The sequence below is a fragment of the Pristiophorus japonicus genome, chromosome 16, assembly GCF_044704955.1.
Source record: "Pristiophorus japonicus isolate sPriJap1 chromosome 16, sPriJap1.hap1, whole genome shotgun sequence".
NCBI lineage: Eukaryota > Metazoa > Chordata > Chondrichthyes > Pristiophoridae > Pristiophorus > Pristiophorus japonicus.
The window spans coordinates 25,675,085-25,736,032 of record NC_091992.1 but is presented as its reverse complement, the minus strand read 5'-3'; the positions used below and the strand labels follow the sequence as shown (position 1 = coordinate 25,736,032).

Here is a 60,948-nt window from a genome sequence, read left to right as displayed (position 1 = left end):
ATTGCAGCGCATTGAATAGGAAAGCTGGAGACCCTGAGAGGATCACTGCATTATAAAGGTATCTCTTTCATTGAAGATGGTTTTTTAAGAAACATTGTGCAAGCAGACACACATCACACCAAATAATGTGTTGTGGTATAGGAAGCATGATTTCTTTTGGTGATGTTCCCATTTTCCCGGCTTAATAACAAAGAAAATTATATTTTGAGACGAATCGAAGTGTGACTATCACCATGAGTCTCAGTCCACGGAAAACGTCACATCTGCCTGCCCAGTAAGATCTGTTGCGGGAGGCACCTTATTTCTCCACTCAGCATCTCAGGAGTCCATCGAATGGATAGCCAAATTACATCCCATTATAAGCTTTCCCCATCATACGAAACAACAACTTTGAGACAGCTATCACCAAAATGTATTCCCGCAACATGGCCCTCCTGCGGACCCCATGGAGCCAAAGACTGAGCTATATTTTGGGTAGCCCAACATGAATTGCAGCCCACCAATGAAAATCCATTTAAAACAGACAAGTGTAATTACAATACATGTACAAAGGCCATCTACATATTAACTCTTCCACAGAACAAAGCAAACGAGCACTCCCGGAAGTTGATCTTGTGTCCACTATAGTCTGGAGTGTATCTTTATCTGCCCAATTTCTAGGTGAATAATAGTAAGATGGATCAACAAGAGATCACTTTCCACTGTACACCAGCTTATTGGAATGTATCACCTGCCACGAGGTGATTGATACTCTATTAAACAGAGACTCAGGCTATAAACCAACACACAACTTATTTTCCATAGAATGAGTAAATGAACAATAGTCAACGCGAATTTACAAACTTTCTTGTTCCTCACACTACACATATCAAAAACAACAAAGACGCTTCCCCGAGCTATTATAACTGGATGGGCCTGAAGAATAAAGGTGTTTATTTCTTACATGGTGGAAGACTGCTATAATGTGAAACTAGAACAGACTTTCTAGTGGTTGGAGACTGACTTGTGAAGCAAATCATTCCTAATCCTTTGAAGGTGTACTGAACAAAGCCCAATCACAAAGAATTACATTTACTGTAATTAAATTAAATGGTTAAGCATTCTTTGACAGTTCTATTTATGCATCATTTTTAATGGTGTGGATGTGCTTGGGAGGGGTGATATTTACTGTAATATTTTGGGGTCTATATGTGATTGTGTGGGGTCTAATTTTTGCATCACACTTTTTAGTAATCAACTCAAAGCAGCATTTGTATATGTGGGAACAGATCACCTTCTTCCCCCTGAAGATGGTAAGAGCAGAAAATAAAGATGTTTTATATCCCTCATTACCCATAGCATTCCCTCAGTCCTGGCTCACGCCTCACCCCTTATCCAAAACATGCTCTTTGGAGCAACAGAGAAAGTGGGGAGCCACAGTTAGTGAAGGGTGGGGAGTAACAGCATTATGGAGAGCGGCAATTGGCAGCATTGGTGAAAGAGGCACTGGTGGCAATGACATGACGCATGCATTTAAAGCTGTAGATTCAAACTTCCCACATTCCAAGAGCTGCGGTAACTGATGAGTCAATTCCCAAGGAGTGGAAAATTTGAATCCTCTTATTTTAATGCATGTCACCATCAGTAACTACAGTCCCCCTCTCCCCATTGCCACCATATCTCCCACTCCTCATTCTCTTCACTGCTGCTGGTTCCTTCTCTCCAAAGTAAGTGTTGAGCTGTAGCGCTGGACTCTGAATGGAGTCAAGGTAAATCCTACGACAGGTAAGCATAGCATCATGAGAAAATTATATGTACATTTTTGTTTGGGGCAACTGGAACCTATGGAGAAAAAAACTGAACACGGCAATAAAAGGTATTTTTGCCCAAGACTGATAGATATATACAAAGTTAGAAAGGGATGAAAATACATACAGTTACCTTTGTGGGCAAAGACTCCCTCTGGTAAAAATTGACATGAAGTGGATATAGACATGAGATTTTAATATATTATCTTACAGTCAATCCCCTGTGGTGTTGCACATGGGGAATCAAGGCCAAGTGTAATCTTCAGGTGAATGGTGGTGAGAGGCTGAGGAATAACTGGACTAGGGCTGAGGAATAACTGGACTAGAATGTAATATATCAATACATTCAATATATTAAATATATTAAATATATTGAATGACCTAGCCAGCCTCCACAGCTCTCTGGGGCAGATGTAATTCATTCCTATTTTAAAATCAAATGTTCTGTCATTTTTGTATTACCATTATAAATTTGTATGTTCACATTTAGCCTCTGACTATATACTGTAATTATGCCCTCTTGCCAAATGGTGCCACTAGATTGCCTCCACTGGCGGGAGGCTGCAATTACAGGATGGCAGGTTTACACAAGGAATTTCCATTATAATTGAAACAATTTGTGTGAAGAGTTAAGACTTTTTTTTGGACACTGAAGGAATCAAGGGTTATGGGGAGTGGGCAGGGAAGTGGAGCTGAGGCCAAGACCAGATCAGCCATGATCTTATTGAATGGAGAAACAGGCTCGAAGGGCCGAATGGCCTACTGCTATTTCTTATGTTCTAATATATCAATAGAGATATGCATATATATATATAGGATATATGAACATAAGTACATAAGAAATAGGAGCAGGAGTAGGCCATTTGGTCCCTCGAGCCTGCTCTGCCATTCAATAAGATCATGGCTGATCTGGCCTTGGCCTCAGCTCCACTTCCCTGCCCGCTCCCCATAACCCTTGACTCCCTTATCATTCAAAAATCTGTCTATCTAAATATATTGAATGACGCATCCAGCCTCTACAGCTCTCTGGGGGTAGAGAATTCCAAAGATTCACGACCCTCTGAGAGAAGAAAGTCCTCCTCATCTCTGTTTTAAATGAGCGACCCCTTATTCTGAAACTATGCCCCCTAGCATATATATATATACTAGGGAGTGGCTAGATAAGTATATGATGGAGAAGGGAATAGAGCATTATGATGGTAGATTTAGATGAAGAAAGATGAGAGAGGCTCGAGTGGAGCATAAACGCCGGCATGGATTGATTGGACCGAATGGCCTGTTTCTGTGCCGTATATCCTATGTAATCCTATGAACGGCAGAGCAGTCTTGAGGGGCCTACAGCTGCTCCTAATTCTGTTCTGATGAAGAGTCATCGACCTGAAACATTAACTCTGTTTCTCTCTGCACAGATGCTGCCTGACCTGCTGAGTATTTCTAGCATTTTCTGTTTTTATTTCTGATTTCCAGCATGCTCAGTACATCGATTTTGTCCTAATTCTTACGTTCTTAAGAACCTTCTCACCATCTTTGATAGGGGGTTCTGCTGATAAGAGTTAGATGAGGAAGGATGGGAGCAGGTTGGAGTGGACCAAGGGGGCTGGTTGGGTTGAATGGCTTGTGTTTCTCTCTCTCTCTGTGTCCTGTGTGAAGGTGTTGACAATGGCTTGGAGTTCAGCCTCTGAGTGTGCACAGATACAAGCATAGTCCGCATACTGTAGTTCGATGACAGAGGATGGGACAACCTTGGATCTAGCCTGGAGGCAGCGAAGGTTGAGCAGGTTCCCATTGGTTCTATGGTTTAGTTCCACTCCAGCAGGGAGCTTGTTGAGAGTGAGATGAAACATTGCAGCGAGGAAGATCAAAAAAAACGTTGGTGCGATGATGCAGCCCTGCTTGACCCCAGTCTGGACCTGGGAATCCTTGGCCCAAGACCACCCAAAGTGGAGGAAGAGCATCCGGGAGGGCGCTGAACACCTCGAGTCTCGTTGCTGAGAACATGCAGAAACCAAGCGCAGACAGCGGAAGGAACGTGCAGCAAACCAGATTCCCCACCCACCCTTTCCTTCAACCACTGTCTGCCCCACCTGTGACAAAGACTGTAACTCCCGTATTGGATTGTACAGCCACCTGAGAACTCACTTTTAGAGTGGAAGCAAGTCATCCTCGATTTCAAGGGACTGCCAAGTAAAATATTAGTGAATTGTAAACTCCTTTTTCCCCAACTTTTCTCTCCTGAAGACGCTAACTTCTTCATTACAGTAGGCTTCCAAGGGCAGGGCTTTCAATCCCACCCTTGCCCAAGCGGGGTCATTATTCACATGCGAGTCTTTACAGTGACTTCCGGCAAACTATTCAACTGTGGAGGACATCACGTTCTCATGTGAAGTCCACATAGGCTTACTTCCTGTAAGGCACTGGGTTATGTGATCAGCAGGGGGGAACTTTTCCTATTGGAGGCTGCAGCCACTGAGAACAGTTAATTCAGCACCGAGATAGGACATAGGACCAGAAGTTGATGTGCCCTGTGTCAACTCAGCCCCAGGACTACAACTCCCACAAGGCGGTGCGCGAGACTCTCGCGAGATATGCCGGAGCTCCTGCACTTGAGCCCGGGTGGCCCCGCGCCCGCTCTCTTTTCCCAAAATGGCTCCGAAGGTGAAGAAGGAAGGTGAGTGGTGTGCGGGCCGAGCCGCGGCTCCCCCGGCCCTAGACTGCAGCAACAAAGAGACCATGCTTTATTTCAGTTCTTTATTATTGCGCGGGGGGAACGTTTGGGCTGAATCTGATCGAGGTGCTGCCATTTTGGGGCTCCGCCGCTGGGCAGCGCGGCAACGTGGTGCTGAGAGGCCGGGCGCCCGGGGACTGGAGGGCCCAGGCAGGCAGGGAGTTGTAGCAAGGCGGCCCAGTGTGTCTGGCGGCCCTGGGGACCGCGGCACACTAACCACCGTCCCGGGCACGGTGTCTTGATCTTTTAACTCAACGCGGTGGCTCTCATTGACACGTTTATTTATGTAGCGCCTTCCACGTCCTCAGGATGTCCCAAAGCGCTTTACCGCGGCTCGTGCCCCATCCCTGAAGGTAAATTCTGGGCCCTCGTGGATCCCTGATTAGCGCCCACTCCCCGCCCGGTAACTCGAGGTTTGCAATGCTCCGATAGTAATCCAATGTGATAGTGTGTGGATTATCAGGTGGCAGTGTTTCTGTGTTGCGTAGTTTCGGAATCTTGCTGAGTTACAAACCGATCATAAGAACATTAGAAATAGGAGTAGGCCATTTGGCCCTTCGAGCCTGCTCCGCCAGTCAATAAGATCATGATCGGCTCCACTTCTCTGCCCGACCCCCATAACCCTTTGCTCCCTTATCGCTCAAAAATCAGTCTATCTCCGCCTTAAATATATTCAATATCGACAAGGGGTTTCCTAGAAATACCAGCAACTGTAAAAATTGCCTTGTCCAGAACCTGCTGCCACACTGCAATCCTATCACCTGGCAGTTTTAATATTCAAAGTGTGCTAATTTTAAAGTTAAAAATGTATGTCATTAATAGATTGATCCTGAGGTATTTCCTGGTACTTTTGATTGATTGCTAAGATGTTGGAGTCGACTTTCATGTAACGAGCTTCGTGTTGGAAATAGGTGCTCGTGTTCTTAAGTATTTTTTGTAAGGTATGCGAGGTATAATTGAAGACTGCTTTCTTTAGCTGTCCCTGCCAAGACTGAGGCTAAATCAAAGGCGTTGAAAGCCAAGAAGGCTGTTTTGAAGGGAGTTCATAGTCACAAACAGAAGAAAATTAGGACAACACCAACCTTCAGGAGACCAAAAACACTCAGACTGAGAAGGCAACCCAAGTACCCCAGAAAGAGTGCTCCCAGGAGGAACAAGTATGTCTTCAAACTAATCTTTAATTTTATTGTATTTTGGACTTGTATTGACCATTCTGCATTTTCTGTAACAGATTAAAAGTCACAATTTAATTTCTGAATACTTAGAATATTTGATAGTTCAGTAGAAAAGCAAAATGCTGCATATCTGAAATATCGGAAAATGCTAGAAATACTCAGGTCAGGCAGCATCTGTGGCGAGAGAAACAGTGTTACTGTTTCAGGTCTATGACCTTTCATCCAAACTGGAAAAAGTTAGAGATGGAATAGAAACATTGGTTCGTAGAGAGGCTGATATACCTCATGTCAAAATATAGGATCCTCGACCATGTGTTGAGTGGAATTCTTTCTTTCAAACTCTTAAACAGCACGCATGATGGATTGTGGTTCTGTGACATTTCCATTTGTGGGTTGCTAGATAGATAGCAGTGGAGGTTCTCATTCCTCTTCAACCTGAAGACCCTGAAACCAATTATAGTGCTGTTCCAGTTCAGAATCCCCCACATGGCATGGACCCGGGATCAAATTTGGCCACTTCATGGTCTTCCATTGTGATAGTGCTTTCTCTGAACTACATTTATCCACTGAGCCATTCGAGAGTTCACTGGTCTTCAGTTTTAAGGCTTGTAATAGTAAGATGTTGGTAACTTTTAAGCTGTTCTATTTTGCATTTAGGCTGTTGTATATTGTTTTACACTTTCATGTCTACACACACCGTAAGATGTAAATGCTTTAGACTGAAAGAAAATATTTATACTGAGCACGAGGGAAAATGGGTGTCTTATTAACTCATCCCCACATGTTAAGAATCTGCAGGAATATATCTGGTGCAAATGATGTTTTTTAGCGATCAAAGCATGAGACTTTATGATTATCACAATTTTATACTGATGCACTTCAACTTGCAGATATATATTTTAGTATTGATACTGAGTAATATCTCCTGAAATGTTGAGTTCCCCATTCCCAATAGAGAATTTTATCCTTTTTAATGAATCAGATTTTAAAGTTCAACCTTTCCTGCATGTCTTACTCAGGTTGGACCATTATGCTATCATTAAGTTCCCTCTAACCACTGAGTCTGCAATGAAGAAAATTGAGGACAACAATACTTTGGTTTTCATTGTTGACATCAAGGCCAATAAACATCAGATCAAACAGGCGGTCAAGAAATTGTATGATATCGATGTAGCTAAAGTCAACACTCTTATCAGGTGAGCAGTGGAATGCTGAAATTAAGTACCAGTCAAGCTATTTTAAAAAAAAAAAAGGAAAATATATTCCAAATGCATCTCAAACTTGAAAACGTATAAACTAAGTCCTTGAGTATTTGGAAGATGGTTTTAAATTGGGGGAAAACAATGGATGCCTGTATAGCTTGGGTCAGTTGCATTTATGCCCTAAAAGTAGCATATTTTATGCTTTATCGTTTTGATCTTCTGGTCACAATTTATTTAACAGGGATGTTTGATAGCGTCACTGGAATTTTCATAGAGGGCTGGTGAAATTTTTATGCTTTGCTCATTTGAGCTTTAAAATGGTGTATTTGGAAATAGAGAACATTTTAGGCTGTAAGAGTAAGCTAGTTGCCAGTTTGGTGACAACGCTGCAGCTAGTGTTCCTCAAAAGCTTCAATCCAGTAAATGAGTATCCCATTAAAATACAGTAGAACATTTGATTGTGGGTTTCCCCCTCCTTGGGAGAGACATGTCACTGGACAGCTGTTGGGATTGACATTGGAAGCTCACTGGCGATTTGAAGTCGCCTTTGACTTGGTAATGCGAGACTCAGTTATACCATGTTAGGGGATTGTAATATATAATGGGTAAAGTTGGAGAGTACAACTAATGTGTGTGTAAATTTCAAAAAGTATTGCTTTGTGTTACAATGTGCAGAAATTAGTAGATTTAATCTGGACCTTGATATTTTATAAATGTGAATCCCAAATATCTTCATTGTACTTGTCTCTGGTGCTAAATTTGATGGAGTTCATTGTATGTACTAGAACTTTCATTTATATAGTGCCTTTCACAACCTCAGGATGTCCCAAAGTGAGTTACAGCCAATTAAGTACTTTTGAAGTATAGCTGCTGCTGAAATGTAGGAAACGCAGCAGCCAATTTGCACACAGCAAGCTGCCACGGATAGCAATAAGATAATGTTGGTTGAAGAATAAATATTGGGTAGGACATGGGAGAACTCCCATGCTCTTCAAAACAGTGCCATTGTATCTTTTACATCCACCTGAGGGAGCGGATCACTTATCATTTGGCTTCTTGGGGTGTTTGTGTTTAAATTCACTTGCACGCTACTTTACACTGAAGGAAGAGACTTAAGAGATTTGTCCATGGACTTTATAAGAAATTACTATATATGTGGGAGTGAATGGTCCTTCAGTGCTATATATAAATGTAGTTATCCATTTCTCCAGCGCTTACTGCCAGAGTCGTGGAGACGTTTTAGATTTTGTACTAAATGTTTTTTTTTAAAAAGACATTTCCCGGTCAGTATTGAAGTTTGCATGCAGACCCTGTCTGCTGAAGTAGAAGATGCAGATCCTGTTCCATCATTTTTCAAGCAATACTGATAAACTGTAGAGCAGGGTTGTAGTGGTGAAATGGGATTTTTTTTGAACATTAACATGTTGCCCAGTATTATATAATGTTAGATGTTGCCATTTTCTGAATTAGTTACATTACATTAGAGCCATATGGTTCGTACTAAATAAAGAATATTTCACTTTAAAATGGCAGTCTTTAGTTCATTTGAGGCCTTTCAAAAATACAAAAGGGCACGTGATGTGAACCTTTTGATCTTGTTCTAAGTAAAAACAGGGATGTGTGCAGTCTAAAGTGAGGTGGAGCTTTCCAGGAAAGAAACTGAGTGGTGTTAATTGACTTGTTCATATCTAAACACTAAAGTGGCAATAAATAAATGTGTTGGTAATATTGCTAAATGATCTGAGTTAAACTCTTGAAGTTGCACTGATGGTGTGCATTGCCCTAATAAAGCTATACCAGGAATACTACGTTGAGATCTGGTCGGCATGACACAGGCACAAGAGGAGGCGATGAAGCTGATCCTTGGTCAGAGAGGGTGTGCTTTGCATAGCACCAAACCAGGGCTTGGCCTTGAAGGGGTGCTTTTTATAGAAGTTTGCAAAACGGGATAAAGGCTAGGAGTGGTATTCTGGAAGAGTGAGATAAATAGACTGAAAGGCGACGAGCTTTTGTCCAAACCTACCTTGTGCTCCTGTTAGAATTGTGAAATGTGTGTGGATGCTGTTGGGTTATTTGTGCAAAATGATGAGACTGTTTCACCTGATCAATGTGAAGAAATTGATTCAAAGGAACCGCTGATGCACAATGACAACCGTGGTTATGCATTCAACTCTTGTTTGTTTGTCTCTGGTTGGTTTGTAATGATTGGTCTCTCTTCAGGCCTGATGGTGAGAAGAAAGCCTACGTCCGTCTTGCTCCCGACTATGATGCATTGGATGTTGCCAATAAGGTAATGGCTTGAATATTTTTACAATTTTCTCCCTCCCACAGCTGCTAACTAGCTGGGAATATGGTTCATTGGGCACCAGCAACCCTGTGCGCCTTGCCTACTGGCTATTCATATATAAGCCTTGTTAAGTGCTGGCAGGTTGCTTGACTTGAAGACTTGCTAAATGGACAAGTGTCCTTTCCTGAGGTCACCGGGCGACACTAATCCGACTTCCTTTTTAAGGAGCTACTTTCTGCTGTTCACTAATTTATATGCAAACCTTTCTGCAATCTTTATTTTTCCCCCAGCTGCCATGTAAAAGGGTAGAGTTCCTAGGTGCCATCCCGCAGTTGGGGATCTAACACTGCAAAGGAACAAGTTGCTTGTTTCCTGTAACTAATGATTGCCCCAATATGCAAAATGAGACCGCATGGCTGATGGCAGCTGGAGAAAGAGAGAGACCTTGTTGAAAGAGATGAGGTCCTTTTGTGGGCCAGATAGGAGAATCTCTGGCTCAGCTGGGAACAGAGAATGAGTTTGTCCTGACCATCACCACATGCCCTGAAGCTGCCTTCAGGAACATGCACGTGTTCTCGCGTTTGCAACATTGGTGTCATAATTGACCCTGAAATGAGCTTCCGACCACATCCGCGGCATAACTAAGACCGCCTATTTACACCTCTTGTAACATCGCCCCTCTCCGTCCTTGCCTTAGCTCATCGGCTGCTGAAACCCTCATCCATGCCTTTGTTACCTCTAGCACTCCTGGCTGGTATCGCACGTTCTACCCTACGTAAACTTGAGGTCATCCAAAATTCAGCTGCCCGCACCAAGTCCCGTTCGCCCATCACCCCCATGCTCGCTGACCTATATTGACTCCCGGTTAAGCAACGCCTCGATTTCAAAATTCTCATCCTTGTTTTCAAATCTCTTCATATGGCCTTGCCCCTCCCGATTCTAATCTCCTCCAGTCCCACAGCCCCCTGAGATGTCTGTGCTCTTGAACATCCCTTATTATAATTTGTGCCTTCTGTTGCCTAGACCCTAAGCTCTGGAATTCCCTCCCTAAACCTCTCTGTCTCTTTCCTCCTTTTAAGACATCCCTCAAGACCTACCTCTTTGCCCTCATTTCTCCTTGTATGGCTTGGTGCCAAATTTTTTTGTCTGATAAGGTGTTGTATAAATACAAGTTGTTGATGTTTCCATCTTGCTTCTCTTGTGTGATAGTGCATGGCTTTGGATCAATGCCTCCCACTGAGACCTGCCTGAGTGATAACTTAGTATGCAGAGGATTGTGGGTGCACATTTTTACAGTTTAAGTACTGAGAATCAGTCAGTCTTGTTGCTCACTGGGATGATACCGGTCATTGTGAAATGGTGTATTTTATATACTTCAACTTGGATAGACTTTTTCTGCTCACTCGTGTCTTTTATTTTGTTTTGCAGATTGGCATAATCTAAACTGGTTTCAAGGAGGACTATAAATATTCAATAAAATTTTAAAATACAAAATTAGTTGTCCTTTCTTTTGGTAGCATACATTAAGTTTGTGTTTCCTTTGGTTGATTGGAGCAATCTTACTCAACTCAATGCTTCATGTAGGTGGATTCATGGAGGTGACTGTTTCTTTTAGCATTACAATTCCAGAAATGTATTGTACTGCAGCATTTGTATTTGACCCCAAGTTAAGCTTCCATATCCTGTGCATCACTTACTAACTTGGCCTATCTGCCCTTATCCATGCCGTTGTCACTTCCAAACTGATCTACTCCTACACTCTGGCTGGCCTCCTATTCTCCACCCTTTAAACTTCAGCTTATCCAAAACTGGCTTATCCAATCCTGCACTAAGTCCTGCTTAGTTATTAACACTGTCATTGTCAGCTTACATTGGCTTTCATTTAAGATTAACATTCTTGTGTTTAAATCCCATCATTGCCTCATCGCTCCCTATTTCTGCAAGCTCCTCCAGTCCTACAACACCCCCCCCCCCCCCCCCCCAGCTCTGGCCTTTGGTGCAACCTCCTTTGTCCCACCACGTGGCCTTGTTTTCTGCCACCATTTGCTGCCTAAGCCCCTCTGCTTCTCCATTTAAGACCATGAACACTCACCTTATTTGACCCTCTGAATATCTCTTTCTTAGGCCAGTGTTCATTTATTTCTGATTATAGTTCTGAAGTGCCTTGGGATACTTTTTTTCTAAAACAACTTGCATTTATAACGCTCTTTAATGTGGTTAAATGTCCCAAAGCACTTCACAGGAGCATTATCAAACAAAATTTGATGCTGATCCACATATTAGGACATGGTCATAGAGGTAGGTTTTAAGGAGTGTCTTAATAGAGGAAAGAGGTTTAGGGAGGGAATTCCAGAGCTTAAGCCTCAGCAGCTTTAAAGGTGCTGTAGAAATGCAGGCTGTTATTGTGGAAGGTATTGATTGGAAGATTCATGGGGAAACTCCCAATTGATGGATATTAGTACATGGAGATCGTGACAGCGAAGTACTGACGCTGGTTAAATTTGTAGTCCTGTAAATCAAAAAGTTTCCCATTCATGGCTCGGAACTTAAAGGTGTGCAATGTAGGAGCTTCCTCTAGCCCAAATACAGGACCCAGGCCTGAGGTGAATTTGTGGCAAAAAGTGGAAGTGGTTACAGGGAGCGGGAACACTAGCCTGGAGGCAGTCAGCTTCACAATGGGTGTACTGACAAAGCCCTGCACATAAGGACTTGAATTGAGTGATTCAAATATAAGCCCGATACAGAGAGCTGATCTTGGTCACCTAGAATGCCATGATGGTTCGCATGATGTCAGTTACTATCAAAAGTCCTGCCACATTGAGGCTTATAGCTAAGAAAACTGAGACTTGCAATCACCGCTGCTGAAAGGTATTACCTAAAGGGCAGGTACGAGAAGGTGCACTCATGTATAGAACACCTACTGTGTTGGGAATTAGGGCAGCAAGCTCTGCATTGCTTTGCTGTAGTCAGGCAGACGGGCAGTAGACATGCATGTTGTGTATCTGTAAAGCATGCACTCCCATGTTCCGCCACCAGGGAGCACATCCCTTTAAGTCCCAAGGGATCCCAGCATCCCTTGGGAGCACTGTATATAAGCTGGCTCCAAAGGCCTGTTCCTCACTCTGGAGTGTCTTAATAAAGACTGAGGTCACTGTTACTTTAACCTCCCTGTGTGCAGTATCATCAGTGTTGGGAACAAATACATGTTACGGTGAGTTGTGAAACTCACATTAACATGACCTGATACTCATAGGCAGTCCCTCGAAGCGAGGATGACTTGCTCCACATTGAAAAGGGATGAGTTCACGTGTTTCAGTAAAGGGCCTAATATTCCAGATCCCGAACTACATCTTGAAGGGTGGAAGATGCCTGTGCGTGGATTTTCCAGCCACCACGTGGGCTTGACAGATCTCGGTCTTGGTCCAAGGACAACGATTAGCCAAGATGACTGGAGACCAGCTCTGCTGCACAGACCTAGTGCGTACACTTATCAGTGTGGGCTGGGCCCCGATCACATCTCTCTACAAACTTTCCGCTCCTTCGCCCGAACCTCACTGCACCTGCCCGTACTGCAATCAGCGACCTAGATTTGGGCGACGTCAAATCCAGTCCTCTTCATAGCCGTCACTCTCCTGCAGCAGCACACGCTGCTCCACACTACTCCCTCTAATGGCCCCGGCCTGCTGATGGTCTTGCAGGCTGGGACCATGACAATTGCAGCGTGCTAGGACATGGCTCACCCACTGTGCCCAAAAAGAGATACTACCTACTGTCTACCTAGCAGGGTTATGCAGAGCTCCTTCATGGTAAACGAACAAAAGGAGGACAGCGGAAACATTATAAGGACACTTTCAAAGCCTCTCTGGTAAAGTGCGACATCACCACTGACACCTGGGAGACCCTGGCTGCAGACCGCCAATGGTGGAGAAAGTCCATCCGGGATGGCGTTGAGCTCTTTGAAGCTCGACACAAGGAGCATGAAGAGGCCGGGCGCAGGCAGCGGAAGGAGAGCACGGCAAAGTAGCCCTATTGATCCTTTTCCCCCGACGAATGTCTGTCCCATCCGTAACAAGGTCTGTGGCTCTCGTATCGGACTGTTCAGCCATCAAAGAACTCACTTTGGGAGTGGAAGCAAGTCCTCGATTCTGAGGGACTGCCTATGATGATGACCTAGCAGGGGTTCAGCCAGGCCTGGTGATGTAACTTGGGAATCAGGTTAACCAGCTTTGGGAGACTTGGTGAGTGATACCTAATCCAGGCAGATCTATAGCACTCCAGGGTAATGGTGGTGATAAATAAAGCAACCAGACTTGGCTCACTAATGGACCTAGAAAGGTAGGCGACTCATTCAGGCCTGAGCTACTTCCCACTTGATCCCAGAGAACTGCAGGCCAATGCACAATGGATAGGATCCTAGCTGGGAAAACATCAGCGAGTTTAGCTGTGATTTGATCTGCTGCACTGGTTTTAGTTCAGTAAACTTCAGCAGTACCTCTACAAACTTGCGAACCCGACAAATCTTTGCCTTGACACCTACTTTGTGGATTTGGGTAAATGGGACGTGTCACTACAAGGACAGATTGTACAAAATGCTGCGGACGATGGAAATCTGAAAGAAAAACGGAAAATGTATGAAATTCTCAGCAGACCAGGCAGCATCTTTGGAGAGAGAAACGGAGTTGACGGTTCAGGTCGTTAAATATGGAGACAAAAAAAGTGGGTTTGCAAAATAATAAATCCATTGTGATGTGGGTAACTCCGTGTTGAACCTAAAATTGACATCGGCACAGTGTATACAACACAATGACGTTTAAAGGAATTGACTGAAAGCAGCTCGACTGCTGACCGCTAGATCCGACCCGCTTCATGGCGGAAGGAGATTGGTGTTGCACGGCATGGGAAGGGAGGGAGACTTCCGCTTCCGGCTGGGGGCGGGCCCGCCGTTGCTGGGTAACCGGGGCCGGGCTGGGCTTGGGACAGATTGACACCACGCGGCCGGCGTAGGCTGAAGGCCTCTCCTCGGGCTGTGCCATTGTCAAGCTTCGGGGCTGCGGCGGATTGTGTGAGCAAAGAGTGGGTCCCGCCGTCACTGCCAGGCCCTGAGGGGGCTGGCTGAGGAAAGTCCTCTGTTGGTTGGCGACCGGCCACCAAAATCAACTCACAACATTCTCATAGTAAGTTAAGGCCTTGATTTGCATTTAACTGCAGCTTGTCAACTGCTCACATCACCAGATGTACCTTGCTGGATTTATCATCTATAAGCACCAACTTGCCCTGTCAGAATATTCCACTTTTCATGGTGGCTAATCTAACACCCTCTTCTCCCCTGTCATTTTTTGGGAGTTCCACAGGCGCCATTTCACCCAAGCAGCCATTCTACATGTCATGTGTGAGCCAAGACGATGAGTGCTAACGTCCTGCACTACCTTCCTACTATTGCTCTGCCTGATGGTCACCCATTCCCTATCTGCTTTTGTACCCATGGTGCCAATATACATTAATGATTTAGACAAAGGAATTGAATGTAATATCTCCCAAGTTTGCAGATGACACTAAGCTGGGTGCTAAGAGACTGCAGGGTGACTTGGACAGGTTAGGTAAGTGGGCAAATACATGGCAGATGCAGTATAATGTGGGTAAATGTGAGGTTATCCACTTTGGTGGTAAAAACAGGAAAGCAGAATATTATCTGAATGGTGACAGATTGGTAAAGGGGGAGGTGCAACGAGACCTGGGTGTCATGGTACATCAATCATTGAAAGTTGGCATACAGGTGCAGCAGGCGGTGCAGAAGGCAAATGGCATGTTGCCTTCATAGCGAGAGGATTCGAGTATAGGAGCAGGGAGGTCTTACTACAGTTGTACAGGACCTTGGTAAGCAACACCTTGAGTATTGTGTACAGTTTTGGTCTCCCTAATCTGAGGAAGGACATTCTTGCTATTGAGGGAGTGCAGCGAAGGTTCACCAGACTGATTTCTGGGATGGCAGGACTGACCTAAGAAGAAAGACTGGATCGACTAGGCTTGTATTCAATGGAATTTAGAAGAATGAGAGGGGATCTCATAGAAACATATAAAATTCTGACGGGATTGGACAGGTTAGATGTAGAAAGAATGTTCCCGATGTTGGGGAAGTCCAGAACCAGGGGTCACAGTCTAAGGATAAGGGGTAAGCCATTTCGGACCGAGATGAGGAGAAACTTCTTCACTCAGAGTCGTGTGCATGTGGAATTCTCTACCACAGAAAGTTTCTAGGGCCAGTTTGTTAGATATATTCAAAAGGGAGTTAGATGTGGCCCTCACGACTAAAGGGATCTAGAGATATGGAGAGAAAACGGGAATGGGGTACTGAAATGCATGATCAACCATGATCATATTTAATGGTGGTGCAGGCTCGAAGGGCCGAATGGCCTACTCCTGCACCTATTTTCTATGTTTCTATATCCCCCATCTCCAACCTCCCTTTCCTCTCCAGACTCTTTGAATGTGCTATCATAGCCTTGCAAAGAAGCAGTAGCAGTTCATTTGGATAAGCAAAATTCGGTCAGACAGAGTCAGCATGGATTTATGAAGGGGAAGTCATGTTTGACAAATTTGCTGGAATTCTTTGAGGATGTAATGAACAGGGTGGATAAAGGGGAACCAGTGGATGTGGTGTATTTGGACTTTCAGAAGGCATTTGACAGGGTGCCACATAAAAGGTTACTGCACAAGATAAAAGTTCACGGGGTTGGGGGTAATATATTAGCATGGATTGAGGATTGGCTAACTAACAGAAAACGGAGAGTCAGGATAAATGGTTCATTCTCTGGTTGGCAACCAGTAACTAGTGGGGTAGCGCAGGGATCAGTACTGGGACCCCAACTATTTACAATCTATATTAATGACTTGGAAGAAGGAACTGAGTGTAACGTAGCCAAGTTTGCTGACGATACAAAGATGGGAGGAAAAGCAATGTGTGATGAGGACACAAAACATCTGCAAAAGGACATAGACAGGCTAAGTGAGTGGGCAAAAAATTTGGCAGATGGATTATAATGTTGGAAAGTGTGAGGTCATGCACATTGGCAGAAAAAAAAAATCAAAGAGCACGTTATTATTTAAATGGAGAAAGATTGCAAAGTGCCGCAGTACAGCGGGACCTGGCGGTACTTGTGCATGAAACACAAAAGGTTAGTATGCAGGTACAGTAAGTGATCAAGAAGGTCAATCGTATCTTAGCCTTTATTGCAAAGGGGATGGAGTATAAAAGGGGGGAAGTCTTGCTACAGCTATACAAGGTTTTGGTGAGGCCACACCTGGAATACTGCATGCAGTTTTGGTTTCCATATTTACGAAAGGATATACTTGCTTTGGAGGCAGTTGAGAGAAGGTTCCCTAGGTTGATTCCAGAGATGAGGAGGTTGACTTATGAGGAAAGGTTGAGTAGATTGGGCCTCTGCTCATTGAAGTTCAGAAGAATGAAAGGTGATCTTATCGAAACGTATAAGATTATGATGGGGCTTGACAAAGTGGATGCAGAGAGGATGTTTCCACTGATGGGGGAGACTAGGGCATGATTTTAGAATAAGGGGCTGCCCATTTAAAACAGATGAGGAGAAATTTCTTCTCTGAGGGTTGTAAATCTGTGGAATTCGCTGCCTCAGAAAGCTGTGGAAGCTGGGACATTGAATAAATTTAAGACAGAAATAGACAGTTTCTTAAACAATAAGGGGTTATGGGGAGCGGGCGGGGAAGTGGAGCTGAGTCCATGATCAGATCAGCCATGATCTTATTAAATGGCGGAGCAGGCTCGAGGGGCCGTATGACCTACTCCTGCTCCTATTTTTTATGTTCACACTGAGGCTTATAGCTAAGAAAACTGAGACTTGCGATCACTGCTGCTGGAAGTCATTACCTGAAGGGCAGGTATGAGAAGGTGCACTCGTGTATAGAACACCTACCGTGTCGGGTTTTAGGGTGGCAGGCTGCTGCTGAAGCTCTGCATTGCTTTGCTGTAGTCAGGCAGACATAGGCAGTAGACATGCATGTTATGGTGAGTTGTGAAACTCACATTAACATGACCTGATACTTATCATCATAGCCAGTCCCTCGAAACGAGAATGACTTGCTACCACGACGAAAAGGGATGAATTCATGCGTTCAATGAAGGGCCTAATATTCCAGATCCCGAACTACATCTTGAAGGGTGGAAGATGCCTGTGCGTGGATTTTATTAACGTGTGGTGACCACACGGGCTTGACAGAGCTAGGTCTTGATCCAATGGCAAGGATTAACCAAGACGACTAGAGACCAGCTCTTCTGCACGGACCTAGTGCACGTACATGTCACAGTGTGGGCTGGCCCGTGCTGCCCCTGGGCCCTTGCCTTTTCTGCGCCCCGATCACATCCCTCTACGAACTCTTGCCGCTCCTTCGCCCTGACCTCGCTGCTCCTGCTGTACCTGCCCGTACTGCAATCAGCAACCTGGATTTGGGCGACGTCAAATCCAGTCCTCTTTGTAGCCGTCACTCTCCTGCAGCAGCACACGCTGCTCCCTGCAGTGGTATGCCACTGCACACTGCTCCCTCTAATGGCCCCAGCCTACTGATGGTCTTTCAGGCTGGGACCACACCAGTTGCTGTGTGCTCGGACATGGAGAACAGGTGGGGAAGTGGAGCTGAGTCCATGATCAGATCAGCCATGATCTTATTAAATGGCGGAGCTGGCTCGAGGGGCCATACGGCCTACTCCTGTTCCTATTTCTTATGTTCTTAAACCTGCGCCCATCTTTCCCGCAGCTCCGCGTTTGAACTGCTCCATTTGTTTTTGCCCCCGCCACAGCACTGAAATGGCTCGAATCAGAATTTAATGAGGGTTTAAAGAAAATGACTGAAGGCAGCTCAACCGCTCACATGGTAGAGCTGACCCACATTGTGTCAGAAGGCAATTGATGTTGCTTGAGATGGGAGGGCAACCTCCACTTCCTGTTGGGGCCTTTGAAATAGTTGACCGTGCCATCCTCCTCTAATGCCTCTCCTCTGTTGTGCAGATGAATGGGACTGCCCTTGCTTGGTTCCACTTTTGCTTATCCAATTATAGCCAGATGGCTTCTCTTCCCACTTCCACACTGTTACCTCTGGAGTCCCCTAAGAATCTATCCTTAGCCCCCTCCTATTCCTCATCGACATGCTGTCCCTCGGTGACATCATCTGAAGATGTGACATCAGGTTCCACACGTATGTTGACAGCACCGAGCTCTACCTTACTTCCACCTCTCTTGACCTCTGTTGTCAGACTTTGTCCGACATCCAATCTTTGATGAGCCACAATTCCCCCAATTGAACATTGGGAAGATCAAAGCCATTGTCTTCAGCTCTTTTCTTCCCTCACCACCAATTCCATCCTCCCCAGGCACTGTCTCGTCTGCTGTAACCCTATTCCTAGGCTGACATCAATGCTGCTTTAGGTTTGATGCCTTTCCATTGCAGAAGGGCTGAGATTTAAATCTTGGTGTATCTTTCCAAATTTCTTCTCATGAAAATAGCTTTTGCCTGCGTCCATGCTTTAATCAGAAGCCTGTGCATCAAATGTTAATGTTGGTTGAAGTTGCAATTGTGATTTGGATGTTGTGCAATGGAGATCATTGTTTACCACTAAAGTTAACTATTTAGATAACTCAAGTTAGTGTGGTAATTTTAGTGATGGAAATTGGAATGCAAGATTTGCTGTTGTCCACAGTAAAATTCAATTTCACCAATACATCTCTTTGTATATTCCCCACCGGTTCTCATCAAGCCACTTTGTGGTTGAAAGAGCAGATAGATACCTTTCTAGATCACCGCTACTTCTGTTCTTGACCCACCTGTCAGGATATGTATGATCACATTTCACTGAGATTTTCCCGCTTCCCCAACCCTCCACTCGTGCCTCCCTGCAGTGGATTGAAATAGTGATAACTGGATTATATTGACATTAATATTTGGTACCCGCCCTCTTCTCCCCCCCCCAGCTCTCTCCCTTGCTCCATCATTATATCCCGAGTGCTGCTGGAGCACAGTTCGATGAGTGCCAGCTGACCCTGGTGCCTTGTTGTGTGGTTGCTGCTTTATGTGGCAGCCTAGTCGATACTTGGAGGATATTCAACTGTAGTGGTCATCACAGCCTAGCCAGATCCTGTCCTCACCTAACATTTGCGCCCTGTGTTCATTAGGATCACTAAATCGTGATTCGGTATGGTAAGTAGCCAGTTTATGTTACCCAGCTCAGGGGCACTGAGTCAATTTGTCACATCCTAACTACTGGCTGAGATCAGTTGTCGCTGCACAGACAAGAAATCAAAGGAAGGGCCTTCTGTTTGGTATGCTTTCGTGCTACATTTAGTGGTGCATTTACTTATTGGACTGTCACTTATTTTCAGCAATGAGCAATTGTATACAGTAGTTTGACAGAAACAATTTGCTTTTGACAGGTGGAGTTTTTAAAACAGGCAAAAAATGTCATCGGTTATGTTGAACGAAGCTGCCAGGTGTCTGAGGACGGGTCTGTGGCAGTTTTCACGGTTACGGTTTGTGCACCATTGTAGCTGCAAAAAGGAAATGTCCACCGACGGAGCATCAGTCAAACAGAACCCCACAGCTAAATCTGAGACGGCATCAAAGTCGAGTAAGAGCCACAAACACGACTTCAGTAAGTCAGAACTGGATGCTAAAGGTAATGCAGAGAGATTAACTGAGTTCCCAGAGAGCTTCCAAGAGACTGCTGCATACAGAACGGCAAAAAAACCAGAAATAAATCTTTCCACTGGGACTTTAAGGAAACGAGATGATGCTGGTTTTATTCAGCGGTTGCAAAACATTTCCAAAGTCACACTCACACGATCAAACGCGAAATCTGGTCATGTCCGTAACTCGGAGTTTCATAACCTTCGAGATGATGATTTTATAAAACGGAAAGTGCCAAAGATTTCTCGATCTGTTGAAAGGGAGACAGACTCAGAAATGTTATTTGGCATCGCACCCTGCAGCCTGGCCTTTTCCCAATTACGCAGAAAGATTTTCAAGCTGTTTGTTAAGGAAAATCGAAGCCAGAGAGCTGAAATGCAGGGAATCTATCAGCGAGCCAGGGAAATCGGAGTGCCAGTTCATCAGGTGATGAGAAAGGTGCTTGACAGGTTATGTGAGGGCCGAGTTCACCAAGGCATTTGTCTGGAGGTGACACCACTGGGCTATGTGAACTATGATCAGTGTCGTTCAACAGATATTGATGGTTCTGAACACAGCGACAAACCGGTCTTGTGGCTGGCACTGGAAGGAATCCAGGATCCAATGAATATGGGAGCTGTTCTTCGTTCAGCATACTTTCTTGGAGCAGATCTTGTTCTAGTAAGTCAGCAAAACAGGTAACTATTACGGCTGTTGTATTTTAAAGTAACCATGGATTCACTTTAAGGCTTTCTAGGTTTATTTTTATAAATGGTTGTTTAATCTGTAAATTTTAATATTTCATTTAGATTGTGTTATGATATATGAAAGCCCATATAAGTAAGGAAATTGTAGTGCATGCATGTGAACATTAATAAATAAAACCTTTTTTAAATTGGGCTGTTGAAGATAGAAACATGAAGCATTGGTGCCCTCTGGGCATTAAAAATGCTGGTCCTGCAAATGGAGCCTTGCTTTTTGTCACCCCTGCAGTTCACTTCACTGAGGTGGAAGAATGTGAATAAAAGTTAAATAATGGGTAATTCAAAAATTAAATGGTAATTAATCTTAGGATTGGGAATTTTAAACTAAAATTACCATTCTTGAGGGTTTTTTTTTTCTGTTCCTGGGATGTGGGTGTCACCGGCAAGGCCGGCATTTATTGCCCATCCCTAATTGCCCTTGAGAAGGTGGTGGTGAGCCGCCTTCTTGAACCGCTGCAGTCCGTGTGGTGAAGGTGCTCCCACAGTGCTGTTAGGGAGAGAGTTCCAGGATTTTGACCCAGCGACGATGAATGTGTGTGACTTGGAGGAGAACGTGGAGGTGATGATGTTCCCCTGGGCCTGCTGCCCTGACCTAGGTGGTAGAGGTCGCGGGTTTGGGAGACGCTGTCGAAGAAGCCTTGGTGAGTTGCTACCGTGCATCTTGTAGATGGTACACACTGCAGCCACGGTATGCCGGTTATCCTGGAAATCATTCTTTGAAAGTCAACATATGCTGAGAGTTATATCACATAAATGATAGCAATAAGCATCTCATTACCTTCTGATACACGTTGCTATAAATGCTGTGGATGTTTCCCCCAAATTGTCCAGCAGGTGGCACTCACACCATGTTTATTAAATAAGAAAGGCCTCTTTCTCCCCCCATTTCAGAATAAGCCCGTTAAGTTTTTTAAGGAATACTGGCAAGACTCCTCATCAAACTGGCACTGTCCCACCATAGGGATGCCCAAGGATGTTTTGCAGCAGTGGAGTTGGAGGAAAGTTCTTTGTCATTGAGAATCTACAAATAAATTGAGATCAAAATTGATTTTTGAATTTGAGTTCTTTTAATATTGCTGGTATCTATCTGCATGTAAAACCTCACCATTTTCTCAATGGGGGTGGGGGTTTTACTGAAAAAAACATTCAGATTGTTGAAGACATTTTGAAATGATAGACCTGTTATTAATCATGGTGATGTTAGGACATCTACTATTTCATTCAAATCCTCATCTGACTTTACTGAATTTTAGCAGGTCTGTCATTAAAAAATATTTTTAGCAGATTATTTTACCCACAGAATGACGGGCATTTATTTTGACATATTGCACGTTACAATTTGCATTGTCATAGGACAAAAGCTATATGATTCTTATATGACCAATATTGTTCATATTTATGAACATAGACTGTATAAAATCTGTTCCTCCAACTATTGGGCCGGTGATTTAAACCTTGTTGAATTGATCCATTTAATGTTAACTAAGTGGTGGCTTGGCTCAGTGGTAATACTCACACCTCTGAGTCCAAACGGTGTAGATTCAAGGCCTGTTCCAGGACCTGAGCACATAATCTAGACTGGCACGTCAATGCATTATGGAGGGAGTACTGCATTATCAGAGGTGTTATACCTTGGATGAGATGTTAAACTGACATGAAAAATTCCATGCTACTTTTCCAAAGATGAGATCGCCCAGTGTCCTGACCAACTTTATATCCCTCAGTCAACACCACCAAAGCAGATCAACTGGCCATTCACCTCAGTAATGTTTGTGGGACTTTCCTGTGCACAGATACCAACTTCAAAACATAATTCATTGGCTCTGAAGCACTTTTGGCCGTCCCGAGGTTGCGAAAGGCACGACTTCTTAATATCAAAAGCAACCGAGTTACATCAAGTCTTGTTACAAAAGAGAGTGGTCGTATCCTGAAGGCAGTGACTCACGCCAGGATGTGATTCCACGCAACACCCTCAATACGGTATCCAAGAAGCTGCTGTTCCTTACATGAGCATCGCCACTGAGTATAGGCAAACCATTGTGCAGACTATAGAAGGGACGATTAGTTCTTGGAAAATAACAGTAGCAGGATACCTTCAATGTGTGCATGTTTAGAAATGAATGATGTACCATAGAATATCTGGTAAATGGAGAAATGGGAATTGTGTACAATGTGGACATTTGGTGGGCAGAGTGTTTATTAATATTCACCTTGTATTGTCTTCCAGTTGTTCTCTAACACCAACTGTGAGCAAAGCTAGTGCTGGAGTTGTCGAAGTTATGACTGTATATTGTACGCCTGGTTTGTCGCAAGTGCTAAAGGTAACAGAAATTCAGATGTACAAAGTTTAAAGAGTGTGACGGTATTTTTGCGAGTGTAATGTTGCTTAACTGATGTTTTCTTCAACTTCAATACAGGCAAAAGCAGCCCAAGGCTGGCAAATAGTCGGAACTGTTGGAATATCTACAGAGGCTACCTGGGCGCCAATCATCCCTTGTGCAGAGTTCCAGTGCAATAAACAGACCATCCTGGTTCTAGGTAGTGTAAAATGGCTGCTTAGTTTGCAAGTGTTGGACAAGTGTAGTTAGATTTTCTTCTAAGATGGGGTTGACAAAAAAAATCGATGTTCATGCTCGACATTTAAACCTGGTGCAATAACCCCCCATTTGTAGAGGTTTACTCGAGGAAAGGTTTAATTTAAAAGTAAAATTCCTGTAAAATAGTTCATGTTATAATGGATCATTTATGCCTTTTCAGCAGTGATTCTGCTGCAAAAATGCAGAATCGCTTTCTGATTACACCAATTATATTGTCCCGCTTTATAAAACTGGTTTGTCACAAGCTGGACATGCTTTTGAAATAACACCATTATTTCCTGCTCAAGCGACTTGAGCACAAAATCTAGGCTGACATTTCAGTGCAGTGCCGAGAGATCGCGACACGGTTAGAGCTGCTGTCTTTTGGATGATACCGAGGCCCCAACTGTCTGTGGAGGTGAGGTGGACTTAAAAAATCCCATGGCACTATTGAGAGAAAAGCAGGGGAGTTCTCCCAATACCTTGGCCAACATTTATCCCTCAACCAAGACCAGCAAAACAGATGATCTGGTCATTTATCTCATTGTTTGTGGGACCTTGTTGTGCGTAACTTGGCTGCTGCATTTGTCTACATTACAACAGTGATTATGCTTTGAAAGTAATTCATTGGTTGTGATGTGCTTTGAGATGTTCTGAGGATGTGAAAGGCACCATATAACTTTTTTTTGTGTCTCTACACCTTGTAGTGATATAAAAGATTACAGGAAGGGAGAAAAACTGATCACAGCCATATTCTTCTGGTGCATGATACACCATCCATAACATGAAGAAAAAGGCACATGGGGAAAAGTAAAGGGTACTTTACTCTGTAGCTGGCTGTGGGTATTCCTGACCTGAGGTGCTTAATAGGGACAAAATCTTCTGCTCCTTAGTATTGACACTATAAACACAAAACTCCCCTCCAGAATTTTTGAATCAACATAAAGCAGTTCCAATTGCACATCAACCAAAAAGTGGCATTATAACTCGGGCATTCGGTTCCAATTTGATGTCCAAATGCTTGGATGTCACGCTGGCTTAAGTATAACTCAAGTCATAGTGACAGGCATTCTCACCCACACTACATAGGATTACATAGGATATACGGCACAGAAACAGATCATTCGGCCCAACCAATCCATGCCGGCGTTTATAATCCACTCGAGCCGCCTCCCGTCTTTCTTCATCTAACCCTGTCAGTATAACCCTCTATTCTTTTCTCCCTCATATGCTTATCTAACCGTCCTTTAAATGCATCTATACTATTCGCTTCAACCACTCCCTGTGGTAAATGAGTTGCACATTCTCACCACTCTCTGGGTAAAGATGTTTCTTCTGAATTCCCTATTGATTTCTTGGTGACTATCTTATATTGATGACCTCTAGTTTTGCTCTTCCCCACTCTATCAAAAACTTTCATGATTAGGTCATTCCTCAGCCTTCTCTTTTCAAGAGAAAAGAGACCCAGCTTGTTCCTTTCCTCATAAGTGTACCCTCGCATTTCTGGTATTAGCCTTGTAAATCTTCTCTGCACCCTCTCCAGTGCCTCTATATCTTTTATAATATGGCGACCACAATTGTACAGGGTACGCTAAGTGTGGTCTAACCAAGACTCAATACAAGTTTAGCATAACTTCTCTACTTTTCAATTCTATCCCTCTAGAAATAAACCCTTGGTTTGCTTTGTTTATGGCCTTGCTAACCTGTGTCGCAACCTTTAGTGATTTGTATATTTGTGCTCCGAAATCACTTTGCTCTTCTACCCCATTTAGATTCTTATTTTCCAAGCAATAAGTGACCTCCCTATTTTTCTTACCAAAATGTAATAGCTCACATTTATTTGTGTTGAATTTCATTTGAAAATTATATGCCCATTCTGCAAGTTTATGAATTACGTCTTGCAATTTATTGCAGTCCTCCTCAGTATTGACGATATCCCCAATTTAGTGTCGTCTGCAAATTTAGAAATTGTGTTTTTGATTCCAAAGTCTAAATCGTTAATATAAATTGTGAACAGTGGTCCCAGTACTGATCCTTGTGGAACACCACTACCCACCTTCTGCCACTTTGAAAACCCTTTATCCCTACTCTCGGCTTTCTGTCTTGAAGCCAGCTAGCTATCCATTCTGCTACTTGTCCCCTGACTCTACATTCCCTGACCTTATTCATTAGCATATTATGTGGTATCTTATCGAAGGCCTTTTGAAATCTAGATAAATTAAATCTGCTACATCACCCTTGTCTACATTCTCTCTTGCCTCTTCAAAAAATGTAATTAGATTGGTCAAGCAAGACTTTCCCTTTTGAAACCATGCTGACTATTATTCTTTTTTGATTCGAGATCGTCTTCTGTTTTCTCCTTTAGTAGGGATTCTATTATTTTTCCTACCACCAATGTTAAGCTGACTGGCCTATAGTTCCTTGGACATGTTCCATCTCCCTTAAATTTAGGTATTATGTTAGCTATCTGCCAGTCCTCTGGCACCACACCTTTTTCTAACGAATTACTAAATATGTGTAGTAGTGCCAGTGCTATTTCTTCCCTAGATTCTTTTATAATACGCGAATGTAATCCGTCCAGACCTGGGATTTTATCCTCTTTGAGTTTCTTTAGTTTATTTAGTATGTCTCCTCATTTTATTTTAAATGCAGTTAACTCATTACTAATCTCATCTCTACCTGTTTTATCTCCCTGGTAAATACTGAAGCAAAGTAATTATTTAATATCTCTGCCATCTTTCTATTGCTGCCTGTGGTATTATCCTCTCCATCCCTATTCCGATCTTTTTAAAATTTATCTGCCTGTAAAATATTTTACTATTTTGTTTTATATTCCTTGATAATTTAATTTTATAGTTTCTTTTTGCCTTCCTAATTGTTTTTTGACACCTCTGCTAATCCCTTCATATTCTCCCTTATGCTCTTCTCCCCTGGTGCCTATGTACTTAATGTATGGCTCTTTCCTTCCCCTTAATTTTTCCCTTATGGCTTTATTCATCCATGGTGTCCCAATAGTGTTTAGCTTGTTCTTGTTTATTAGCGGAATATATTTTTCCTGGACTCTGTTGAACACCGTTTTAAATGTTTCCCATTGCTATCCTACATCATTGTTTGCCAATAATGTCCATTTTATTTTCTCAAGTGCTAGTCTCAGCCCCTCAAAATCAGCTTTTCTCCAATCTATTACCCTGATTTTTTTCATACTTATGTCCTTATCAATTATTATCTTAAAGCGTATTATATTATGGTCACTATTGCCTAGATGTTCCCCTACTTTTACTTCTCTTATGTGCTGTGGTTCATTCCCCATTACTAGATCCAATATAACACTCTCCTAACATTAAACAATTAGCTGCCGGGAGAACAGAGAATGTGTCGAAGCACAGAGTCCTTTGTCACTGGACCTCGGTGTTGGTCAGACTTAAGTTCAATCTGCAGTATGACAAGGATCTGCCAACTGCATTGCAATCTGCAGAAACATAGGTGCAGGAGTAGGCCATTCGGCCCTTCGAGCCTGCACCGCCATTCAATAAGATCATGGCTGATCATTCCCTCGGTACCCCTTTCCTGCTTTCTCTCCATATCCCTTGACCCCTTAGCCGTAAGGGCCATATCTAACTCCCTCTTGAATATATCCAATGAACTGGCATCAACAACTCTCTGCGGCAGGGAATTCCACACGTTAACAACTCTCTGAGTGAAGAAATTTCTCCTCATCTCAGTCCTAAATGGCCTACCCCTTATCCTAAGCCTATGTCCCCTGATTCTGGACCGCCCCAACATCGGGAACATCCAGTCCCGTCAGAATCTTATACGTTTCTATGAGATCCCCTCTCATCCTTCTAAACTCCAGTGAATAAAGGCCCAGTTGATCCAGTCTCTACTCATATGACACTCCAGCTATCCCTGGAATTAGTCTGGTGAACCGTCGCTGCACTCCTTCAATAGCAAGAACGTCCTTCCTCAGATTAGGAGACCAAAACTGAACACAATATTCCAGGTGAGGCCTCACTATGGCCCTGTACAACTGCAGTAATACCTCCCTGCTCCTATACTCAAATCCCCTAGCTATGAAGGCCAACATACCATTTGCCTTCTTCACCGCCTGTTGTACCTGCATGCCAACCTTCAATGACTGATGAACCATGACACCCAGGTCTCGTTGCACCTCCCCTTTTCCTAATCTGCCGCCATTCAGATAATATTCTGCCTTCATGTATTTGCCCCCAAAATGGATAACCTCACATTTATCCACATTATACTGCATCTGCCATGCATTTGCCCACTCACCTAACCTGTCCAAGTCACCCTGCAGCCTCTTAGCGTCCCCCTCACAGCTCACACCACCACCCAGTTTAGTGTTATCTGCAAACTTGGAGATATTACACTCAATTCCTTCATCCAAATCGTTAATGTATATTGTAAAGAGCTGGGGTCCCAGCACTGAGCCCTGCGGCACTCCACTAGTCACTGCCTGCCATTCTGAAAAGGACCCGTTTATCCCGACTCTCTGCTTCCTGTCTGCCAACCAGTTCTCTATCCATATCAGTACATTACCCCCAATACCATGCACTTTGACTTTGCATACCAATCTCTTGTGCGGGACCTGGTTAAAAGCCTTTTGAAAGTCCAAATACACCACATCCACTGGTTCTCCCTTGTCCACTCTGCGAGTTATATCCTCAAAAAATTCCAGAAGATTCGTCAAGCATGATTTCCCTTTCATAAATCCATGCTGACTTGGACCGATCCTGTCACTGCTTTCCAAATGCACTGCTGCTTCATCCTTAATGATTGATTCCAACATTTTCCCCACTACTGATGTCAGGCTAACCGGTCTATAATTACCCATTTTCTCTCTCCCTCCTTTTTTAAAAAGTGGTGTTACATTAGCTACCCTCCAGTCCATAGGAACTGATCCAGAGTTGATAGACTGTTGGAAAATGAACACCAATACATCCACTATTTCAAGGGCCACTTCCTTAAGTACTCTGGGATGCAGATTATCAGGCCCCAGGGATTTATCAGCCTTCAATCCCATCAATTTCCCTAACACAATTTCCCGCCTAATAAGGGTATCCCTCAGTTCCTCCTTCTCACTAGACTCACTGTCCCCTAGTACATTCAGAAGGTTATTTGTGTCTTCTTTCGTGAAGACAGAACCGAAGTATTTGTTCAATTGGTCTGCCGTTTCTTTGTTCCCCATTATAAATTCACCTGAATCCGACTGCAAGGGACCTACATTTGTCTTCACTAATCTTTTTCTCTTCACATATTTATAGAAGCTTTTGCAGTCAGTTTTTATGTTCCCTGCAAGCTTCCTCTCGTACTCTATTTTCCCCCTCTTAATTAAACCCTTAGTCCTCCTCTGTTGAATTCTAAATTTCTCCCAGTCCTCAGGTTTGTTACTTTTTCTAGCCAATTTCTATGCCTCTTCCTTGGTTTTAATACTATCCTTAATTTCTCTTGTTAGCCACGGTTGAGCCACCTTCCCTGTTTTATTTTTACTCCAGACAGGGATGTACAATTGCTGAAGTTCATCCATGTGATCTTTAAATGTTTGCCATTGCTTATCAACCGTCAACCCTTTAAGTATCCTTTGCCAGTCTATTCTAGCCAATTCACGCCTCATACCGTCGAAGTTACATTTCCTTAAGTTCAGGACCCTAGTTTCCGAATTAACTATGTCACTCTCCATCTTAATAAAGAATTCTACCATATTATGGTCACTCTTCCCCAAGGGACCTCGCACAACAAGATTGCTAATTAGTCCCTTCTCATTACACATCACCCAGTCTAGGATGGCCAGCTCTCTAGTTGGTTCCTCGACATATTGGTTGAGAAAACCATCCCTAATACACTCCAGGAAATCCTCCTCCACCGTATTACTACCAGTTTGGTTAGCCCAATCAATATGTAAATTAAAGTCAGCCATGATAACTGCTGTACCTTTATTGCATCCCTTATTTCTTGTTTGATGCTGTCCCCAACCTCACTACTACTGTTTGGCGGTCTGTACACAACTCTCTCTAGCGTTTTCTGCCCTTTGGTATTCCGCAGCTCCACCCATACCGATTCCACATCATCCAGGCTGATGTCCCCCCTCACTATTGCATTAATTTCCTCTTTAACCAGCAACGCCACCCCTACTCCTTTTCCTCTCTGCCTATCCTTCCTAAATGTTGAATACCCCTGGATGTTGAGTTCCCAGCCTTGGTCACCCTGGAGCCATGTCTCCGTGATGCCAATTACATCATATCCGTTAACTGCTGTCTGTGCAGTTAATTCGTCCACCTTATTCCGAATACTCCTCGCATTGAGGCACAGAGCCTTAGGCTTGTCTTTTTAACACACTTTGCCTCTTTAGAATTTTGCTGTAATGTGGCCCTTTTTGTTTTTTGTCTTGTGTTTCTCTGCCCTCCACTTTTACTTTTTCTCCTTTCTATCGTTTGCTTCTGCCTCCATTTTATTTCCCTCTGTCTCCCTGCATAGGTTCCCATTCCCCTGCCATGTTAGTTCAACTCCTCTCCAACAGCACGAGCAAACACTCCCCCTAGGACATTGGTTCCGGTCCTGCCCAGGTGCAGATCGTCCGGTTTGTACTGGTCCCACCTCCCCCAGAACCGTTTCCAATGTCCCAGGAATTTGAATCCTTCCTTTTGCACCACTCCTCAAGCCACGTATTCATCTGAGCTATCCTGCGATTCCTACTCTGACTAGCACGTGGCACTGGTAGCAATCATGAGATGACTCGTGGATTAAAATACTTGCATTTAACATTTTTCATACAGCTATTTAGCTAAATAGACACACGGACACATAAGGAATGTTAAGAATATATAAAAGATTGCTCAGTTTTTCATGAACTCACTTGGATAGGTTAGGTGAGTGGGCAAATGCATGGCAGATGAAGTATAATATGGATAAATGTGAGGTTATCCACTTTGGGGGTAAAAACACGAAGGCAGAATATTATCTGAATGGCAGCAGATTTGGAAAGGGGGAGGTGCAACGAGATCTGGGTGTCATGGTTCATCAGTCATTGAAAGTTGGCATGCAGGTACAGCAGGCGGTGAAGAAGGCAAATGGTATGTTGGCCTTCATAGCTAGGGGATTTAAGTATAGGAGCAGGGAGATCTTACTGCAGTTGTACAGGGCCTTGTGTTCAGTTTTGGTCTCCTAATCTGAGGAAGGACGTTCTTGCTATTGAGGGAGTGCATCAAAGGTTCACCAGACTGATTCCCGGGTTGGCGGGACTGACATATGAGGAGAGACTGGATCAACTGGGCCTTTATACACTGGAGTTTAGAAGGTTGAGAGGGGATCTCATAGAAATTTACAAGATTCTGATGGGACTGGACAGGTTAGATGCGGGAAGAATGTTCCCGATGATGGGGAAGTCCAGAACCAGGGGACACAGTCTTAGGATAAGGGGTAGGCCATTTAGGACTGAGATGAGGAGAAACTTCTTCACTCAGAGTTGTTAACTTGTGGAATTCCCTGCCGCGGAGAGTTGTTGATGCCAGTTCATTGGATATATTCAAGAGGGAGTTAGATAAGGCCCTTATGGCTAAGGGGATCAATGGGTATGGAGAGAAAGCAGGAAAGGGGTACTGAGGGAATGATCAGCCATGATATTAAATGGTGGTGCAGGTTCGAAGGACCGAATGGCCTACTCCTGCACCTATTTTCTATGTTAACTTTTCTATGACTACTTTTGAGGTCCTACTTTTTAATTTAGCTCCTAGCTCCCCAAATTCGTCTCGTAGGACCTCATCCCGTTTTTTACCTATATCGTTGGTACCTATGTGCACCATGACAACTGGCTGTTCACCCTCCCTTTTCAGAATGTCCTGCACCCACTCCGAGACACCCTTGACCCTTGCACCAGGGAGGCAACATACCATCCTGGAGTCTCGGTTGCGGCCGCAGAAATGCCTATCTATTCCCCTTACAATCGAATCCCCTATCACTATAGCTCTCCCACTCTTTTTCCTGCCCTCCTGTGCAGCAGAGCCATCCACGGTGCCATGAACTTGGCTGCTGCTCCCCTCCCCTGATGAGTCATCCCCCTCAACAGTATCCAAAGCGGTGTATCTGTTTTGCAGGGAGATGACCGCAGGGGAGCCTTGCACTACCTTCCTTCCACTGCTCTTCCTGCAGAAAATGGTTTCAGATTGGCAGGCGCAATATAATTGCAGGCAGCAAGTACCACTTTGTCATAGTTATTTATATGTCACCAAATCACTATCCTTTGCTTCACACCTCAATATTTCAGCAGTTCATCTCACACATGCAAACTTTCTTTTCCACTCCCCCACCCTTGCAGGAAATGAAGGATTTGGCCTTTCCGATGACATAAGCAGCCTTTGTCACGTAATGCTGACGATACCAGCAGGCAGAGGCTTGCAACCTGGGATTGAATCCTTGAATGTGTCCGTTGCTGCAGGTAATTGTTAGTGAAATAATTCCACACCAATTTAGGCAGTTGCATTTAGTGTCATTTTTTTCTCCCTAGTCAGAAACAACAATTGTACACATTGAAGATCAAACATTATGAAGAATTAATAGTCAGCCTTTGGGCATATACTTCACATTGAATAATTTTCAGAAAGATTCTGAGCGTTGCCAAATGTACATTGTGAAAGATGTAAGTTGTACTTTAATTCAGAATTAATATATGAAGCACTCTTTGCTGATGTGCACTTTATATCAGAGGCACCACATTAACTTCTCTAATTATTTGACTGACGCGAATGTTTGCCTGGTAGCTTATGTCTTAATATGCTAGTTTAGACATTGCAATTTCTTTGCAGTATTTTGGAATTAAATATTTTATGTATGTAATTTGTTGTTTGTTGTGAATAATGGAAAGGAATTGACAACTTCTGGAACAAAAACTGCAATAGATGATTTGTATTTATGAAAAATTTGGAGCAGGTTAGTGTAATCGGACATATATAGATTGATTGGCCAACCTGATACTCAGGATAAGTTCTCCATGTGCTAATGGTTGTCTCAATAACTCTTGGCTGCCATCTTGAAAATCTTAGTGAACATGAAAAGTAAAGGTGTCTGGGGCTCTCAATAGGGGTGCAGTATCAGTTTTGAGTTACTATGCTAAGATGTAAGGGGTAATATTAACCTAACCAGTCAGGCGGGAAACTGAGATCAGATCGGGTGCCTGTTTTATGCCTCACCTTATTTTACTTTCCATTGATTTCAATATTAGCTCAATAACAAGGATGGTACCAGAAATGCAAGTGTCTACATATCAGGAGAGGATGAATAGACTGGGTCTCTTTTCTCTTGAAAAAAGGCTGAGCGGTGACCTGATAGAGATCTTTAAAATTATGAAAGGTTTTGATAGAGTGGATACAGGGAGAATGTTTCCACTTGTGGCAAAGAGTATAACTAGAGGCCATCAATATAAGATAGTGACCCAGAAATCCAATAGGGAATTCAGAAGAAACTTCTTTACCCAAAGAATGGTGATAATGTGGAACTCGCTACTACGGAGTGGTTGAAGCGAATAGTATAGATGCATTTAAGGGGAGGATAGACAAGCATACGAGAATAAAAGGAATAGAGGGTTGTGCTGATAGATTTAGATGAGGAACGACAGGAGGAGGCTCGAGTGGAGCATAAACACCGGCATGGACTGGTTGGGCTGAATGGCCTGTTTCTGTGCCGTAGATCCTACGTCAGCTCCCAGCAACTGGCTCTGAGCAACATTGGCAGAGAGCTAGCAGCTGACTGGACTCTTGACCTTATGTTCTTTCTCTCTCCGTTCGGGTCCTACATTCCTACATACTTTCTTTGTTGCATTCTATCTATTACTCTGTCTAACTCTTTTGCACACTTTGGGCCCAAGTTTCGGCCTCAGTTGCTCCTGATTTTTTGGAGCAACTGGTATAGAACGGAGTATCTTAGAAATTCAAATTCTCGGCATTTAGTTTGCTCCAGTTCTAGTCAGTTAGAACAGTTTCACTTTGGAACAGAATTTTTTTTTCAAAAGGGGGCGTGTCCGGCCACTGTTTTCAAAGTTTCGGCAGTGAAAACTTACTCCAAACTAACTTAGAATGGAGTAAGTGAAGATTTTTGTACGCTGGAAAAAACCTTGTCTACACTTTAGAAAATCAGGCGTAGGGAATGGCTGGGGGGGAGGGGCGGGGTTTAAAGGGAAGTTTACAAACATTAAACACTTCAGTTTTACAAATAAAGAGCCATCATCAATAATAAATGATAAAAACATCAATAAATCAACCAATAAACCAATCAAAAAAAATTAATAAGAAATAATTTTTTTTTTAAATCAATAAATAAAACATTTTCTACTTACCGACTGCAGCACCGGGAGCCCTCCAACAGCGTGCTGGGATGCCACCCCCAGTGTGTCTCTGTCAGTGTCTCTATCTCTCTGTCTGTGTGTGTGTGTCTCTCACTCTCTGTCTGTCAGTGTCTGTGTTTCTGACAGCGAGGGGGGGCGGGCAGGGGGAGGGGAGCAGGGGGAGGAGAGGGAGGCAGGGGGGGAGGAGGAGAAGGGGAAGGGGGGAGAAGGGGAAGGGGGGGAAGAGGAGAAGGGGAAAGAGAAGGGGGGAGAGGAGAAGGAGAAGGGGGGGAGAGGGGAAGGGGGAGAGGAGAAGGGGGAGAAGGGGAAGGGGGGGAAGAGGAGAAGGGGAAAGAGAAGGGGGGGAGAGGGGAAGGGGGAGAGGAGAAGGGGGAGAGGGGAAGGGGGGGCGGGAGAGGAGAAGGGGGAGGAGGGAAAGGAGAAGGGGGGAGGGGAGAAGTGGGGGAGGGAAAGGAGAAGAGGGGGGAGGGGGGAGAAGGGGGGAGGGAAAAGAGGAGGGGGGAAGGCCCCGGGCCCGGCCGGGCCCAAGACTTCGGGCAGGGCCCGTCCCCAGCACCAGATTTACAGGTAGGTGGCGTTGGGTTGGGTCGGGAGCGCCGGTCCGGTCCAGGGGGGTGGGGCGGTCGGGAACATGGGTCGGGTCGGGGGGGGGGGGCGAGGAGGGAGGTCGGATAGGGAGGGAGCGCGGGTCGGGTCGGGGGTGGGGCAGAGGGGGGGTCGGGTCAGTTCGTGTCGGGGGCGGGGGGGAGGGAGGTCAGGTTGGGTCGGGGGGGGGGAGGGGGAGTTGTGGGAGCGTAGGTTGGGTCGGGGGGGTGGAGGGAGGGAGGGAGGGAGGTCAGGTCGGGTGGGGAGCGCGGATCGGGTCGGGTCCAGGGGCGGGAGTTGGGTCGGCGGTCTGGGGGCGGGAGGGGGGGGGAAGCGGGAGTCAAGTCGGGTCGGGAGGAAGCAGGAGCTGGGCGTGGGAGGCAGCCTTATGCACGCAGCCCCAGTGAGGCCATTCGGCCAGGGCTAGGGGCTGCGTGCTTCGGGCCCCTCCCACACAGTTTTGGGCGCCTGGAGCTACTGCACATGCGGCCCACTGTAGCGCACATGTGCAGAGGTCCCGGCACTGTTTTCAGCGCAGGGACCTGGCTCCGCCCCCTACAGCTCATGCTGCGCCGCGCCCGACTCCAGAGGACCAGCAGGGAGCCGGAGAATCTGTAAGTTTTTTTTAGGCGCACTTTGTGGCGCGAAAAACGGACGTCCAGGTCGGGGCTGCGCCGTTCAAGGCGTGGCCCGAAACTTAGGCCCTTTATGTCTCTCTTTCCTGCAGAGCCCTCTTTCTGCTGCATGTGGCCTACATTGTGTCTCTCACCGATGTTTCTTTACTGATTTACTTGGAGGGTTGGGGAAAGCCTGTCTGAGTCAGGAGAGAGTTATGGTCAGGGTAAGTGAGAAAGTTGGCCTGGCAAACACCTAACCAGTTAGGTTGAGATGGGCCGGCAGGTGGGAAGAAATAAAGTAGAAGAATGGCTGCCATTGCTGTTTTAGGAGAAGAAATCCAGCAAATCTTCCACCCATGCCCCCATCGGTAGGTCACCTGGCTCCCACAAATTGTATTAAAGTGGTATGGCTTCTTGGGAACATTGCAAGCAGCTAATTGGAGGAATGGGCCAGATACCTATAGACCAAACCAGACCAGAAGATTGAGACAAGACTTCACCCATGTTCCAATTCAGAGACTTCAAAACTCAACGTTTTTGACAATAAAGATGACTCGGTTCTTGTGGTATTCAATCTGTAGCCAGTTTTGTTCTGTTATTGTGACTTGATTCTCCTTTTTTCCTTCTACAGGCATTCTCTTGCATTGTATAACCAGCAAAAGAATGAAGGGGTGACCAAGACGTATCTCCCCATTCTGATCTCTCCACACAATTTTGAGGTGGAAGTGATTTATTTAGGATCTGGAAATAATTTGGCAGCTGACTGTATTAACATCTCCAGGTGGGACCAGTTTAAGTGCTGTATACTTTTGTCCTGTACCAATGTGTCATTTGCAATATAATCCAAACCAAATAGATACAGAGTAAATAATGCTGCTACATACACTGACTTTTGTACTAATGATGTGGAATGTAAAAGTTTATTTGTATAAATGTGACCATCTGCACAGGTTATAATTTGATCTCCATCTGTACTACTCTGTGGGGGGGAAAAAAGTATTTTACCTTGAGATTCCTATTGATGAGGTTGGATAACTTTCATGTGAGCTTGTATATTAGTCAACTGGTGAGTTGGATGAAAATATTTACTGTGGAATAATGATAATGATTTGAAAATTACAATGAAAATATAACATTGTTCTTAAATGAGTATGTGTGCTTTAATTATGCAAAATTTACAGCACAGAAACAGGCCATTCAGCCCAATTGGTTTATGCTCCACATGAGCCTCCTCCCACCCTACTTCATCTCACACTATTGACATATCTTTCTATTCCTTTCTTCTTCTTGTACTTATCTACCTTCCCATTAATTGTGGCATAACTGTCAGTAGAATACTTGTATTTATTTTATAGCTTCAGAATCCTTTTTTTTAAGTTACATTTTGAATAACAGTCTAGTTTACTGCAGGTTCATCATGCCAGCTCCATTCTGGGTAGTGTCATAGCTGGAAACATGTTGCAGGTGAGGCTGGGTCTCGCTGCGAGGAACCTTCAGGGGCTGATGGTCATTTTGCTTCATGTGAACAGATAAAATATATTTTCTATAATTTGGGGAAAGCATAAAATAGATTAAGGAAATTGGCTATTTTTGTAACAAATTATGTATTCGTAATTTTTATCCCCTCCCTTGCCATTTTTTGCCTGTCCGCATCTGAAGATGTTTCCTTGCTGGGGTACAGTTCCAAGAGCACAAGTGCAAATGTACATATATATGAAAAGACAGACAGAAAATGGATTGTTGGTTCATGAATTCTACCCATTCAGCGATGTTGCAACTAAGCGACATGGCTATCAGTGTTCCCCACCCACCAGCAGATCCTGGGAAAGAGGGGGGTGGGGGGACATTTTAAAAGTACCTGGGCCAATTCAGGGAATAAAAAGAATACTGGGAAATTCTCTGACCCCTGAAGGTGATCAAAAACGAATTCCAAGAGGTAACAAAGGCCGTATGGTACATCACCCAACACCCCACCTACCTTTTGTATGCAGCAATATCAGCCTCCTCCCGGAACCTGTCCAGCTCCTGTTTTGAATGCAGCAAATCTGTATCCACTGTACGAGCTAGCAACCTAAACCAAAGATCAACAATCCTCCTGACATCTTAGCTAGTTCTATGCTTACGTAGCTTGTATGCATGTTCCCTCATTCCCCCTAACTTATATAATTCAAATAATTTTGTGAGTGTGTGCACAGTCTAGTTCCTTTACCATTTTAAATACTTCTGTCAAGCCTCCCTGAAGTCTACGATTTTCTAGAGTAAAGAGATCTAGCTCCCTGAGCCTATCATGATAATTAAGGGTGTTTAGACTAGGTATTAATTTAGGCCCGCCTCTAAACCTTTTCTAGCGCCTCTATATCTCCCATCACGTGAGTGGACCAGAAGTCGACACAGTATCCTAGATGAGGCCTAACTAAGGTCTTGTACTGGGACACTATGGTGCCATTTGTTTTGTATTGTATCGTCTTAGCTATGCATTCTAATTCCCTATTTGCTTTAGCCATATCCTCTCAGCACTGATCGTGAATCTTTAGAGATTCATGCACTACAACATCCAGGTCTCTTTCCTTTTCAACAGACTTTAATTCAGATCGATCCCTGCATGCTATATACATGCTTTGCATTAGTCTTACCAACATGCATTACACTGCACAAGTACCTTGCTCATTCTGTGTGTGAGTCTAGACAAAGAGTGCCAGTGAGTTATTTGATCATGGGGGGCCTCACAGCTAAAATTGATCCTGTCCTCATTTGACATCCATACAGATACTTTCTGCCAGGAGTTGCTGGACACCAATCAGGAAACCTGACTGACTTTTTTTTTTGTCTTTGCAATTGCTGGACTGGCTGAGAGTAACTTACTCAGCTCAAGACTGGAAATTGAGCCTGGGATCTTACTGCATTGTAATTCACCGGGCTGCATCATCACCCACTGGGCTATCGGGAAGCTGACAACTTGTTAATTTTTAAAAATAGAAGATAAAATTTTTGAAGTGCATATCCGTTGAGTATTTTCAGGACAGAGATCGATAGAATTTTGGATACAATGGGAAGCAAGGGATATGAGGATAGTGTAGGAAGATGGAGTTGAGGTAGAAGATCAGCCATGATCTTGTTGAGTGGCGGAGCAGGCTTGAAGGGCCAAATGGCCTATTCCTGCTCCTATTTTGAGGTCATCCAAAACTCAGCAGCCCGTGTCCTAACTTGCATCAAGTCCCGCTCGCCCATCACCCCTGTGCTCGCTGACCCTTGGCTCCTGGTTAAGCAACACCTCAATTTCAAAAGTCTCATCGTTGTTTACATATCTCTCCATGGCCTCGACCCTCCCGATCTCTGTAATCTCCTTCTGCCTCACAACCCCCCCAAGATATCTGTGCTTCTCAAATTCTGCCCTCTTGAGCATCCCTGATTGTAACTGCTCAACTATCGGTGGCCGTGCCTCCAGCTGCCTGGACCCTAAGCTCTGGAACTCCCTCCCTAAACCCCTCTGCCTCTCTTTCCTCCTTTAAGACACTCCTTAAAACCTGCCACTGCTGTAATTTCTTATGTGGCTCGATGTCAAATGTATTTGTTTTGTCTTACAACACTCCTGTGCAGCGCCTTGGGATGTTTTACTACCTTTAAGGGTCTATATAAATACAAGTTGTTGTTGGTTCCGATTAATTAAAAGGAAAACTTTATGACCGAGTTTAATACTCAAGCCAGAATGAGAGCTGTGGCCCAGGAATCAAGCTAAATGGTTATTGTGCTTCAAAACTCGAGTCAGATGCTTTAAATATCGCAGGAAGAAAGATTGTGAGAATCTGGGACTCAGTAAGAATACAAGTGTGCTTCATTTGGAATTCTAGACTTCAACCAGCTCTTGCATTCGCTCTGCAGTTTATTCAGGGAGTAGCTGAGCCGCGAAGGACCCAGGTCCTCACGGTCTATGCTGAGTTAGCTGACCTCAGCCAGGGCAGTGGTAAGGATGCAACAACTGTCCTAAGCAGAGGAGAGATCAAATAGTAACATTTTTTTTTAAATCTTAGCAATAAAGGCTGCTAAATGCAGTGTTTTTTTGTCAAATGCTTTTTACATGGCTGTGCTTGAAGTCTATGGTAATTCAGTAATAAAGATGAGATCAGCTGAGGCTGATATTAAATTTAGTTGCAACTGAGTAATGAAGGAAGGATTTTGGCAGCTTAAAAATTGTTGGTTACAATGTTTACTCTTCCAGATAGTGGTCATTAATGTGATTGTCACGCCTGTAAAGCAACAAGGGCTGAATTTTGTTACTACAGTCTGTCCTGGTGCCTGTTAGACAACCTGCTCATTTTGCAAGTCAATGGATGAAGTAGGATTGAAGCAGTGATATTTTAGCTTGGTAAACTGGCTAGCTTTGCTAACCATTCACCATTGGGCAAGTTTCCCCATTGAATTCCACCAAACACAATCATCCTCTTTCTCCTGTCAAACATAGGCCACACATTGCACTATATGGAAATTATGTATCTGATTCCTGAAGTTTTAAAATTTGTTGTTAGGATATAGGTGAAATTGACAAGGTAGTGCTTATCACCAATTCTTAGTTGCTCTAAAGGCATTAAGAGTCACATGTAGGCCAGACTGGGTAAGGCTGGTAAAGACACTCTCCCGAAGGACATTAGTGAACCAGTTGGATTTTTATGACAATGGTCATTTGTCTAGTGCCAACTCACAAATGACCAGATTTATTGAATTTTGTTTCACAAATTACCATAATGGGTTTTCAACTCACGACCTCTGAATCGCTAGTCCATAACTACAAACCTACCGTACCCTATGGTACCCTAGTAATTGGTGTCTATACACGAGCAATTTTCTCTAAATTTGTGGTGTTGATTGCTCTGTGGAGCCGTGTATAACTAAACTTTAATAAAAACAAAAACAAATGTTAGATCAATGTATTGATTATCCGATGAACGTGAGTTGTGTTATCATTGGGCCGATTGAATACACTGACACTTCCCATTTTCAATCTGCTTTTAGCAGGTGAACACAAATCTATGGTAACTTCATTTATTTCAATCAATGATGGACCTTTTGGTACAAAGGATTGTTAAATACATTCTGGAAACGTCTTTATTTACTGTCCCTGCAATGTTGGGCATGTGGACCCTTTTCATATATCCTAATTACGGATTACATTATTATTAATGTTATGGTCATTGATTGACTGGTTTACTAAATCAAATGAGCAGCAGCTCCAGGACAATAAGGATTGTAAGGGGGTGGGGGGAGTGTTGTGGTCTCTATGAGGGGGTCAGGTTCCCTTCTGACCAACTTGAGCGGTTTCGAATTACTTCCCCTCTCTTGGGTTCTGTACTCTGGATTTATTTGGGGGGGTGTGACAAAAGTGCAGAGGACACTGGTTTGGTGCAAAGAACCTTGTTTTTATTACAGTCAAAGTAATACAGACTTATTACTCTAGTAAGAAAATATACGGCCAAACTTACAATCACTCTAACAAAGAATAATACAAGGAAAGGTACAAGGTCAAACTTAAAATCACTAATAAAGTACCATACACTACACATTCAAAGGGGGTTGCAGTAAAATTATACTTTCCACCTTCCAATACCTAATTCTAGCTAGGTTGGACTCCAGGGCAGGGATTTATGCTTACCAATTCTTTTGATAGTTAATGGTAGATGGTGATGTTCTTCCTTCCTTCAGGACTTCAAGACTTTGAGGCTGGAGAAGTTAGTTTTACAACTGTCACGTTGGTTTCTCTCCTTGTCTTGATGAGGTAGTAGCGACCACCTCTCTCCCCCACTAACCTCTGTTGAAAACAGGGGCAGTTATACGATTTCAGTGTTCTAATCTTGCCGCCCAATCTGTTCACAATCCTTTGTATAATTTTGGCGGGCTTGGTCCTTCTTTGTAATATTTTGTCGGGCTCGTTAAAGTTGATATGTCTTGAGTGGGTTGACCTTTGAAAAACTGTTTCCTGATGGAAAAATTAGTTTGGTCATTGCAATGTCCTTTTGTGCTTAGTCTTTTGCATACAGGCTGGATTGGGCCTCTTTGTGATGTATATGCTGAAAATGGTTTGTCCAGACCCATGTTGATGGGGAGCTCTCTCTGGGTGATACTGTGATGGCAATGTCTCTTGTGGAGGAAGAGTTCCAAATACTCATTCTTCCAGACAGGTTACCTCAGTCCTCACACCCAGACAGTTCCAATAATCAAGTGGGCTTCCTTTGTTCCCTAGGTCTGCCCACAGGCTTGAATTTGTCTTGTAAAAGTTCATAACTCTATTAAAGTTCGTAATTTCTTCCATAAGCATTTTAGAGTTCCAAACTTTTCGGTAGATAGTCCCAAATTAAATTTCCTTTCGAATGAGCCCAAACACAAGGGAGGTTCTGGTGAATTTTGCTCACTGCAGGATATGTTCGAATTTGCTTCTATTTTTTTTTCTAGACTCGTGCCTTTCAGTACCTTCAAGAGGAAGTGTCCATTTTTCATATGTAAGCCTTGATAGTAGGCTAGACTTTCCATAAAGCCTCTCAACCCCTGATTGCCCGCTGAGAAGAACAGCTAACGTTCAGTGAGTGAACCTGGCGAGAATTTCCATTTTTATGTTTAAAGTAATTAAAACGAATCCGCCCGACAAAAAAATGTGCGTTGCACACTCATTGTCGGCGGTTTTCTCGGCGGTTAAGTGGAAAGTTAGTAACATGGGCCGTCGTTACTGGAATAGACGGTAAGTACTAAAATTTAGTCCGAGGCTACGGTTGGGCCTAGGGAGGGGGGGAAAACTTTGAAAAAAAATTTCAATAAAAAAAAAATAAAAACGTACAAAGCATTCCCAAGACAGTTTTAACCCGAAATGCCGTTAAAAAATTAAAAAAAGAACCTTTAACTTACCTTTCTTTGCAGGGTACTCACCTACCGCCCTGTTTAAGCAGCTTTTACAGGGCGGGTCTCTCGCCGAGCTGGACGTCGGCGGTTGAGGCCAAATTTACGCCCAGGCGGTTGTTCTCGGCGTTGCTTGTGGGCCGTTTGGTCCCGAAGGGCGTCTTCAGATTTGGGCGATAATGTTGAAAAACTTGAGTGGAAACTTTCGCCGGGCGGAAAAATGGCTGTACCGCCAAGAAAATCGGCGACAATGAAAGCAAAAGTCTAGCCCAGTCATAGGGTATTGTGTCCTCAATCAATAATCATGTGACTATTTACAACACCGGGTCCCAATCAGGAGAGGGAACCGTGGATGAATTTCCTTTCCTTTATCGATTAGCTCTCCACTCCCCTACCCTTTCTCCATAGCCCTGCAAATTTCATCCCTGAATGAATAACCAATTATTTTTTTATTTTATTTTCAGAGCTGTTGTTAATAGGGTTGAAATTTACCTGGGTCGCCCAGAGAACTCCCTGCACTTCTTCAAAAACATTACCATGGGATCTTTTACATCTACTTAAACAGTTTTTTGGATGAGGCATTAAACTGGTGTAATGCATACACTAGTGCAAAACAACAGCACTTGTACAATGCAGCACTCCCTCAGGCACTGCACTGAAGTGTCAGACTAGATTATTTGTTCAAGTCCTGAAGTAGGGACTTAAACCCACAATTCCTAACTTAGAGGCTTTGCTGTTACTGACTCGAACCAATTGTAGCACCCCAATTGCTTTCCCAGCTGCAAAGAACTAACTCGTCACAGATGAAACTTTGAACTGGGGACCTTCTGGGGCCTGTATAGTCAGGTAGTACACCAGGTACCCATGAAGTCATCCTGGGAACTTGACAGTCTTGTGATGGTTTATGCTGTAATAAAATCCTTCAATTAGTCTGAATCAGAAAATGTGGAAAGTGCAAATGTAGCACTAACTCCACTTGGGCTGGACTTAAAGAAAAAAAGACTCGCATTTATATAGCTCCTTTCATGACCACCGGACTTCTCAAATCGCTTTACAGCCAATGAAGTACTTTTGGAGTGTAGTCACTGTTGTAATGTGGGAAACACGGCAGCCAATTTGTGCACAAGCAAGCTCCCACAAATAGCAATGTGATAATGACCAGATATTGATATGTTGATTGAGGGATAAATATTGGCCAGGACACCAGGGATAACTCCCCTGCTCCTCTTCGAAATATTGCTATGGGATCTTTTATGTCCACCTGGGAGAGCAGTCGTGGCCTCGGTTTAACGTCTCATCCAAAAGACAGTACTTCCGACAGTTCAGCACTCCCTCAGTACTGCACTGAGGTGTCAACCTAGATTTTTTTATGCTCAAGACCCTGGAGTGGGATTTGAACCCACAACCTTCTGACTCAGAGGCAAAAGTACTACCCACTGAGCCACAGTGGTACAATATTGTGCAGAGCCTTTTCCCACATGTAATTAACAAGGAAGGTTCGATCCATTGTTAGGGCAGTGTGAAAGAAGCATAATCCTGCATCCCAACACCTGATAGGGGAGTGCTTGATGCTGACACTGTATGAAAAAATGTTCTATTCCTCTTCATCTTAATAAGCAAAAAAGTAAAAAAATGAAAATGATTTTGTTTGTGCTGTAAGATTCATTTGTACATACTGTCTATTACTGATCTAAAGGCTGAAACATACAGAGTCACAGCAAATTAGATTACTCATGCAGATAATTCTTATCTTTTTGGTTCTCCCTTCTTTCTGCAGTTTCTCTCCCACAGTGAAAATACTCATCCTGGACAGATTTACAAGTGTAATAAAAACAAAACCATTTCAAAGCAAGATTATACTTATACGCTTAATTATAGTTTTCTCATAACAAATCATATTTTCATTGCCTTGATGCATTACTTCAAGCCATCACCCTCAGAAATATTTCTGCTGCAATATCATTTAATCTGCGGACTGAAAATGGTTGATTAGCGGCAGACTCTTTGGTTACCAAAGCATGAATCTGAGCACAAGGTTTTCAAAGCTACTCTGGTGCTTAAAAAGGAATGGAAGAAGCGTTTTTGTTTCCTGGGGTGAAGGTTACATCTCGTTGCTATGTACAGTGGCAGTGTAAACAAGAGCAGGAAGCTTTCCTCTGGCGGCTATTCCTAGTGAGTGTGTTTGAGAATTAAAACACATTAATGATTTCACTCGAAATACTGGCTAGGGGAAATGTTTGCACATTTGTTTATGATCTCTATACGCAAAGTGATGACAGGATTGCCATCCCCACTGGTGCCCATATAGGTTAAGCTTTCTTAGAACGAAAGGTATGATAGGCTACAGGAACCTGCACTTGGCAACTGCCTGTGGTCTGGAATCCTGCTGAAACCCTCATCGATGCCTTTGCCACCTCTAGACTCAATTATTCCATTGTTTTCCTGGCCGGCCTCCCACCTTGCACCCTCCATAAACTTGAGCTCATCCAAACTCTGCTGCCCATATCCTAGCTCGCATCAAGTCCCGCTCACCCACCACCCCTATGTTTGCTGATCTACATTGGCTCCCAGTCTGGCAAGGCCACAATTTTAAAATTCTCATCCTTATTTTCAAATCCTTCCATGGTCTTGCACTTCCCTATCTCTGGTAATCTCCTCCAGCCATACAACCCTCTGCGATCTCTATGCTCCTCCAATTCTGGCCTCTTACACAACCCTGAATTTCATCACTCCACCGCTGGCGGCTATGCTTTCAGCTGCCTAGGCCCAGAGCTCTGGAATCCCCTCCCCGGCACTTTTCCTCTCCTTTAAAGTGATCTTTAAAACCTATCTCTTTGACCAACCTGTTCTAATATCTCCTCGTGTGTCTTGATGTCAAATTATGTTCGGTAACGCGCCTGGGGATGTTTTACTCTGTCAAAAGTGCAATGTAAATACAGGTTGTTGCTGTAAACAAAATGTAAAACAACTGCACCAATGTGTAAACCAGTATATGTAAAAATATACAGTATGTTAAAAAAATATCCCATAGTACCAGCACCGAGGCCCTTCCCTCCTTGCACTGACTGGAAAATGTGTAATTCTGAGATAAAAAATCTGAAAAATACAAATACATTACCCCCACCTTCCCCACAACAGGGTTTTTTTTCTCTCAGCCCCAATACCCTCATGGAATCTCGCTTGTCCCCACTCTACAAGATATCACAATAAAACAGTTTTCAAAGCGATTGCATGGAGGGACATAGTTGTGTCTTTGTTGTCAATACACAAAAAACAGATTAACTCCACCAAATCTGAAAACTAACGTAGGAAATTGTGTTAGCATCGAGGCTTTTCATTTTGTCACCGATTATCCTTGCCTCCTCACCTTTCCTGAATAGAGATTCATGGGTACTGGTCATTGGTCACCCTCCAGTACATCCCCTAAGTGGCTGTTATTACATGTCTAAGGCCCGACAGTGACTGTTGACGGTTTATTTTACTGTTTGATCCCAGCTTGATCCTGCCCTCACAAAGATGATTCTTCACCCAGTGTATACAAATATATTGTATCCTCAGCTCGATTTTTGTTATCGAAATACCTAACATAACAATGCATGTGGCTCGGGCATAACCTTTGAATAAAACATAGTTGTGTTTCATTATTAACATTTGTGATAGCTCACAGATGTACTGCGTGATCTGACACTCAATTTTACAAAATAAGAGTCCTTTTCTGCCAGGGTTCTTCCTGCCTTTCTCGGAGGCACCGCCTCCAGTACAGTTCCACGAGCATCAATGGCTGCTAGTACTTCACTTAGGTGATCATTCTTCATATATATATATGTGTGTGTATGTCTCGACAGCGAGTGTCTGTTTTACCATTGAGGGTCATCACATCTGAGCCCAATCCTTACCTGACACACAAGCAACAACAACAACAACTTGTATTTATAGAGCGCCTTTAACATAAGACGAAATTACGGCAGGTGACCAAAAGCTTGATCAAAGAGGTAGGTTTTAAGGAGCGTCCTCAAGGAGGAAAGTGAGGTAGAGAGGCGGAGAGGTTTAGGGAGGGAATTCCAGAGCTCAGGGCCCAGGCAGCTGAAGGCACGGCCACCAATGGTTGAGCAGTTATAATCAGGGATGCTCAAGAGAGCAGAATTAGAGGAGCACAGACATCTTGCAGGGGGTGGGGGGGGGGGGGGTTGCGGGCGGTCGTGAGGCTGAAGGAGATTACAGAGCTGGGAGAGCACGAACATTTTCCAGTGATTTGTCTGAGCAGTGATCAGGAAAAGGAATCTTGACTGATTTCACTCTCCCGCACCAGCCTTAGACAAGGAGGTCAATTAAAACACACAATTGATGCCCTGGCTAAAATCAGTTGAGTTTGGTACTGTGTCAGCCGTGGCTCAATGGGTAACACTCTTGCCTCTCAGTTAGAAGATTGTTGGTTCAAATCCTGCTCCAGAGAATTGGACACAAAAATCTAGGCTGACCCTCCAGTGCAGTACTGAGGGGGAGTGCTGCACTGTTGGAGGTGGCATTTTTCACATGAGATGTTAAAACTGTTAAATGTCTGCTCTCTCAGGTGATGTAAAAGATCCCATGGCACTATTTCGAAGAAGAGTAGGGGAGTTTTCCCCAGTGTCCTGGCCAACATCGCAAAAACAGATTATATGGGATCTTGTGTGCAAATTGGCTGCCGTGTTTCCTACATTACAACAGCACTTCAAAGCTACTTTGTTGGTTGTAAAGTGCTTTGGAACATCCTGAGGACATGAAAGGCGCTATATAAATGCAAGTCTTTTTGTTTTCTTCTCTTGCATCTGGAATCTTCCATTGTGTCATGCATATCCTGTGACAGGAAGGAAAATGTTGACGCCAATGTTTTTCTGAGTGTTGATATAAAATACTCCGTACATCATAGAGGCAATACATTTCTTGGCTTTCTAAAGATGATTGATACTAATGTTACTGAAAAATACTTATATGGTGCTTATAATTTACCACAATTTCAGATTTAATTTAAAGTGATGTCTATTAATATTATAATATGCTGGTTTGGAAGAGCCAATGCTGTTAGTGATGCAGTAAAAAGTACATTTCTAGACATATTGAAATGAAGAAAATATGTAATCAGTGAAGCAGCACACCATTATATGTAATACAGTTTGCTTTTTTCTTTTTCTGTTCTGCTATTATTTGCTTTGTAAATGATTGTATTTATTTTTAAGTTTCTATTTACTCATTATATTTTGCTGTTTTAATGGTTAAAACGTACATACACTGTAACATAATAATGTTTTGGGCAGGAAAAAAACCATTGGCCCTTCTCTACCCTTCCAAACATTCCATCAGTTTCTTTATCATGATTCTGAAACTAATAGCCCTGTATCCCTGTTCCTGATAGGAATTCAAGCTATTTTTTAAAAAACCTGCCATGGCTTTCTGTTCCACTACCCCTGACTAGTAATCTTTTCCACAATTCTAACAACCTCGTTCAAAAAAAAATCTTGCCTAAGTGTTTCATATGCTTTCAACGTTCTGAACTTTAAACTGTGAGACCCCCACCCCTCACCTCCGCCGGTCTTTGAATCCCGTATCCAACAGAATAGCTTTTCTGTATCAAATTTCTTCATACAAATCTTAAAGACCTCTGTCTCTCCCCCCACCCCCGATCTCCATCCTCTGCCACCTCTCCAGAAAGCGTGGGACAACATTTCCTCTTAGCTCAGCCTCTAAGTTCAGAAATCTGCCTTGTAGCCCTCTTATAATTCTACATCGTCTCTGCTACACAAAAACCAAAGCTGAACAGAGTACTGTAGATGCAGACTCACCAAGGCCAGATACACTTTCAATGTAGCCCGCTTAGATAACAACAACAACAACAACTTGTATCTATATAACGCCTTTATTGCAGTAAAACATCCCAAGGCGCATCACAGGAGCGTTATAAAATACAATTTGACACTGAGCCGCATAAGGAGATATTAGGGTAGATGACCAAAAGCTTGGTGAAAGAGGTAGGTTTTAAGCAGCATCTTAACAAAGGGTGGAGAGGCGGAGAGAGTTAGGGAGGGAATTCCAGATTTTAGGGTTTTGGCAAATGAAGGCACAGCGGTGAAGGCACGGCCACCAACGGTGTAGCGATTAAAATCGGGGATGCAGAAGAGGCCAGAGTTGGAGGAGTGCAGACATCTCAGAGGGTTGTGGGGCTGGAGGAGATTACAGAGATAGGGAGGGGCAAGGGATTTAAAAACAAGGATGAGAATTTTAAAATTGAGGCGTTGCTTAACCGGTGTAGGTCAGGGTGATGGATGACTGGGATTTGACGCGAATTAGAATACAGGCTGCCGAGTTTGGGATGACCTTAAGTTTACGGAGGGTAGAAAGTGGGATGCTGGCCAGGAGTGCGTTGGAATAGTCAAGTCTAGAGGTGTAAATCACAGCCCTAATGATACATTCCTACATTTTAATTGCTTTCTTCACTGCATGTGAACACTGAACCAATGGTTTTAACTACTTTTTTTAAATAGTTACATGTACCTTTACTATTGTCCCCTTTTTAACAGTGTTGTTATACCGCAGGTATAAATTTCTGACCAGTACCTGTTCAGATTAACTTGCGGTTGGCAGACCCAAGTTATACAACTGGGTCTGTGTCACGCTCTGGCCAAGGAAAGCAGACTTAGCAAAAGCACAGTCTGATCTCCAGTAACATTTGAAAAAAAAAATGAAAATTAAGCTTAAAAAGCTCCAAGGCAGTCTGCTTGCCTAAATTTGATTCAGAAGACTTCATACCTGAATTGCACTGCCCATTTGGGTCAATACACAGACAACATTACATTATGTCAATGCAATGTGGTGTAGTATAATAACTGGCTTTGCTTATCCCGAGCTGATTCAGTGCCAGCTAGTTCTTATATCTTACACAATTGCTTTCCCAGAACACTGTCAGTCTTATACACTGGAATTTCTCTCTACTTTGTGACTTGCTGGTACAAAAATGACCAAATCATTTAAGACACAGACTGAGTATCTCCTTCAAATAGACGACCAGATTTTCAGTACCTAATTCCAAGTTAAATTGTTACGTGATATAATGACAATGCTGGGAGCTCAAAAATTCATAGCAACTTAAAGTTGCTGGTTGGAATGGTTTTTCTCCTGTTGTCTAAAAGACTTGTTCAATTCATTGTGTGCTTAAATAACTGTTCATCAATAGATTTCCTTGATTTCTATTCTGGTCTTCAGAAGGTTGTCTTTGGGCCACTGTCACCATGAAGAAGTGACTGGCAAGTTGCTTTTACCATTTGCTTACAAACACACGATGTACATTGCATTGAGGCACATTACTGTGTCTCAAGTAACATGATGGTGATGAGGCCTTTTGGCTAAGATTATGCGTAACTGACCTGACAGGGGAGTAACCACCATAACCCCAAGGTGGTTCTCCCTGGATCAGGAAGGTATATGCTTGCTTTTTTGGAAATAGGAGGTGGGTGGGGTGGCTTGACCCATCCACCTCCACAGAGGTGTGTGGGGTGCCTGACCCATCCACCTCCATGGCACGAACCTGGTATTGCAGTACTTCCAGGAACGGTGCAGTGGCTCTAGGCCTTTTGGCTAAGAGCATTGGTGCAGAGTGATCCTTGATGTGTGCAAGGTGACCTCTGGCGTTTGTGATTTGACAAAGAATTGGAACGATTGGCTACGAATTTAAAAAAAAAACATGATGGTGATGAGGAAATAGGAGGTGTGTGGGGTTGCTGACCCATCCACCTCCATGGCACGAACCTGGTATTGCAGTACTTCCAGGAACGGTGCTTGGGCTCTAGGCCTTTTGGCTAAGAGCATTAGCGCAGGGTGATCCTTGATGTGTGCAAGGTGACCTCTGGCATTTGTGATCTGACAAAGAATTGGAAAGATTGGCTACGATTAAAAATAAATTTTTTTTTAAAAAACATGATGGTGATGAGAACCTTTTGGCTAAGATCAAGTGTAGTATCTGTTCTTATCAGTTTAATATCCCCTATGGGGACCAGATATTGAATTGTTTTTTGGAACAGGGAGATGGAACAGGGGCTTGCCCCGTCCACTCCATGCACCGACCTGGTATTGCAGTGCTTCCAGGAATGGTGCAGCTTCCCCTCTCGGCCTTTTGGCTAAGATCAAGTGTAAATAGCGCAAAGTTATCTTTGGCGCTGGAGTTGATCTGACAAGAATTGGCAAAAAAAACACGATGGTGATGAGAACGGTGCAGGGTCTTTTGCTTTTCTTTCTCCCCGAACAAAGGATTATCCAAATGTTTTCTTTTAACAAAGAGAGTGTCCCTTTAATGACGAGCTTATATTGGAGAAGCGCTTCAGGATACAATTCTCCAATGCCAGCACCCAATTCAGGGGCTGGAGACCTGATTTCATGCCAAAGGCCAGGAATTAATGCAGGCAGCTCTGTCTGTCTGTGTCAGTCTTGGTTAGAGGGTTGTGGTTTCACAGCCTGAGACAGAAGGTTGGTGGGTTAAAGTTGCACTCCAGAGAGTTGAGCACAATACTGAGGGAGTGCTGCACTGTCAGAGGTGCCGATTTTGGGATGAGACGTTAAACCTCCCTGCCCTCTTAGGTAGCCATAAAAGATACCATGGCACTATTTCAAAGAAGAGCAGAGGAGTTCTCCTGGTGTCCTGACCAATATTTATCCCTTAACCTTACATTACTAAAACAGATTATCTGGTCATTATCACATTGCTGTGTGTGGGATCTTGTTGTGAACAAATTGGCTGCCGTGTTTCCTTCATTACAACAGTGACTACACTTCAAACAAATAGACTAGGCTATATTCTCTAGAGTTTAGACGAATGAGAGGCGGTCTCATTGAAACATACAAAATTCTTACAGAGCTTGACAGGGTAGATGCAGGAAGGATGTTTCCTTTGGCTGAGAAGTCTAGAAGCAGGGGTCACAGTCTCAGAATAAGGGGTCGGCCATTTGGGACTGAGATGAGGAGAAACTTCTTTACTCAATGGGTGGTGAATCTTTGGAATTCTATATCCCAGAGGGCTGTCGAGGTTCAGTCTTTGAGTATATTCAAGACAGAAATCAATAGATTTTTTGGATATTAAAGGAATCAAGGGATGTGGGGATCAGGCGGGAAATTGGAGTTGAGGTAGAAGATCAGCCATGATCTTATCGAATGCTGCTCCTAATTCTTCTGTTCTTATCTAAAAAGTACGTCATTGGCTGCAAAGCGCTTTAGTGGTTGTGAAAGGTGTTATATCAATACTAGTCTTTCTTATTCTTTCTATGGCACTTTTTTTTTAACATAATAGTGCCTTAAAGCTGTTTTGAAGCGGTTTACAATTGTTTTCTGGTGCTGGTACCTTCCTGGGGAAGGTGCTTACACCACTGGGAGCAAAACCACTTCACGGGCCTGTACTGGACTTTTGAAGTTGGCTCTATGGCATGGTTTGCCAGCAGTTATATTTTTCAGCTGCCTCTCTGAAGGCACACCATTAGGTGCAAACACTGGATGCTGTAGTGTCGTTGCATTTTTTATTGGCATAAAACAAAACTGCACGTGGGAACATCAGAAAACGTGGAAACACAGGGCAGGTCCCTATGAATCTTAAGAGAGAGAAAATTTAGGTTCATATTTTAAACTGAGACCCCTTGTTGGAACAGACGATAAAAATGCGACAGCAGGAAACTCCCGATATAAATACTTTGCCAATTTAGTTTGTAAAATCTGGTCTGGAAATCTTTCTTTTTCAGTCTATTGAATTAACGGGATGCACTGCAATTTATTCCCACACTTATTTTGTTGACTTCCTGGGTGTTCTTTTAATTACTTTTGTTTCCAAAGCACTAATTTCTCTGGAACGTCGTCCGCTTCCTGAGGAAGACCATTATTTTTGGTTCTTCTCCTTATTGATCGAGCCATCTACCTCTTGTACCATTAATTAAGGTTGTAAATGCGGTGCCACTGCCAGTACGGTCCTTTATTGGATTTGAGCGACGTAATGCATTTAAAACTAAAATAGCTTTGGGCAGGAAAAGGTGGCTTTGATTGCAACCAAGTCCTGCAGTAACGAGTTGAGTTTTTTATTTGAGTCTGACAGAGAGAGAGCGAGAGAGAGGGAGAGAGAAAGCAGACTGCAATGTAAAAGAATAGCTGTTCATTCATTACAATCTGTCTCTTCTTACCTGAATAAACGACACCACTGGGTAAAGTTCGCAATTCTCGGTTGTAATGTGGTGATAATAACACTTTGTAAATGTAATCAACCTTGGGTCTTGTTAGTTCCACAGGTGCAATTAACATTACCATCTGCTAAGCTGTGATTAATGGTGTTTACAAATAGGCTACAACATGTTAAATATTGTTGTACTCTTCACTCTCACTTTCCAGCAGAAAGGGCAGAAGAGTTTAGCATTTTCCCGGTGGAGGGTATGCTATGGGCTTCTGTTAATTAGCAGAATATTTCTTTGTTGTAATTATGAAAACTATCATTAAACTCTGTACCAGCTGTAGTGCTGACAAGGTCAATGCAGAGGTCAAAGCAACTAATAGGGATTTGATATAACCTGTGTCTCGTCACTAATTGATGAATATGGATCAAGCTCTCTGTGAAATATAACATATGGTACATTTAAGAAAACACACATCTTTTATTTTTCTAAATACCCTCTGCACTTTGATCATCTGCCCAGCGTTAATGCTCTCGATTCTAATTTGGTTTTCTCTATGTATCGAGGGTGCACACTATATTGTTGTCTGTATAATTCTTCATTTCGCCATAATGTGAGGGGTGATAATACTAGAGCATTGATCTGGCTGAAAACAAATCCAGCCTTGCAAATATATTTCTGGTTGAGGTGCAGTGTAGGTCAAAACAATTGGCATTGTACAGAACAATCCAGTTAAAGGGTAACATTGGAAAATGTATTAAAGCATTTCACCTGACTGATTGCCACGTACTAAACAGCATTACATTCCTGTTGTAATGGTTCTGCGGCAAAACATGAAAATAAAATTAAATGTAGGGACAGTTGTTTGACAGACAGAATTTTAATTTGCCAGCATACTCAGCAAATGTGTATGAACCGGCCTTCTGTTTTAACAGGAGCAGAGATGAGATGGGATCAATCATTTCTCCCACTGAGCGGATGTCACAACTTCTAAGATATTGTGGCATCACTGTATGCCAGATCTTCCTAATCTGCTTCAGTTTATTCCTATTTTCTGATCTAGTCTTGGATATAAAATGTATTATTCAAATAACTGCCTAGATCCACTCAACAGGCCCAAGAAAACAGAGACTTTGTCACTTGTGCATTATTCAGTTAGGTCTGCTCAGTGGATAAATATTGTATTGAATAAGTGCCTGATCTTCATCCTGTGCATGGGAGGGGTGTGTGTGGGATGTGTGTGTGTGGGATGTGTGTGTGTGTGTGTGTGTGTGTGTGTTTGGGAGGGGTGTGTGTGGGGGGGGCGGTGTATGTGTGTGTGTGTGTGGAATGTGTGTGTCGGGGAGGGGTGTGTGTGTGGGATGTGTGTGTGTGGGAGCGGTGTGTGTGTGGGATGTGTGTGTGTGTTTTGGAGGGGTGTGTGTGTGGGGAGGGGGCGGTGTATGTGTGTGTGTGTGTGTGGAATGTGTGTGTGGGGGAGATGTGTGTGTGTGGGGGGGAGGGATGTGCGTGTGTGGGGGGGAGGGGTGTGCGTGTGTGATGTGTGTGTGGGGGAGGGGTGTGTGTGTATGTGTGTGGGGGTGGGGGGTGGGATGTGTGTGTGGGATGTGTGTGTGTGTGTGTGGGGTGTGTGTGTGCGGGGGGGGTGTGTGTGTGTGGGGTGTGTGTGTGGGGGTAGGGGGTGGTGTATGTGTGGGGGGGTGTGAGGGTGGGGGTAGTATGTGAGAGTGTGTGTGGGATGTGTGTGTGGGGGGGTCTGTGTGTGTGGGTGTGTGTGTGTGTGTGTGGGTGTGTGTGTGTGTGGAGGGGGGGTGGTATGTATGTGGTGTGTGTGTGTATGTGTGTGTGGGGGGGTGTGTGTTGGGGGGGGTGTGTGGAGTGGGGGTGGTTTGTGTGTGTGTGTGGGGGAGTGGGATGTCTGCGTGGGGTGTGTGTATGTGGAGGGGGGGTGGTATGTATGTGGGGTGTGTATGTGTATGTGTGTGGGGGGGGTTGTGGAGGGGGGGGGATGTGTGTGCGGGGTGTGTGTGTGTGGGATGTGTGTGTTAAGGCTACAGCAACTGGTACTGTATTCTTTCAAACTGAGAAGGTTGAGGGTGGATTTGCTAGCGCTGTTCAAAATAATAGGAATAGACAAAATAGACACAAATTATTTTCACTGGTTGGTAATTGAGGACAAGAGGCAGCAATCTCCAGATAAACACAAGATACAAAAATGGGAAGATTAGAAGAACATTTTTTACACAAAGACTTATTGGACTATGGAATGCTTTGTCACAAGTGGCGATTGATGTTAAATCGATTGCAGCACTCAAAAAGATACTGGATAATTACTTAAAGAAAAATATAAAGGGTGCAGGGAGAAAACAGTAAAATGGCATTAGTTTGAAGGAAAGCAGGGGCTATAAAATCAGTCCCCAAAACAGGCCTAAATTTAGGATAGGTAAAAGTGCTAAATAGCCTGTTGCTGTGCTAAAATTTCAATATTTATATTGTGGTTATCAATGGAAAATATTAAATGCTTCATATTTACACTATCGGCAAGAAGGAAATGCATGAGGGTTTTATTTATATCTAATATTTACAAAACTGCTCTTTGACAATTTTCATTTTGCTTCTTGAAATTAATGTATAAACCCAGTTTTCAAAGAGTTTTGATATTAACATTTTCTGTGTTAAATAATTTTAAACATTAACATTTTGGACATTTTGAAAAGAAAATGGCCCAGAAATTCGTCTGGGGCAGTGGTGCGAAACAGGCAGTATCGGATCGGCTGGCCATTACACACAGCGTCTGATATTCAGTTCCATTGACTGTATAGGTTGACACTCCAGTGCAGTGCTGAGGGAACGCTGCACTGTCGGAGGTGCCGTCTTTCGGATGGGACCGGTCTGCTCTCTCAGATGGACGCAAAAGATCCCATGGCACTATTTCGAGGAAGAGCAGGGGAGTTATCCCCGGTGTCCTGTCCAATATTTATCCCTCAATCAACACAACAAAAACAGATTATCTGGTCATTATCACATTGCTGTTTTTGGGAGCTTGCTGTGCACAAGCGCAAACCGCGTTTCCCACATTACAGCGGTGACTACACTCCAAAAGTACTTCATTGGCTGTAAAGCGCTTTGAGATGTCCGGTGATCGTGAGAGGCGCGATATAAATGCAAGTCTTTTTTTTCCTGAATGTGTGCTTTTATTTGTTAAATTACTTTTCTGTTAATAAAATGTGCAAATATTTTCTTACTTTGCATTTTACATGGGGGCTAATCTGAAAATTTTGCTGTAGCATTATTTTATTCGGCCATTTGATAAGTAGAAAAATAGCTTTATTTGACATCTCCCAATAGCCAATAGCAAAGCCACCACCCAATGCGGTGTGAAGCCATACAGAGCAGAAATTCCCCATGTCCGATCCCTGCTTTGTGCTTAGCTGTTCTCAGGCAGGGTATCATTTGGGGGCACGGCAATTGACCTCTGGGCTAGGGAAGGGTTCCTGCTCTTCATCACCAATCCTTGCTGGACAGTGTGAACACAGGTGGAAGTCAAGCGAAGGCAGGATCTGACTCTGGTTGATGAGCTTGCTGGGACTCACTAGGCTGACATGAAGAATGGTCACTGGAGTTAGATATCAGGTGGGCCCACACTGCAAATCAAGCTAGCACCTTCAAGAGAAGAAAGGAGGAGGTTGAAGAGGGAAACAAAACTGTTTCAGTGCCTGTGACATAGAAACATAGAAACATAGAAAATAGGTGCAGGAGCAGGCCATTCAGCCCTTCGAGCCTGCACCGCCATTCAATGAGTTCATGACTGAACATGAAACTTCAGTACCCCCTTCCTGCTTTCTCGCCATAACCCTTGATCCCCCGAGTAGTAAGGACTTCATCTAACTCCCTTTTGAATATATTTAGTGAATTGGCCTCAACTACTTTCTGTGGTAGAGAATTCCACAGGTTCACCACTCTCTGGGTGAAGAAGTTTCTCCTCATCTCGGTCCTAAATGGCTTACCCCTTATCCTCAGACTGTGACCCCTGGTTCTGGACTTCCCCAACATTGGGAACATTCTTTCTGCATCTAACCTGTCTAAACCCGTCAGAATTTTAAACGTTTCTATGAGGTCCCCTCTCATTCTTCTGAACTCCAGTGAATACAAGCCCAATTGATCCAATCTTTCTTGATAGGTCAGTCCCGCCATCCCGGGAATCAGTCTGGTGAACCTTCGCTGCACTCCCTCAATAGCAAGAATGTCCTTCCTCAAGTTAGGAGACCAAAACTGTACACAATACTCCAGGTGTGGCCTCACCAAGGCCCTGTACAACTGTAGCAACACCTCCCTGCCCCTGTATTCAAATCCCCTCGCTATGAAGGCCAACATGCCATTTGCTTTCTTAACCGCCTGCTGTACCTGCATGCCAACCTTCAATGACTGATGTACCATGACACCCAGGTCTCGTTGCACCTTCCCTTTTCCTAATCTGTCACCATTCAGATAATAGTCTGTCTCTCTGTTTTTACCACCAAAGTGGATAACCTCACATTTATCCACATTATACTTCATCTGCCATGCATTTGCCCACTCACCTAACCTATCCAAGTCATGACATGATCCTTGAGGTGCTTGTGCATAACAGTACTGCCATACAGCACTTCCACACATTGGTTGGCTCCTATTGTACAGCGATGATTGTAATGGAGCTAAGGAAATGTGGCTCTGTGAATATGCCTTTGGGTCAAGGCCACCAGTTTAATGAAAGTAAATGCGACAAACTGATCCCATGCGCTTGGTCTCCGGGTTTCTGTATTAACAGTGAAGCCCAGGAACACTGCAAGGGACCATTCTACCCCCCACCCCACACACACACACACATACACACACACACACACCCTCCTCTCCAAAAACCCCACCATGGGCTGTAAAAAGCGAAGAGTGGCACACGGAAGTGGTTTTCACAGCAACACGACCAAATTGATGGACACAGTCACTTGATGGGAATGGCAGCATAGAGGTAATGTCAGTGGACTAGTAATCCAGAGACAAGAATTCAAATCCCACCACTGCAGCTGCAGAATTTAAATTCAGTTGAATAAAATCTGGATTAAAAAGCTAGTATCATTAATGGTGACCAACAATTTGGTATACTAATGTCCTTTAGGGCATCCTTACCCGGTCTGGCCTATATGTGACTCCAAACTCACACCAATATGGTTGACTCTTAACGGCCCTCTGGAATTGCCGAGTAATCCACTCAGGGGGTGTTAGGGATGGGCAATAAATGCTGGCCTGGCCAGTGACACTTACATCCCGTGAATGAATTTTTTAAATCCTGTCAAATATAAAAGCGCCTTAAAGTAAACATATGATAAAGCCTCATTCACAGCTCGAGGATCCAGCAGAGGTGCTAATTAGCTTGGGTAAAACTGTGAACATGTTGACAGACAATGCAGCTTGATGTTTGTAATGTGTATATCTTCTAATTTATTCTACTGGATAATGTTCGCCTCATGTTCCAAAAGCATAATGCCGATTTTCTCTATTTGCTATATTTCAGTGTTTCACTACGTGCTAACATAAATTGATGTAGCAGTGTGGCAGTCTCAGTACACAGATCATGCTGCACCATAATACGTCATCGCAAACACTGGTTTTGTCTACTTCAGTTTACGTTCGTGCACTGGAAGCACCTGCCAGGTGTCAGCAATGAAAGTGAAAAGCAACTATGAAAACACAAATTCAGTGTATGCACTGGAGAGATAGCGAGCCTCTGCGGCCAGTGTGGAACCTCACTAGATGGGAACATGGGGTTTCAGTGTTGTAGCCTGTCTCATATGTCCAATCTGTGCTTGTGTCAGCAAGATACCAGGCTGGCAGCAGAGCCTCGGAATTTCTACCCTTAATATAAAAGGCATCCGTTCGTAAAAATTAAGACAACCATTTTTCTCACATTTAAATTGTGGTTGGAGGCTTTTGTAGCAAAATAAGAAAGACTTGCATTTATATAGCGCCTTTCACGACCTCACTTCTTCCCAAAGCGGTTTACAGCCAAGAAAGTACTTTTTGAAGTGCAGTCGCTGTTGTAATGCAGAAAAAGCAGCAGCTAATTTGCGCTCAGCCAGCTCCCACAAACAGCAATGAGGTTATGGCCAGATAACCTGTTCATAGAATCATAGAAGTTTACAGCACGGAAGGAGGCTATTTCGGCCCATCGTGTCCGCGCCGGCCAACAAGAGGCTCTCCAGCCTAATCCCACTTTCCAGCTCTAGGTTCGTAACCCTGCAAGTTACGGCACTTCAGGTGCACATCCAAGTACTTTATAAATGTGGTGAGGGTTTCTGCCTCTACCACCCTTTCAGGCAGTGAGTTCCAGACCCCCCACCACCTTCTGCATGAAGAAATGTCCCCTCAAATCTCCTTTAAACCTTCTACCAATTACTTTAAATTTATGCCCCCTGATTGTTGACCCCTCTGCTAAGGGAAATAGGCCCTTTCTATCCACTATATCTCGGCCTCTCATAATTTTAGGTGTTGGTTGAGAGATAAATATTGGCCAGGCCACTGGGGATAACCCTCATGCCCTTCTTCCAAACAATTCCATGGGATCTTTTACATCCACCTGAGAGGGAAGATGAGGCCTCGGTTTAACGTCTAATCTGAAAGACGGCACCTCTAATAGTGCAGCACTCCCTCAGCACTGCACTGGAGTGTCAGTCTAGATCATGTGCTCAAGTCTCTGGAGTGGATATCAGGAGTATACCTATTTTTGATTTTTGGAGCTGTGAGATGCTTACGTGTGAATTCTGGCATATCTGTGCATAATATTAGGAATGAGATAGCAGTGAAGTTTTGATACCTTAACCAAAGGTGGTGCTGGAAGATCTTGAATTAGCACAGATCACAAGGATGCAAGTGCTCGCGTACGTATGCCTCCCAAGGTGCAATGCAGCTGTCACTCTTAAACTCAACAGTAATTTCTGCTCACCACTGTCCAATTGGAATTGAGCAGGTGATGTCATGACTGATGCGAGATGGGAGTTTTTGAGTCGAACTGCCGAATGATGAATGGAGTGAGGGCTGAGTGACTGCGCAGAAATAGCTTGGCCTGTGAGGTTACATAGGAATGTACAGGGCCAGAATGTACCATTGTGAGACTGGCTGTTCCCAACCTAAAAAAATAAATAAAAACAGAAAATGCTGGAAACGCTCAGCAGGTCAGGCAGCATCGGTGGAGAGAGAAACAACATTAACGTTTCAAGTCGATGACCCTTCATCAGAAGTGGAAACAATTAGAGATGTAACAGGTTTTAAGCAAGTGCCGGGGCAGGGAAAAAGGGAGGGGTGGAAAGAACAAAAGGTAAGGTCTGTGATAGGGTGGAAGGCAAAAGGGACGATGGTGTGAGTCAAAAAGAGATATTAATGGGGCAAGTAAAGAAACAAAAGATGGGTCTCGAAGAGGTGCAAATGGGAATCGCCGCTGGAGGAGGAGAGGCCCAGTTGCCACTGGGTGGAGGCTCGGAGGGAAGGCTCACGTGTGAGGTAGGTCACTATCGGAGCTGGTCAGAGGCTCACCGAGTGCTGTCGGGGATCGGGTGGAGCAGCTGGGCGGGCCACATTGTCTGCATGCCTGACACAAGACTCCCAAAGCAAGCGCTCTACTCGGAACCCCTACACGGCAGGCGAGCCCAAGGTGGGCAGAGAAAACTTTACACGGACACCCTCAAAGCTTCCCTGATAAAGTGCAACATCCCCACTGACACCTGGGAGTCCCTGGCCAAAGACCACCCAAAGTGGAGGAAGAGCATCCGGGAGGGTGCTGAGCACCTCGAGTCTCATCGCCGAGAGCATGCAGAAACCAAGTGCAGGCTGCGGAAGGAGCGTGCGGCAAACCAGACTCCCCACCCACCCTTTCTTTCAACCACTGTCTGTCCCACCTGTGACAGAGACTGTAATTCCCGTATTGAACTGTTCAGTCACCTGAGAACTTATTTTTAGAGTGGAAGCAAGACTTCCTCAATTTCGAGGGACTGCCTATGATGATGATGAAATGGGAATAGCAAAATCATCAAAAGCTGCCATCCGAAAAAATGGAGCAAAGGTTATAATCTGAAATTGTTGAACTCAATGTTGAGTCCAGAAGGCTGTAAAGTGCCTAATCGGAAGATGAGGTGCTGTGTCTCGAGCTTCCAGTGAGGTGCATTGATACAGTTAGGAGGACGAGGACATAGAGGTCAGGGGGGGAGTGGAAGCCCGGAGTCACACTTGAAGGCTGAACAGAGGTGTTCCGCAAAGCAGTCACCCAAACATGCTACACTCTTATCTTTTAGTCTCAACCGCTTCTTTCACCAAAACACTATGGGCCCGAGCACCATTTCTCAGCAGTATTCTGGCGGTGCCTTGTTTCAAACCGCCGGCATACCGCCGAGACCAAAGAGCGAAATTTTGGTGGATTTTTTTCGGCGGTATGCGTGCGGTGTGCAGCATTGTAGTTGATCCAGATCGACTGTCTTGTCAATGGACAGTGCGGCACTGCACTGCGCATGCTTTTTTCCCACGATTTCAGGGGTCAGGGGTCACCCGCGCATGCGCAGAGAGTTGAAGTCAAGGGAGAGAGAGTGAGAAGGAGCAGCAAGCTATGTGAGGGTCAGTTGTTTTAATCACAGATTGCAGAGTTTAAAAATATTAATAACAAATAATAATTATACAATATCAACAATAATAATACATATTTTATAAATCAAAAATCATATAATAATATAAATATAATGGAAATGCTGAAAAAGAAAATGGAACATCGAGACGGACGGGAGGTTGAGGGCGCCCGCCTTCGATGAGATGGAGCTACCTGCCCTGCTGGAGAGTATTACGGAGAGATAGTCCGACCTCATGAAGGATGGTCGTGGAAAGCCCCCCCCCCCCCTCCCCAAATGAGTACAACAGAATATGGGACAAGATCGGGGAGGCTGTGTCCTCCACAAGTACCATGGTACGCACCGGGGAAAGGTGCCGTAAGAGGTGGAACGACCTGGTGAGGGCCGCAAGAGTAAGTAATGATTTTATTTATGCACCCCCCATGTGGCATGTACCATGTAAATGTAGGTTCCGTGTCACACGGATGATGTTATTTATCCCAAGGTTACGGCAATGTATTTGTGCT

The 60,948-nt window shown here is 43.8% G+C and overlaps 2 protein-coding genes, 1 non-coding gene and 1 pseudogene across 3 annotated transcripts; all 4 read left to right on the top strand.

Moving 5' to 3' along the window:
* The first annotated feature begins 4,351 nt into the window (after nt 1-4,351).
* Nucleotides 4,352-10,670, top strand: rpl23a (ribosomal protein L23a). The gene is made up of 5 exons (XM_070857148.1): nt 4,352-4,455; nt 5,489-5,669; nt 6,707-6,883; nt 9,110-9,179; nt 10,605-10,670. The coding sequence occupies exons 1-5, from the start codon at nt 4,431-4,433 to the stop codon at nt 10,617-10,619; spliced, it is 468 nt and encodes a 155-aa protein (XP_070713249.1). The 5' UTR covers nt 4,352-4,430; the 3' UTR covers nt 10,620-10,670.
* On the top strand, nt 6,496-6,566 carry LOC139227347 (small nucleolar RNA Z17). The gene has a single exon (XR_011587430.1). It is a non-coding gene; the product is annotated as a small nucleolar RNA Z17 (small nucleolar RNA).
* A 3,448-nt stretch (nt 10,671-14,118) lies between the features above and the next one.
* mrm1 (mitochondrial rRNA methyltransferase 1 homolog (S. cerevisiae)) lies at nt 14,119-36,009 on the top strand. Its single transcript, XM_070858089.1, has 6 exons — nt 14,119-14,350; nt 19,628-20,557; nt 22,851-22,944; nt 23,041-23,161; nt 31,529-31,648; nt 35,384-36,009. Exons 2-6 carry the CDS (start codon nt 19,653-19,655, stop codon nt 35,425-35,427), a joined length of 1,284 nt encoding a protein of 427 aa, XP_070714190.1. The 5' UTR covers nt 14,119-14,350; nt 19,628-19,652; the 3' UTR covers nt 35,428-36,009.
* A 13,572-nt stretch (nt 36,010-49,581) lies between these two features.
* On the top strand, nt 49,582-49,762 carry LOC139227222 (U2 spliceosomal RNA; annotated as a pseudogene).
* The last annotated feature ends 11,186 nt before the right edge of the window (nt 49,763-60,948 follow it).

Bases quoted from the DNA above. Each gene is read 5' to 3' on its own strand.
- rpl23a (XM_070857148.1), top strand. From the start codon at position 4,431: ATGGCTCCGAAGGTGAAGAAGGAAG. The intron at 5,670-6,706 runs GTATGTCTTCAA...TGTCTTACTCAG, and splicing joins AGTGCTCCCAGGAGGAACAA to GTTGGACCATTATGCTATCA. The intron at 6,884-9,109 runs GTGAGCAGTGGA...GTCTCTCTTCAG, and splicing joins AAAGTCAACACTCTTATCAG to GCCTGATGGTGAGAAGAAAG.
- mrm1 (XM_070858089.1), top strand. From the start codon at position 19,653: ATGTCATCGGTTATGTTGAACGAAGCTGCCAGGTGTCTGAGGACGGGT. The intron at 20,558-22,850 runs GTAACTATTACG...ATTGTCTTCCAG, and splicing joins CTAGTAAGTCAGCAAAACAG to TTGTTCTCTAACACCAACTG. The intron at 31,649-35,383 runs GTAATTGTTAGT...TTCCTTCTACAG, and splicing joins GAATGTGTCCGTTGCTGCAG to GCATTCTCTTGCATTGTATA.